General features: G+C 55.1%; 1 long non-coding RNA gene across 1 annotated transcript; it reads left to right on the forward strand.

Annotated features, from left to right (window-relative positions):
- Positions 1-2,744: 2,744 nt before the first annotated feature.
- On the forward strand, positions 2,745-41,475 carry LOC108176263 (uncharacterized). The gene is made up of 4 exons (XR_011386974.1): positions 2,745-3,295; positions 6,573-6,732; positions 37,546-38,997; positions 40,959-41,475. It is a non-coding gene; the product is annotated as an uncharacterized lncRNA (long non-coding RNA).
- The last annotated feature ends 28,883 nt before the right edge of the window (positions 41,476-70,358 follow it).

Consider the following 70,358-nt stretch of genomic DNA (forward strand, 5'->3'; position numbering starts at 1 on the left):
CTTGAACCTTTAGCGAAACAAGATAACACCACTGAATTCCTCCAGCTTCTACAAAGATAAAGAATACACACACAACACATCTAGCACGTGTGAGGTGGACCCAGGGGATCCAGCCGACGGCCCGCCCCAGGGATGGGTCCTACACTGTTGTTAATGGTGTTCTCGCTTTGTTAAGGGATGTTGTGTTTGCGCATCACACATTCAGCAGTGCTTGTCTGCTTGCCAAGGACCTGCTGGGAACGGAGGTGCCTAACCTGGGAATACAGCAACGAAAGCGCCATCCAGCCCCGCCTGTCAGTGAGTGGCAAGGCTGAGTTGTGCTGCCTTCCATCCTGATGCACACAGAGACCCTGGGGACAACAGGTGACATCAGCCCGGGTTCTGGGGGGACCTCTAACGCCAGGTCTGGCGGCTCCTCCGGAGTAGCTCTTTAAGGCCTCTAGGAGATTTAAAGATTCTTCCAAACCTGGCTGAGACGGACGGATCCTGTGACCCAGGGGGTGAACAGCGCCGTGTCTGTCAGCCTCTCCCTTAGGGAGATTCCTTAGCGATTTGGTACAAGGATCCTATTTGATCCCAAACAGCCCCTTGCTCTATTTCCAGACTTCCCTTAGAATGTGAACCAGACAGCATCCCCAGGGGACACACGCGTGGGCGTTGTCTTCGGGAAAAGATGCCCGGTCAATCTGGGGAGACATTTCTCGCTCCATCCTCCTCCTGGAGAGTCGAGCACACGGAAGGTTGGGGGAGAGGCCCATGTACCGGATCCCAGCGTTGGTTACCTCTGGGGTGCACTGGAGTAGCAGAGGTGAGACTGCCCACATTTGTTTAATATAAAACGAGGACTCCTGAAAGTGTTCTGCAAACCTGGCGTTAGAGGCCCCCCCTCGAACCCTGGGCCGGGGCTGTAGAACTTTCCTGGGGAGGAGCTGCCCTAAGCATGACCGTTCTCCTTGGTCACATAATTGAATAATTACCGCAAGAGCCAGAGGGGAGTTAGAACACGACCCCCGAGGCGCGTCTCACCAAGAAATATGCTGGGGTCTCCCTTGGGGGAACACAGCCCCAGGGAGGTCGATGGAGACTCCCATTGTCTTTCCAGGAAGGAGGAGCTGCCCCGTCCACTCCCTCCACTGAACTAAACTCAACTTTGGCCAGAGGACATCGCCACTTGAGTGGCCACACAACGAGTAGCAACCCGAGTGTGTAAACTAAGCGGAGTACACTTTTGCAACAAGAGTATCGTCTCGGCCAATCGCAGCGGCCGAGCTTCAGTCAAAGGCAGACGATTGCAATCAGAACCAAGGCTGAGCTGTAATGAGCACGCTAAGTCATTTCCGTTCCCTGACCAGGGACACAGCCTGCACGTGTTGGAGAGCGCGGGCTCTGCTCCTTTTTGGCTCTGAGGTCTGGCGATTCATCAGTCACTCTTTGCTGAGTTAAACTCTGTCCTGTTGAATTCATCTATAGCTTTCTTGGACAGCATTTGGCCTAGAGTTAAGATGCTCTTCTGACCCCCACACCCTACACCACAGCCCCTGTATTCAATTACTCGCCCCATTCCTGACTCCAGCTTCCTGCTACTGTGTACTGTGGGAGGCAGCAGTTGGTGGCCCAAGTACTTAGTTTCTCATCACCCGAGGGAGAGACCCAGACGGGTCCAGTCTCAGCTGTTGAGGACGTGTGGAAAGTGAACCAGCAGATGAGTGATCTCCCCCTCCTTCTCTCTCTGTCACTGCATGTCAACTGGATACAATAAGCTAAAGAGTTACAGCTTTTATTTAGCAACACTGTTGCGGTTAGGTGGTCAGCAGTGAAGGGCAGGGCACTGCCTGCAGCCCTGTGCTCCAGGGAGCCAAAACGCAGCCCTGACGTTTCTCCTCTGCCTGGGGCATTGACCCTCTCAAGCTTTTTGGAAAGGTAAAGATTTTCAGACATGGGCTCAGTCCAGGTCTCCCATGGGGTGGCAGGAACCCAGTCACTTGAGTGATAGCAGGTGCCTCTCAGGGGCTGCCTTGGCAGGAAGCGGAAGTCGTGAGCGGGAGCCAGCCGTAGAGCCCAGGCTCTCTAACATGGAGTGCGGCTTCTCAGACCCCAGGCTGATCGTCTGCTCCTCTCATTACTGGTTTTGAACCTGGGAAGATCGTTGCTCTTGGTAGTGATCTGAGGGGGTCTTTTAAAAGTCAGGGAACACACGTGATATGAGAAAACTGCATGAATTTCAATAATTGTTTGCGCCAAAGAAACTTATCTTCCAGCTTCCATTTTTCAAGCCCCCTCAGACATTGCAAGAAGGGACAGCCGAGACGCGGGGCTGAGTCTCTTTGGCCACCGTGTGGTTGAATGGGTGAGAGGAGCCGGCTCATGAGTGCAGCCAATGCTCGCAACGTCTATGGTATTTTAAAAACTGGTTGTATTTCCCATCTTAATGGCTCCTAATTATTCCACAAGCATAAACCTTGTACAGTTCAAGAAGACTTTTTGAGAGCAAAGCTCAAACCTCTGGTCTCCTGTATCTGCCAACACGAGTCGCACTTGGAGAGATGGCAGAGTCTGGATGCACTTGCTGACTTGGCTGGGACGGCTGTGGCAGCTGGGAGAACCTGGACTTGAGTCATCAGCCCTGGGGGTTATTCGGCTGCTAAGTTTAGCTCTCTTTCCCCTCAAGCCTTTTATGAGAAACACCACTAGAAAGAGAGTAGTATGATATCATCTCTCTTGGCCTCCACTGCGCTTTTGCTGGTATTGAAATGACCAAGCGAGCAGAAAAGAGGCCCCGAATGACAGAAGGGAAGAGCCACGGAGGGCTCGGGACCCTGTCTGGGGGGAGCGGCTGACCGTGACCGAGACACACAGCCACCTGCTGAGCGACTGGCCACGTTCTTGTGAAGCGAGAGTCGCTGAATCTAAACAACAGATGACCGCGGTTTCTTCTGGTTCCGCGTCGGCCTTCCTAGCCCGGGCCTGCTCCCTTTCACCCATGCGCATACGTGGTTTTGCACACGGGCGCGCTAGGGTTTCAGGATGAGTCACAGGTAGGAGGAAAGTCCTGGGGTCACGCTGACAGTCGCGTCCCTGACGAAGGGTTCCGTCCGCTCGCCGTCGCTGTTGGTTTCCGCGTACTCGGAGGCTTTTCTCCTTTTTACCCTGAACTCCTGTTTCCTGAGTTTATGTTTCTGGTGAAATGCTGGGACGTGGTAGGCAGCTGGTAAAGGGTGGTGTGGCCCAGGGACATCCTGCAGCTCGTCAGTGCTCCTGACTGCCGTGGGGACATCTTGCCCATGCTGCGTGACAGGTGAGCAGTGCTGGGGGGATTTCAGCAAGATGGGGGATGGGCTGTCCAGCTCCCGGAGGGTGGAGCTGGGTCCCGGGAGAGCAGGCAATCCTGGAACCACGCACTCTGGGCCCCGGAGCGGGTGCCACGAATGCGGAGACAAGGCCCGCCTGGCGGTGTCCTCGCGGGGGCAGGGTCTCTTGCAGGGACAGACTGTGGGGACAGAGTCTGTTCTGGCTGTGAGAACAGTGTCTGGAGAGGCTGGGCGCTACCGCAGTCCCTGCGGATGTGGTGGGAGCAGAGGGCTGGGGGCTGGTATTGTGGTGCAGTGGGTTGAGCCGTCGCCCAAGACACCTTTTGGTTGCTTTGTCTTTTGCTGGGTTTTCAGTGGCTTCCCTGCTGTTGCGAGCTGGGCCTTCATTGTGGCGATGGGTTAGTTTTCCCTTCCCACATGTTTTCTGCCAAAGTGTCTTCACTCCTGCTTTGGGTGAGCCACCATTTCCCGAGCTCTTGTATTTACTTTGAGGTCGTATTTTGCCAAGGCAATGGCTTCTTAATTCTTTGAAATATGTGGTGATATGTTACAGATCACATATTTATTCTTCTTCATAGTAATGGTTTTCTTATTCCACTTTTAAAAATTTTGATGTTTCCATTTCATTTACTTGAAAGTGCAGGGAGAAAAATAGGGAGATAGAGGCACAGGGGGAGGTCTCCCATTTTCTGGTTCACTCCTCAAAAGCCTGCCCTGGCTGGGGCTGGACCAGGCCAGAGCCAGAAACCAGGAACTCAGTGTAGATTTCCTGTGTGGGCGGCGCAGAGGTAAGTAGTTGACTCCTCACTTTCTGGCTTCCGTGGACGTGGGAGCCGGGCTGGGACGCAGACCCAGGCCCTCTGACGTGGATGTTGTAGGTCGGTCTCTTAATCCCTTGGCCAGCACCCACGCCTGCAGTACAGGGTTTCTGGTTGAGGTTTGTCTCTCATTTGTTTTAATTCCTTTTCCTGCAGCGTTTTGATCGACAGGCGTGCTGGCTCCTTTTTGGTCACCTGTTGTATGTGAATGAGGCAGGTGCTTCTGGTGTGGACAGGATCGCAGGGATTCCTCATAGCACATGGCCTGTTGACAGCATTTGTTCCAGCTGCTCCTTTGAAAGGCACCTGAATGGGCCGGCGCCGTGGCTCAATAGGCTAATCCTCCACCTTGCGGCGCCGGCACACCGGGTTCTAGTCCCGGTTGGGGCGCCGGATTCTGTCCCGGTTGCCCCTCTTCCAGGCCAGCTCTCTGCTATGGCCAGGGAGTGCAGTGGAGGATGGCCCAGGTGCTTGGGCCCTGCACCCCATGGGAGACCAGGAAAAGCACCTGGATCCTGGCTCCTGCCATCGGATCAGCGCGGTGCGCCGGCTGCAGCGGCGGCCATTGGAGGGTGAACCAACGGCAAAGGAAGACCTTTCTCTCTCTGTCTCTCTCTCTCACTGTCCACTCTGCCTGTCAAAAATTAAAAAAAAAAAAAAGGCACCTGAAATTCTCAAATGACACTGCACCCATGGTGGTTCTACTTCCTGCCTCTCCCACAGACTGCTTCCTGCATGGGTGGCGTCTCTGGCTGATTTCCCATCCAGGCCACCATATCCTGCCTGTGCCAGACTCAGTCCATGAAGCCCCTACTGCCTGCCACCCCTTCTCTGACAAGGGAAGCTGACGTACCCAGCAAAGCAAGCCGCTCCCCTACAACCTTTGCCCTATGACCCTTGTCCCGGTCTGCAGCCGCGGAATCTTCTCTCCTGGTTCACCTCCTCTGCAGTCAGCCTCATTCCTTATTCTCACAGGCTTGGGGTCACCCCCACGTCTCAGCCTAGTCCGCACTCACAGGCTGTGGGGTCGCCCCCACGTCTCAGCCTAGTCCACACTCACAGGCTGTCTTTGCGAGAGGGCCGAGCTGTCTTCTTTACTCTTCCGTATTTAAACTGGGAGTCTCCCCGTTTATCAAGTGCTTTACTTTAAATATAGAAAAGTCCAAACTCTGGAAAGGATTCTCATACTACAACGTGTGTTATTATTTTAATTCTCTGTCTTGACACGTGTTGTGGCACGTTCACCTCATAGGTGCCATTCATCAGTAAAAGGAACAAATGACTGCGGCCTCCTGGGTAAGTCCCACAAGCGTGTGCACTGCATGGTTCCACTTGTGCGATGCTCACATTAGGTTAAACCAATCCGTGGTGACAGAAACCAAGCAGTGCTTATTGGGCTGGGAGCAGGAGGGGTTAGGGACCAGAGCGAGGCTTGAAAGCCAACAGACTTCTAAATACTCAACAAGTCTTACTGTGCTGATAGAGGGTTCTATACACTGACAGAGGTGTGGGCTAAATGAGGATGTGTATTTGTCAAAACACGGAACTGTTAACACCTAACGCCTGTGTGTTTTATTAGATATAAATGATATCGTAATAAAAATATTAAAATAACCTTTCCCTTTTTTTGGTTAAAGATCTATTTATTTACTTGAGAAGCACAGCTACAGAGAGAAAGAGGGAGAATCAGAGAGAAAGGTCTTCCATCCGCTGTTCACCCCGAAATGGCAGTGACGGCCAGAGATGTGCCAATTCAAAGCCGGGAGCCAGGAGCTTCTTCTGGGTCTCCGGCGTGCGTGCAGGGGCCCAAGCACTTGGGTCGTCTTCCACTGCTTTCCCAGGCCATCAGCGGGGAGCTGGATCAGAGGAGGAGCAGGTGGGACTCGAACTGGCACCCAAAGTGGGATGCCAGTGCCACAGATGGATGCTTAACCTACTATGCCATAGCGCCAGCCCCTAAACCCAAAAATTTTTGTTAACTAATTTTAGGTGGCTTAGAAACTGCTTATAAACTAAGTTATCAAATGAAACTGTTTGAAATGAAGAAATAACTGTGATTTGTGAATTCTTACACCCTGGTAGTTACATATTTCATTTTCTGTTTGAAACACAGATTTGATAGATTTTACATGAAAATCTTTTTAAAGCTTTCAATTCCTAAGACAGTTGATGCCTCATGCTAAAATTCTCAAAATATTTTATGCTGTGAAGTATATACATTGATAAGTAAGGCTTAACTTCCCTTCCTATGGTTCAAACCTGGAGGCCCATCCTCATCTGTGTGTACCGCGGGTGGTGCTAAGTGTGTCATGTTCTCAATGACCGAATCTTCGGGACTGTTCTGTGTGTAGTGGATGAAGTTGGGATCCTGGTGGGACGGACGTGATTGCTCATCAGAATCTAGAATAGCATGATTAGAAAGCACAGCGGCTTAATGTGATTACAGGGACCACCGGGGACGCCGAGAACAGGCAGCCTGGTTCGCGTGGCCGTGTGAGCCGTGACGTTCGCGGAGGAGGATCTATGGCGTCTGCCCGCGGCTGCCTGTGGGGACTTCTCCCACCTGGAGTCCTCCTCCACCGTCGCTGTCAGGGCCCCTGTCTTTGGTGAGTTCAGGTTTGCTTCGCTTGTTTATCCAGCCTTGGCCTAGGTGCACTCTCTGTGTTATCTCAGCCCCGGGCTTCCTGCTTGCTAGCGCCTCTTGTCTGATAGCTGACTTCTGGGAGCTGCTCACCTGCAGAGGAGCCGCGCGGTGGGACTCATTTTTCTCTGACATCTGCGCTTCTGCTCATCGTGGAGCTCCAGATGGAACAGACCTTCCCAGGAGGAGCAGGTGACTCGGCGTCTTTTGATTGAATCTCAGTGGCCAGACAGGGTAATGAGCAGCGTGTGTGCATCAGCAACTTAATTATTAGATTTTTTTCAGAAAAAAACAGGGGGACACATGTTATTGATGGACAAATCCCAGGGGAGTGTTTGCAATGATTCAGGACTATGTCCCTTTTACAGATTTTTCTCCTGCAAAAATAATGTGCACTTTTTTTTTTTTAAAAATGTTTATTTGAAAAGCAGAGTGACAGGATGAGGAAGCAAGAGGGAGCGAAAGAGCAAGAGAGAGGGAGAGAGAGAGAGGGAAGGGGAGAGGGAGAGGGAGAGAGGGAGAGGGAGAGAGAGGGAGGGGGGGGAGAGGGAGAGAGGGAGAGGGAGCACTCTGCTCTCTCGCACTCCAAATGCCTGCAATAGCTGAGGCTTCCATGAATCAGGAACCAGGAACCAGGGACCAGGAGCCCCATCTGAGTCTCCCATGTGGGTGCCAGGGACCCCATCTGAGTCTCCCGTGTGGGCGCCAGGGACCCCATCTGAGTCTCCCGTGTGGGCGCCAGGGACCCCATCTGAGTCTCCGTGTGGGTGCCAGGGACCCCATCAAGTCCTTGAGCATCACTTGCTATTCCCAGGGTGCACATTCGTACGAAACTGGGTCAGAAGTGGAGGTGGGACTCCATCCAAGCACTGTGCTATGAGATGCACGTGTCCCAAGCATCAGCACCATAATGCCAGCCCCAGATATGCACTTCTTACGTTTCAGAAATTTCGTGCAGCCATGACTGTAACTATTTGATGATTCTGTATTATCTCACTGTTAATCAATGTCTTTTAAGTCACTAAAAGGCGTCCATACCCTTGTGGTCCAGCAGTCACTGTGCTCAGCTGTGGAACTAGACTAAAGCAGTAAGGACGTAGCCGTGGGCTGTCCTGAGCCAGGCAGCCCTGGGGCGAGAGCAGGTGGAACAGAGGGGCTCAGTCTTCTCTCTCACGCAGAAGCGCACATATTTGCTCCTACGAAGGGGCTTCAACATTCTGTGGGAAAATGGGCTTGGAGGACAAGTTTTTTAATTAATTAATTTTTCTATCTGAAAGTCAGAGTTACACACAGAGAGAAGGAGAGGCAGAGAGAGAGAGAGAGAGAGAGAGAGAGAGAGAGAGATATCTTCCATCCGCTAGTTTACTCCCAAATTGGCAGCAACACCAGAGCTACACCGATCCGAAGCCAGGAGTCAGGAGCTTCTTCTGGGTCTCCCACACAGGTGGGACTTGGGCCATCTACTACTGCTTTCCCACCCCATAGCAGAGAGCTGGATCAGAAGTGGAGCAGCTGGGACTGGAACCAGTGCCCATATGGGATGCTGGCACTGCAGGCGGTGGCTTTACCCGCTACACCACAGCGCTGGCCCCGAAGGATAAGTTTTTTAGCACAAAACATTTTCTCTGGAAATCCATGCACCGTTGTCTTCATAACACGTAATTACAGACTTTGTGAGGATGCCTTGTGTGCATGGATTGCAGAATTATTTTTTATTTTTTATTTTTTTGACAGGCAGAGTGGACAGTGAGAGAGAGAGAGACAGAGACAGAGAGAAAGGTCTTTCTTTTTCCGTTGGCTTACCCCCCAGTGGCCGCTGCGGCCAGCACACCGTGCTGATCAGAAGCCAGGAGCCAGGTGCTTCTCCTGGTGTCCCATGGGGTGCAGGGCCCAAGCACTTGGGCCATCCTCCACTGCACTCCCGGGCCACAGCAGAGAGCTGGCCTGGAAGGGGGGCAACCGGGACCAAATCTGGCACCCCAACCGGGACTAGAACCCGGTGTGCCGGCGCCGCAGGCGGAGAATTAGCCTAGTGAGCCAAGACGCAGAATTGCAGAATTTTTTGCATCGTCTGCCCACGAACATTTCAAGTTCCCTATAGTCAGAAAGGAGGCAACGGAGTCGCGGCAGAAGCCCCTTGCCATGGCCACCTTGGCCCCTTGCACAGCCTGTGGCCCTGCCCTGCCCCTCTGCCGGCTCCCTTGGCATGAGGTCTCCCTCCCGAGGGGACCGTCCTCATATTGATGCCCGCCCACCTGTCCTGAAGGTGGAGACCAGGGAAGGCCTGATTCCCCTCCACTGCTGCGTGGAACAAGGCCTAGCTGAGAGGTGAAGAGGGAAGCCTCAGGGAGAGCCCCTCCTCGCCATGCCCCCGGCTCCTACTTGCAAGGCAGACTCCTGGGCACCTGGCCCTTGTGGGTGGGCTCTGGGCCCTGGGATGTCAGGGCCTGCACAGCCGTGGGCACGCCTGGCTCGCCTTCAGTGACTGAGAGGACTGACCCCTGGGGCTCTGACGCACCGAGCTGGCACGGCGGGGCATTGCTCAGGGCACTGTGGCCTCGTGGCAGCCTTAGATGCCACACATGGCAGCTGGCCCATCACTTGGACAATTGCCCCCTTCCTCCTGGGGCTTTCAGAGGCAGCTTTTGCAGCAGCTGGGTCTATGGAGGCCCCTCTAGGGGGGTGCACAGGGCTCCCACGCCTGGTGCAGTCCATCACATGGCACGTATGCAGAGGTCAGTACTAGAGCAAAGCGTGTCCCCTCACTCTGTTGGTCACTAAGGGACTCACTTGCAGGTGCGCGGATGGGTCCTGGGGACCTCATGGCGCGGTGCAGTTTCTCAAGGCCGGCGGCGGGGGGAGAGGGAGACGCGGAGCTTATGCAAGGTCACTGCAAAAACTGTGAGAAACGGAGCGAAACGAAGTTCACAGTGCCGCAATCCGTGCATTCGGGGGTCTTCAAAATGTTCATGGGCAAACCATGGCCGCATTTTAATCTTCTTAAAGCCAGAATGAACCCGTGTTTTAGTTTCGTTTTCCATGAACTGGTGGAAGTATCCTGGTGTAGTTTTCGATGCTCTCTTCCAAGAAACAAAATCATGGCCCAAATCTACGAATGCGCAATGAGCTGCTGCTGAAGCTACATTTTATTGAGAATGGGGGAAAATCACAACAAGTTTTACATTTGAAAGGTTGACAAATCTCACAGTTACGACGGAAACGCAGAAAATGGCATATGACGGCTGTGAGCGGCGTCGCACACCTCCGGAATCGCTCTCCGTGCCCGTGTTAGCTGCGCTCAGCCGCCTCTCACACGACAGCAGCCCAGCAATGCTACTTTCTTGTCTTTAAAGATTTACTTATTTATTTGAAAGGCGGAATCACAGAGAGGGAAGGAAAGAGAGAGACATATCTCCCATTTGCGGGCTTGCTCCTAAAATGGCCGTGATGGTCAGGGCTGGGCCAGGTTGAAGTCAGGAGCCTGGAACTCCATCAGGGTCTCCCACATGGATGCAGGGGCCCACGCACTTGGGCCGTCCTCCGCTGCTTTCTCAGGTTCTGGATTGAAAGTGGGGCAGCTGGGACTAGAACTGACGTCCACGAGGGATGCTGGTGTGGCAGGTGGTGGCTCAGCCTGCACCGCCACTTTCCTTTTGGAAGGCGTCTCTCCTCTGGCACGCCTGGCGGTCCTTGTTGTGGCTTTTGTTCGTGGCCTGGGGAGTCCTTGCCTGCGGATGCAGATGTTGGTGGCACATGGGGACCACCCGTTTCGTTTCTTGCTCAGGGAGAGATGTTTCCGGTGTGTCCTGGTGGAGCTGCCAGCTGCGGTCTCTCTGGGCCCGGCTGGTGCAGCTCAGTCAGCTCTGTGCGCTCCCCTCACCTCCCTGCTCCAATGTCCTGGTGGCGAGTTGGCCATTAAGGCAAGACCATGATGGCCCCAAACAGAAAGTGCTGTTTATGGTGCTTAGGGCCAGGCCGGGCTGGGCCAGGCAGCGTAGATGCTCCTCACACTCCCTCATCAATGGGACCTTCACTGGGCAAAAGGAAGCCCCTCCCCCCACCCCACCCCCTGGCTGGGCAGAGGGTCCATTCCTGGGCACAGCTTGCAGGGCCGTGGAGGGGACCACACACACAAGGGATGCACGTGGGTAAGTGTGCGGTGGTCTGCTCCTAGTGACTGCTCAGTGACTGGCAGCTGTTAGCCTGTTAGTAAGTGACCATCTGCTTGAATCCTCCTTCTGTGGGCTTCGTCTGAACCCATTCTTTGCCCAGAGCCTGCTCAGGCTCAGGAAATTCACAATGCGGAGGACCTGCGCCCACTGCCCTGCCCTGGGGACCACCCCACAGCTGAGCGAACCCAACACAGCACGCAGTGGGACGGCCTGACGTGCAAACAGCAGAGACTATTTTCTATCGCTTAAGCCAGAGAAAGGCGTTTATTGGTTCCTGCAGTCGAGAAGTTTCAGGGTAGCAGGGTTGAAGCTCCCTGTGGTGAGCTTGAGCTCTGGTTCATGAGGTCACGGGTCCCGACCTCTGCCCACCTGTGGCTTCCTACTCGGGTGCACGCTGTCTGTGCAGTGGATCCGGGCTGCCCCAGGCTTTAGTCCTCCTGGGTCAGATCAACCAGTGGAAAGGAAGCTCCAGTCTCTTGCTTCCTCCAGTTTCCGGGAGACCCACTTTGGGCCACCTGTCCCTCGGCCTAGGTGCCAAGGTGAAGGGGGATTCTGATCGCCCAGGCCTGGGCACTCTCCGTTCTGAGCATTGGGGCTTCTTGCTAGGTGCATCCCTACCAGGTGGACTGAGTGGGGTGGGGGCCGTAAAGGACCAGCACAGTCCTCCTCCCAGAGTAGAGGACACGGGTGTTGGGTGGATGAGCACTGCAGGACCCACAACCAGGCGGTGCCAACCCCCATGTTAGGAGGCTGTCATCACCGACACTGTAGGATTCTAAGCAGATGATAAATTTGGTCACAGTGCTTAGCAAGGGATGCGTACACGTTTGCTGATTTGATACGCCATGCACATTCTCCACGCAGTGGATCCGGTTTCGAGCCTTCGCCCTCCCAAGTCAGACAAAGCAGCAGGCAGAAAAGGCGCTGGTGTGCGGTTATGTCCAGGGGGCCGTGTGGCAGAGAGCGGGTCGCCCGAGGATTTGCCGGGGGACTTTGCTCTGGGATTCCCGAAGGAATCAAGACTGAGCCTTCCCGTTGGTTCACTGCGGAAGTCAGACGATGAGTTCCTGGGGCCACCGGGCTGTGCGTCCCTGAAAGCATGGATGCGGATGTCTCCCCTTGCATTAGTAAGTGTTTGGACTAACGTTGGAAGAGAGCCATGAGTTTGTGGTCTTTCATATTTGTCAAACTTATTTATTTATGATGTTGGATAGTACACAGCCTTTCTGTCATTCCGGTGTTTTTAGACCAATGTCACGTGGCCATGTCCTTGGGGACTGCTGCAGATGGAGCTCAGTACACGTTCCCGGAAGTTGTTCAGCCCCTGGGAATACACACACACTCTTCCTCCAACACCGGAAGCCGCGTGGCAAACAGTGTCCTCCTGGGGGCCCGTGTGGTGTCCTGTCCTTTGCCCGGGCTTTGTCGTACACAGGACGTAAATCTGATTCCTCGTCTGTCCCCCTTCCGACTAGACTATGGGGACATACGGATGCCTATGTCACCCGTACTCGGATGCCGGCAGGTGGTAGGCGCTCAGGAAAATATGCGGGGTTTGAATGAGGGAATGGGGATGCATGTATGGGTTGTGGGGAAGTTCCATGAATGAAGCAAAGGCATCCGGACTTAGGCTGTAGAAACAGTCGCATCTATTAACTATTTACTACGCTTTACTGTTGGGCCCTGGGCGAGTGGCAGAAGAATATGAGACGAGACGGGTGCCTGGCTGAGGAGCCTCGGGATTCCGGAGTGGGCCTGAAGAGCAGGAAGTTGCAGCTGATGGGCAGAGGCGGGCCGTCTTCCTCTCTGCAGGCCAGAGGGTCTGGAACTGGGCCTGGAGGACTGGTGGATCAGCCAGGGTTCTTCCAGAGCAACCAGACTTAAATCAAAAAAGGGGGCGGGAACGGCTTTGTTGACCCTTTACTGGACGTGACCAGAGAGTGCGGTGTGGGCAGTGGGGCTGGCTTAGGGCTTGGGGGCGGAGGGGCCCGGCTTGCCATCTGCACTGCACACGGCTTTGTCCCAGGCACCCCTGCAGAGCTCCCCACAGCCCGGGCTTGCATCCTCGTGAACCTGGCCGGCAGGAAAGGCCCTGTCCACCTGGCTCCTGCACATGTCCAGGCTGCATTCTGTTGGGCTCTGGTCATGCCCAGCCCCCGCCCAGCCCTAGGTGCCTGCATGTCTGTGCGGGGCTCTGGGCTCACGGGGTCGGTGCCCCCGTCTGTGGAGGATGTGCACTGAACAGGTAATGCATGCCTGAGTAAATGAATGAGCGGGTGAGTGGATGGCGGCGATGACTTGGGTCTGAGGCAAGCCCAGGGGTCAGACACAGAGAAACCTGCTTTCTGCTTTGTCACTAGGATCGTCTCTCACTTGAAACCCCAACAGAGGCCCAAGTGTTGTGTCGCGGATGCATTGACCACATGGTCTTCAGTGCTGCACACGCCATCCAGCGTGGGGATGCAGCCTTGGTCCGGTGTGTGGCTGCCGCGCCCCCTGTGGCTGGAGGTTCCCGCATTTTCCCTGAGTGGTGCAGTGGCCATGTCGGGTGCCATCTGCACCTCACTTGTCCCTGGGTGGCCGAGGCCCAGAGTGGGCTCAGGTACTTTGGAGGGAACGCGTGCAGATGGCAACAAGCTGGGCACTAACCCTCCTGCGAGTCAGAGCCTGGCCAGGGCTCCCAGGGGACGGGTCAGGCGTGCCTGTGTTCCCAGGTGCTTGAGCGTGGACTCTGTGTCAAGGGGCCTTTGCGACTGGGGACCTGATCCAGGAGAAATATTTAGAAAGAGGTGATGTCGGGGCCGGCGCCGTGGCTCACTTGGTTAATCCTCCACCTATAGCGCCGGCATCCCATATGGGCACCAGGTTCTAGTCCCGGTTGCTCCTCTTCCAGTCCAGCTCTCTGCTGTGGCCCAGGAAGGCAGTGGAGGATGGTCCAAGTGCCTGGGCCCTGCACCCGCATGGGAGACTGGGAGGAAGCACCTGGCTCCTGGCTTCGGTCGGTGGTGCAGCACGCCGGCTGTGGCGGCCATTTTTGGGGATGAACCAATGGAAGGAAGACCTTTGTCTCTCTTTCTCACTAATTCTGCCTGTCAAATAAAAAAAAAAAAAAGAGAGAGAAAGAGGTGATATCAGGAATGGCTCCCTGGCAGGTTTCCTTGGTCGTGATGCACAAGGGTGACCCCCCCCCCTTTGACAGTCAGAGTGGACAGTGAGAGAGAGAGACAGAGAGAAAGGTCTTCCTTTGCCATTGGTTCACCCTCCAATGGCCACCATAGCCAGTGCACTGTGGCCGGCGCACCGCGCTGATCCGATGGCAGGAGCCAGGAGCTTCTCCTGGTCTCCCATGGGGTGCAGGGCCCAAGTACTTGGGCCATCCTCCACTGCACTCCCGGGCCACAGCAGAGAGCTGGCCTGGAAGAGGGGCAACTGGGACAGAATCTGGCGCCCTGACCGGGACTAGAACCCGGTGTGCCGGCGCCGCAAGGCGGAGGATTAGCCTATTGAGCCGCGGCGCCGGAAGGGTGACCCTTAACATCTGACTCTCACCATGCACGTAGGACTCAGAGTCTCGGGCTCAGCGTGGAAGCCACGATTGCAAGTGGCCTGACCCCCGCCCTCCCCAGCCCTGCACGCTGCTTCCTGCTGAGGGTGGGGATCTCACTCCTAGTGCACTTGCACCACCACCTCCCTTTGGGTGTCAACGTTGCAGCACACCCTGTCTCCATCTCCCATGTCCACTTGACTGTCTCCTGGCAGGACTGCGCATGGCAACTCCAGGTCACATCTCAGAGTTAGAGCTGTGAACTACTGTGCCAGTATACCATGCATCCTGTGGGCGTCAACAGCGCAGCTTCTCTAAGGAGGCGCCTCTCCTTAGGGGTTGGTGTGTTAGAAGGATGTGCTTAGGATCTTTTTATCAGTCAGCCACCGGAGCAACACCTGGAGGTCCCCTCATGCTGGTCTTCCCCGCGTGCTCCTTACCAACCAGTCAACACGCCTGCCCAGTTCCACGGCCTTCCCATCTCTTGAGTTGCCTCTTGCTTGGATTTCTTAACCAAATCGTCTACGCCTTCTCTGTCCCTAGCGGTCCTATCTCCCATCTGTTTTCCACACGGGGCCGCCGTGGCCCTGCTACAACCCCAGTCTTTCTGACACCTGTTCTGGCAGGAGGTCCTGGACGGATGCCTGCGGCCCTCCTCACAGCTGTGGCTCCCTTGTGCCCCTCTGCACGGGCACAAAAGGGCCTGGTTTTTTTGGCAGAGGGTCATGGGGGTGGCCTTGACCTTTTCTGAATCTTCTAGACTCCCCCCATCTACAGACGCTAGACTCAGGGCACTGCAGGATCAAAGACGGGACACCTGCTGTGCCCGGGACAGGCGGCAGAGCTTTCACTCCTGTTTGTGCAAGGGCCTCGTCTCCCCGACGTTCCCCAGCAGCAGCCAGGAGGCTAGGCTGTTCTCGCTCTGAGCCCTCCGGCCCGCTGCAGAGCTCGGCAGCTGGCTTGCCCACTGCCTTCTCCTCAGGTTCTTGTTCATTTACATGGGTGTCACAGGCAGCCCCGTGCCTGGAACTGGGGGGTGGGGGTGGGGCAGGGTCAATGTCTTTGTTGATTTCCTTACAATCCGACTGCCCCATCAGTCGCCCGTTCTTCTGCGTGTCTTTGTGTCTTCCATAAAGACCAGCTGTGATGGGATTTGTCCCCATCAGTTATCCACCCGCACTGGGCCCGGCAGTGCCTGGAGAGACCTGGCTCCGGTGTAACGGGAACCCTCGATCCGCACCCGGGGATGTGGTTATGCAGTCGGCCGAACCTGCTTGACCTTATTTTCCAGGTACCCAGAAGCACTTGCTTCAGGTGAACTGCTGAGTGCCTGCAGTGCTTTGTTTGGGGACTTTGGGGTCTGCAGGTGCTGGGCTGGGGTCATGGCTGCAGACTATGGACCCGCGTGAGCCTGGGAGTGGGAGCTGTTTCTGAGCATTCCAAAGTCTGTCTTTGGGCGCACACAGCCTCTCTGCAGTCCTGGGCTCCATGCGTGTTTAGCCAGGTGACTTGTGCCAAGTGCTGTGTCACCTTGTACAGTGGGGGTGACGCCTGCAACGCGTGCCAACTGCTTCCGAAATGTTGCTGATACTGAAAAGCGTCAGCTGCTGTTCGGTTGCAGTTGCTACTACCAACTTCTCTGCATCTCAGCCTCCCTGCACAGCATCGAGCGTTCTATCAAAGTTCCATGTAGGGCTGTCAGAGAAAGTGGGGAATCTTCCCAGCCGCAGCTAACCTGCTGCACGTCTTCTGTTGGTGGCACTAGTTATATTTACGGCACTCCCTCATCCATGATCCATCCACCCAGTAACATGACGTGTGTGTGTGTGTGTGTGTGTGTGGGATAGGAAAGGGAAAATGGTGTGTGTGTGAAATGCTATACACCGTAACAGGTCTCCTCTAGTGTTTTGAAAAGTGTGAAGGCTCCTTGATTTCTCAAGTTCAATCCTTTCTGTACGCCATCACAGGTTGGTAATTACATCCTTGGCAATTGGTATTTCCCAGGGATTAATGTTTGGTGCCAGCTTTAATGTTAGAGCCATAATTAGAATATTCATTATGCTAATATGTTCCACCATTCATCTTATGTATATTCATGTATGAGAAGATATGATAATTCTATGTGACTTACTTGGGAGCAGGTAGACGAGTGTATCATGGGAGATATTCTTTTCCGAATCAGCAGAGGGGGAGATTGACATTCACGGAGGGCCCGCAGTGTAGCAAGGCCCGTGTCAGGTGCTGTGAGTACGTGATGTCCCTGCCTCCTCCCCGTCCCGCACTGAAGGGCACATTCCTGCCAACTGCACACTTCGGAAGAGGAACATGGAGTAGGACAGCAAGTGACGCTGCAGGTTCAGCTCGGGTGGACCCCAAAGCTCCTTCCTGTACCGTGTGGTTCAGACGATGGCTTCCCCGGAAGACGGGGTCTGCCCGCTCTCTCAAGCTCCCCTCTGCTCCAGGGGCCTGCGGTGAGTCTAGGCCATCACTCTGGTCCGTCACTCTGCCATAGCCACTGGGAGTTTTCTTTTTTTTTTAATTTTTTTATAATTTTTTTATTTATTTTTTTGACAGGCAGAGTGGACAGTGAGAGAGAGAGACAGAGAGAAAGGTCTTCCTTTGCTGTTGGTTCACCCTCCAATGGCCGCCGCGGCCAGCGCACTGATCCGATGGCAGGAGCCAGGAGCCAGGTGCTTTTCCTGGTCTCCCATGGGGTGCAGGGCCCAAGCACCTGGGCCATCCTCCACTGCACTCCCTGGCCACAGCAGAGAGCTGGCCTGGAAGAGGGGCAACCGGGACAGAATCCGGCACCCCGACCGGGACTAGAACCCGGTGTGCCGGCGCCGCTAGGCGGAGGATTAGCCTAGTGAGCCGCGGCGCCGGCTCCACTGGGAGTTTTCACGAGACAGGTGGACACCAACAGGAAACACCGAGTCGATAAATGTCGCATCCCACCACTTAACTTCTTCGTTATTAATGGAACAGAAACCGTTTAGTTGGTGCAAATCAGAAGCAAGCATCACCACTGTGGCAAACCATTCTCCCAGAAGAATGGGGTTCTCAGCGTTGGCGGTGTTTCAGGCGTTGCTAATAGCCATGGCGTTGCTCCTTCACTGTGGATTTGGGGCAAGAGGGACCACAAGATGGATGACGGGGACCCGGGAGTGGGGGGGTGCTCATCTGGACGTCCACACGGGTGAGCTGGGGCGGTGCAGGCAGCAGTGTCCTGAGGGGGTGGCATCCTCGTGGCAGTTCCGCCACCTGTCTGGGCATCTGTCCCCGACCCGTGCATGAGACCGAGCCACTCCAGACTGCCACTTCCGGTGACAGGAACTCAAGTCACGCCAACACGAGCATCTTTAGGCAGTGAGAACCTGGCAGTCAGCAGCCGGGGCCCCCACGCCGGGTGAGGGCCCCACAGAGGGGAGCCGAGACACAGGAACCGGCGGAAAAAGCCCTCACTGACACAGGAGCTGGCAGGAGCACGCTCTCAGCAGCTGGAGGCACCCATGTACACTGCTGGGACAGCCATGAGGGCGTCCCACCAGGGAGAGAGGAGAGGATGACGCGGCTGGCGCCAGGACGCAGAACTGGCAGCAGGAAGGGGCCGACAGCCACTGGTGCCCCAAACTCAAAAACGTCTGGTTAGGTTTCCCAGTCCTGTGCTATTCATACTCGCAAGCCTCTGCTTTGTAGGCCAAAGTCACGCACGCACAGAGGGAACTCAGAGCAGGGAACTGCCCGTCCCGCAGGCTGGACCTGTGTGGAAGAAGGAAGAATCTGGAACCAAAGGAAGCAGGCACTTGGGCCATCCTCCACTGCACTCCCGGGCCACAGCAGAGAGCTGGCCTGGAAGAGGGGCAACCGGGACAGAATCCGGCGCCCCTACCTGGACTAGAACCCGGTGTGCCGGCGCCGCAGGCGGAGGATTAGCCTAGTGAGCCACGGTGCTGGCCTACTGAGAACATTTTTGCTCTATGTTTAAGGGTTCCAGAACCATCCATCCCTCCAGTGCCCTCCATCCTGGGGACATGGTGCCCCAGCCATCACCCCTTCATGGTGAGAACAACTCTCTTCCGGACTGGACGGTTTGACTGACCCTGGCTTCCAATTCTAGGAGAAATAAAGTCTAAAAAGTACCCTTGGTTCTAAGATTGCTTCTGCTTTCTGTGGCCAAAAAAGTGGGGGGTTTTCCATATGCCAGCGTTTTTGAAGTAAGTGTTCCATTTTGTGTTTTGCATCTGGCTGAGCCCCCCGGGTGATGTGTTAATGATGTTTTATGCTGGGGGTGTGGGTGTGTCTGAAGTTGACTGCTGCCACAGCCTCAGCCAGAGTGTCAACGTGAAGATAAAATGTTCATAAAGATGATTCCCAGGCAAAGAAAATGACCGTTCTGTTGTGAGACTATTTTCGGACAATTCAGAATGAGCGACTGGCAGAAATGGTTGAAAGCTACGCCGGGCGGGGAACAAAGCCCCTGTCTCCAACCTCACTTGGAGGCACGTGAACCGTCAATATTTAGCATGATTACATGCACGTATTTAATAAAAACACAAAGTTTTATTTTAAAGGATTTCTGGGCTTGGTGTGCCTGATGTCAACAAATGTTAGTGTGTATGGTTTACCTTTCCGAGTGAGGGTTCAGCAGTGGGCATTGAGCGAGATCTGCACACCCACACGCTGCAGATGGTTTCGTTTTGTAAGAGATGAAACTGCATTTGGTGGAACTGATTAAATATAAAAACACCGCCATCTGCCATTTATTCTGATATAAAGTGGTTTGGGCAGATGCTGCCATCTTTGGACATGATTGATTCATCCCTGACACGGGAGACGCTCGGAGCGCTGCAGCTGCCCGCCGCCCAGCGTGGGTTTGTGAAGCTCACGCCAGGCCAGTCCGGGGCTTCCGTCTGGACGGAGCAGGTGAACGGAGACCGCGCCCGTGGCAAGAGGCCAGGGATGGCTGAGCACCCGACTCTCCTCTCCCATGCCGCACCTCTCCTGTCTCTTTACTGGGAGGATGTTTTATAGAGAGGCGGCGTTCTGTGAATGGCCTGGTACTCCCGAGACAGGATAGCGGGCGGGTGCTGTTTTCAGATAATACTGAGTCTGTTTGGGTGCTGACGGGTTTCAAACCCTCCACACTGGTGCTACTGCTGGGTCGAAGATAGATCACGTCTCCAAGTGGACGAGAGGGTTTCATTAAAAATCCATGTGTGCAGAGAAGCCCAACCCAGGTTGGGGCAGGCTTAGACACAGCCGCATGGGCACCACGTCAGCATCTGTGGGTGTGGGAGTGCCCTGTGCGGAGTGGCAATAAGTGCTGTCTTGTACGTGGGAACATTTTCCTGACAACATTTTGCAGGACCTGAATAATTTCCGGACGAGCATGTAGGGGCCAAGACGCTTACCTGGTAACTCTCTTTATGAACTGTCTTTCCACTGATGACGTGATTGTCAGATGTCCAAGGAGTTTTTTCTCTCCTAGAGTATTCGAGTCAGAGGTGACCCTGGGCTTTCCCATTTTGAAATTGTGAATTCTTTGTGAATCACGAGGCAGAATGACTTGATGCCATGATTTAATGATGCTGTTTTTAATTAAATGCGGCAAAACCGTGACTCTCACAGTGCACGTGTGTGGTGCTGGTGTGCGTTCATTCATGTGTCGTTGTGTTTGTCCAGCTGTGCTGTTCATAGAAAGTTCTGTGTTTTTTTTTCTTTAAAGATTTATTTACTTATTTGAGAGGCAGAATTACAGGCAGAGAGGTCTTCCATCCGCTGGTTCACTCCCCAGAGGCCACAATGGCCAGAGCTGCACTGATCCAAAACCAGGAGCCAGGAGCCTCCTCCAGGTCACCCACATGGATGCAGGGGCCCAAGCTCTTGGGCCATCTTCCACTGCCTTCCCAGGCCACAGGAGAGAGCTGGATCGGAAGTTGGGCAGCCAGGACTCCAACTGGTGGCCATGTAGGATGCCGGCACCGCAGCAGAGGCTTAGCCTACTGTGCCACGGCGCCGGCCCTGGCAGAATTTTCTTTTCAATCAGAAGTTGCTCCATTACTTTCCTCCTGTTTACCCCACCGATCCCTTTTCACCGCAGTGTCCAGGCAGGAGGGCGGGAGTCCACGGCAGTGTCCAGGCAGGAGGGCGGGAGTCCACGGCAGTGTCCAGGCAGGAGGGCGGGAGTCCATCGCGACTCTGAGAGCATTGCACACTCACTGTGCAGTTCAGGTTCTCGGCATCAGATCCTGTTCCTCGCTCTCTTCCACCCACACCTGGGTGTTTACACTGCTCTTAGACCCTGCCCGTGTCCCCTCCCCACACCGCTCCGTGTCCATCCGTCTTCTGTATCTGCTGTTATTTTGTTTCTTATTCTCCTGGATGATGGGGACACGAGGAGTCGGCTTCTCAGTCGTTGATGGTCTCTTCCCCGCGTCACTGTGCTACTTCGCACCCTTGTCCCCAGGCTGCCTCTCTTGCTCGCCCTTCTTCGTCTCCGTCCCACCTGTCCTCTGTGGCCTTCGCCCTCTGCGATGCTTCCTTCCTGGAGCGTGCTCTTGCTAAGAGCTGGAAGAATCAGAGGAGAATGATGGATGCTGTTGTGGCTGACTTCCGCCCACCCAACCACACCCGTCCACGTGTAGAAGCCCTAACCCCTACTATCTGAGAATTTGGTGGCAAGGTCTTTAAAGAGGTTTTAATTTAAAGTGTGAAGATGGCCTTCATCCGTTGTGCCTGGTGTCCTAAGAAGAGAGGGAGTGACGATGTGAGGGGGTGCGCGGAGGGGCTGGCCTTTGCCAAGCCCAGGTCAGTGGCCTGGATGTGCCTCCCCGCCAGGCCGGGGGAGGGGCCTGGCCTGCTGACCTTGATCTTCACACCGCAGCTTTGAGGGGCAGATGCAGAAACTGGCACCCTGCCTCGGCAGTCGCACGGTAGTGAACTTCATGGGCTGCGCAGCTGGCGGGGATGCATGAGGGGCTGCACAGGACGTGAGGGGCTGCACAGGACGTGAGCGTTGCGAGGCGCGGTTCATCAGGTGGGCAACTTTGAGAAGCTGCTGCTGCTGCATTTTCCGGGTGGTCCTAGTGGGTTTGCATTGAGTCCCACCTTCCGCGTGGTTAGTGGTGTGAACCCACGAGAAGGCTGTCAAGAACTTGAAGTGGCACCTGCGCCAGGCGGTAGATCCTCGTGTGAGAAAAGTGGACGGAAAGAGAGTGAAACCCCCTCAGTGGCCACGCAGCTGCAGCCAGACGCCTGTGTGCTCACGTCCGAGGCGGCAGCTCCCCTGCTCAGCCGAGGTTCACACGCAACAGATCAGAAACACGTTCCCGGCAGGTTTGTTTGCTCCAACTTAAGCCACTTATGGAATAAAAGGTGTCTTGTGCAAAGCCGTTCAGCCTGGCCTCAGTCGCTGAGAGGTCGTTTGTAGCACTGGGCTCTCTGATGGACTCCTCCGAGTCCGCTGGCTGTGGGGCCCACCAGGGGGGCCTCGATCCTCGCTGAAGCAGAGCAGCCGCCCTTGAAGTCCAAGAGGAGAATCGAGCCAGCTGCTAATTCCTGCCGGGGGAAGGGTCTTTCAACCCAAGTTAAACAGATCAGGCCCTCGACACAGGTGGCCTGGTGTGCTGAGACCCCCAGGGAGGCTTGGGCATCACCTACAGGCAGGACCCTCAGGTCTCTGAGCTGCAGGCAGAAGCCAGGCCTGCTGGGAAACTCCTGCCCCAGCCGCATTCTGGCGCTTTCCCGCCGTGCCCTGCTCCCTGGGGGTCCTGCAGGCCCTCGCGCTGCCTAATTTGGGCCCTTTCCCCTGCGATATTGATTTTTCCCCTGCAAGCAGATTTCTCCTGCCATATGCTTGTTTAGTCCTAATTGTGGCGCGCGAGCGTCTTGCCTGCTCGGTGGCCAGGTCCCCGGAGGCTCCCCGCAGCTGAGCGCCGCGTGACCCGTGAAACCGTGTCAGCCTCATCGGGCAGCTCCTGATTAAAAGCAGCACAGGTCCAGATTGGGTTTTTGTGCCTTTGATGGGAAGCCACGCTGTTCGACTGCTCCCAGGTGACACCAGGCTCACGCATGCGCCAGGGGAAGGTTTCACTGTGGTCTGGACATGTCCCTCCAAAATCACACCGAACCTTAAGCCCCAGCCCGGCCATAAGGAGGGGCGGGGCCCTTGGGAGGTGAGTGAATGTGGACCCCCACCCTTGGGAAGGCACGGATGCCTCTGAAAAGGGCTTTAGGGGGCTGCAGGTGCCATTTTTAAAAAAACGTTACCTACTTATTTGAAAGGAAGAGTGAGAGATCTCTCACCCACTGATTGATCCCCATGTCACTGCGGTAGCTTCCAGGCCAGATAGAGCCAGGAGCCAGGAATGGCACCCAGGTCTCCCACGGGGTGGCAGGAGCCCAGGTCCTTGGGCCACCATCTTCTGCCTCCCAGTCGCTTCAGCAAGGAGCAGGGTGGGAAACAGAGCAGCCAGGACTCTGGCCAGACCCTCTTGATGTGGGACGTGGGTGTCCACGCGGGGGCTTGCCTCCGTCTCTGCGTCTTTTCCCTCTGTCCTCTGCCTCTCCGTCACGTGAGGATGTAACAAGAGGTACTGTGGAGGAAGCGGCCCTCTGCAGACAGCAGACCTGCTGGTGTCTTGGCCTTGGCCTTCCGAGCCTCTGAAACAAAGAGAAATGACTTTTTGTGATTTGTGAATTACAGAAGTGGCGAGTCGGCTCCGTCGCATGGTTTTATAAATTTAGCTTCCCTGAGTGCTAGACCCCAATTAAAGTGTCAGTGAAAGCAGAAGAAGGAATGCCCAGTGTTAGGGATGCTAATTTTCATTTTTATTCTTTTTTTTTTTTTTTTTTGACAGGCAGAGTTAGTGAGAGAGAGAGAGAGACAGAGAGGTCTTCCTTCCGGTGGTTCACCCCCCAAATGCCGCTATGGCTGGCATTGCGCCGATCTGAAGCCAGGAGCCAGGTGCTTCTCCTGGTCTCCCATGCGGATGCAGGGCCCCAGCCTTTGGGCCATCCTCCACTACACTCCCGCAGAGAGCTGGACTGGAAGAGGAGCAACTGGGACAGAACCGGCGCCCTGACCGGGACTAGAACCCGGTGTGCCGGCGCCGCAGGTGGAGGATTAACCTATTGAGCCACGGCGCCAGCCTATTAATTTGTTTTTTTAATGATTTATTTATTCAAAAGGCAGAGTGATGGGGTTGGGGTGAAACAGAGAGAGAGAGAGAGAGAGAGAGAGAGAGAGGTAGACAGAAATCTTCTACCAACTGATTCACTGGCGAAGTGGTGGCAACAGCCAGGGGTGGGCCAGGCCAATGCCAGGAGTCAGGAGCTGCATCCAAGTCTCCCACATGCTTGGCAGGGGCCCAAGCACCGGGGCCCTTCTCCACTGCCTTCCCGGCACGTTACCAGGCACTGCATAGGAAGCAGGGCAGCTGGGACTCGTAACGGCAAGTCCCCTGTTGGGTGCCAGTGTGGCAGGCAGTGGCTTAACCCGGAGTGCCACAAGGCCAGCCCTGGGGCTGCTAGTTTTGACATTGCCCATCAACAGGTGTAGGATTTCTCAGGCCTCGCAAGATGACAAGGTGTTGACAGCCCTCGTCAGTTGGTCCTTTGGGGACAGCCAAGGCACGCTGCTTTCGGGTTGCCCCTTGTCAGTGGAGAGCCTGGCTCCCACCTGCTCAACTCCCCCGCCTGAGTGGAAGGCAAAGGAGGAGGAGGAGGTGGGGCCGGGCCGGCCCCAGGGCTGCGTGCCTGCGGGGGGGCGGGGGGATGATGCACCTGTGCAGTGGGGCTGCAGCCCCCTGGTTCTGGGAGACCTGAGGCTTTTTCATGGTCCGGTCAGTGCCCACTGTGAGGGGCTGGCCTCCGCAGAGCACGCTCGGCCTCCTGCGCTCCCTGCCTGGTTCCTCACCCGGCCCGAGGGGCCGACCCCAGGCTGGGAGTTCAGATCTGGCGTGCCACTAGCTTAGAGCGAGGGGCTGGCATTTAGTTGTGGTTTTAGTTCGCAGATAGTCACACCTCGGGGATTTTCAGTTCTCTGCTCGGGCTCTCTGCTCCCTGTGCACCTGACGAGCTGAGCTCCTACTCACACCTGCAAGCAACCCTCAACTGGGAGTGCTCTGTGTGTGCATGTGTGTGACAGTGTTGTGTGTGTGCATGTGCTCTGTGAGTGTGCCTGTGCTGTGTGTGACAGTGTTGTGTGTGTGTGTGCCCTGAGTGTGCATGTCTGTGTGTGACAGTGTTGTGTGTGTGTGTGCCCTGTGAGTGTGCATGTCTGTGTGTGACAGTGTTGTGTGTGTGCGTGTGCCCTGTGAGTGTGCATGTGCTGTGTGTGACAGTGTTGTGTGTGTGCGTGTGCCCTGTGAGTTTGCATGTGCTGTGTGTGACAGTGTTGTGTGTGTGCATGTGCTCTGTGAGAGTGTGCATGTGCTATGTGTGAGTGTTGTGTGCATGTGCCCTGTGAGTGTGTGCATGTCTGTGTGTGACAGTGTTGTGTGTGTGTGTGCCCTGTGAGTCTGCATGTGCTGTGTGTGACAGTGTTGTGTGTGTGTGTGCCCTGTGAGTGTGCATGTGCTGTGTGTGAAAGTGTTGTGTGTGTGCATGTGCCCTGAGTGTGCATGTCTGTGTGTGACAGTGTTGTGTGTGTGTGTGTGCCCTGTGAGTGTGCATGTGCTGTGTGTGACAGTGTTGTGTGTGTGCATGTGCCCTGAGTGTGCATGTGCTGTGTGTGACAGTGTTGTGTGTGTGCATGTGCCCTGAGTGTGCATGTCTGTGTGTGACAGTGTTGTGTGCATGTGCCCTGTGAGAGTGTGCATGTCTGTGTGTGACAGTGTTGTGTGTGTGTGTGCCCTGTGAGTGTGCATGTGCTGTGTGTGACAGTGTTGTGTGTGTGCATGTGCCCTGAGTGTGCATGTGCTGTGTGTGACAGTGTTGTGTGTGTGCATGTGCCCTGAGTGTGCATGTCTGTGTGTGACAGTGTTGTGTGCATGTGCCCTGTGAGAGTGTGCATGTGCTGTGTGTGACAGTGTTGTGTGTGTGCGTGTGCCCTGTGAGTGTGCATGTGCTGTGTGTGACAGTGTTGTGTGTGTGCATGTGCCCTGAGTGTGCATGTGCTGTGTGTGACAGTATTGTGTGTGTGCATGTGCCCTGAGTGTGCATGTCTGTGTGTGACAGTGTTGTGTGCATGTGCCCTGTGAGAGTGTGCATGTGCTATGTGTGACAGTGTTGTGTGTGTGCGTGTGCCCTGTGAGTGTGCATGTGCTGTGTGTGACAGTGTTGTGTGTGTGCCCTGAGTGTGCATGTCTGTGTGTGACAGTGTTGTGTGTGTGCATGTGCCCTGTGAGTGTGCATGTGCTATGTGTGACAGTGTTGTGTGTGTGTGTGCCCTGTGAGTGTGCATGTGCTGTGTGTGACAGTGTTGTGTGGATGTGTGTGTTTGCATGCTGTGAGTTATGTATGTGTATACATGTGTATGTGTGTGTGCTGTGTCTCTGTGTGTGTTGTGTGTATATGTGTGCATATGTATATGTTGTATGTGAGTTGTGTATGTAAATACTGTGTGTGTTGTCTGTATATGTGTGAGTGCTGTGTGTATGTGTGTTGTGTGTGTGTGTGCTGTGTGTGTATGTGTGAGTGCTGTGTGGATGCGTGTGTTGTGTATGTGTGTACTGTGTATGTGTGTGTGCTGTGTGTGTATGTGAGTGCTGTGTGGATGCGTGTGTTGTGTATTGTGTACTGTGTATCTGTGTGTGTATGTGTATCTGTGTGTGTATGTGTGAGTGCTGTGTGGATGCGTGTGTTGTGGATGTGTGTTGTGTATTGTGTACTGTGTGTGTGTATATATGTGAGTGCTGTGTGGATGCGTGTGTTGTGTATTGTGTACTGTGTGTGTGTGTGCTGTGTGTGTATGTGTGTGCTGTGTGGATGTGTGTATTGTATATGTATATACTGTGTATGTGTGTGTGTGCTGTGTGTATATGTGAATGCTGTGTGGATGCGTGCGTTGTGTATTGTGTACTGTGTATGTGTGTGTATATGTGAGTGCTGTGTGGATGCGTGCATTGTGTATTGTGTACTGTGTATCTGTGTGTGTATGTGAGTGCTGTGTGGATGCGTGTGTTGTGTATTGTGTACTGTGTATGTGTATGTGTTGTGTATGTGTATACTGTGTGCTGTGTGTGTTTGTGTGTGCTGTGTGGATGCGTGTGTTGTGTATGTGTATACTGTGTATGTGTGTGTGCTGTGTGTGCATATGTGAGTGCTGTGTGGATGCATGTGTTGTGTATTGTGTACTGTGTATGTGTTGTGTATGTGTATACTGTGTGCTGTGTGTGTATGTGAGTGCTGTGTGGATGCGTGTGTTGTGTATTGTGTACTGTGTATCTGTGTGTGTATGTGTGAGTGCTGTGTGGATACGTGTGTTGTGTATGTGTATACTGTGTATGTGTGTGTGCTGTGTGTGTATGTGAGTGCTGTGTGGATGTGTGTGTTGTGTATTGTGTACTGTGTGTGTGTGTGTGTGAGAGACAGAGAGGGCGTGTACATCTTCACGTCATATGTGGACTTGATCCACCATGGCAGCTTCTGGGTGGTCTCCCTTTCTGTCCACTCTTGGTGACTTTGTGGCCTGGATCAGTCCAGGCTTAGTCCTCGTTTCTAGACTGCGCTGTGACGCTGGGCGTTGCCCACCCGCCATATCGTGCACGTGTCAGAGTCACCGGCTGGAGTGCGGGGTGTCTGAGTGCCGGGGCGGCATCCTCGCCCTGCGCCGTGGCCGCTCCTTCTCCTGCTCAGCTGTGGCCCAGGGCCTTTGCACGGAGCTGGGACAGCTCGTTCTTCGGTTCGTCAAACCTTGTGGGCTGCCTTGACTGTTTTCTGTGAAGCCATTTTTTTTTTTTCTGATGTGACCAAGTTTTTAAGTGGCCCATCATATGAATTCTTGGAAACGAAAGCCTATTCAGGTGGGATGTAAAAATTGCCAAGATTTTAAGGTGAGAGCGAGAATTGAAGGGAAGTAGATCTGAGTGACGACAGGGGAGGCGGGTGGGTGGAGTTCCTGAGGGCTGAGCTCGGGTGGTCTGCACGTTTGTGCCGCTGGGCTCTTCCTGGGGCGGGAGGGTCCGAGGCCCCACTCGGGCGATGCTGTGGAGGCACCCACATCAGTCAGCACACAGGTGCGGCTGCTGCGTGGGTCTCAGTGGGGACAGGGACAACGAAACCTGTGCCCGCATCTGAGGAACTTGGGCGGAGGAAATACACACAAAGTAAAACGCCCGCCAAGTCTCTGGGTCAGCGGTGGAGACTGGTGAAGCAGGGCCTAGTGAAATGCATCAATTAAATCCTCTTCCTGTTCTTTAAAATGATGGCAGTGATCTACGTTTATTGAAATGGGAGAAACATGTTTAATGTTGCTAAGTAAAAAAAATGCTGATCGTGAGCTTGCCGGTATAGATATATTGTGGGGTCAAATTTGCATATGTATGTATGTAAGCCCCACAAATATATTTATTTATTTGATATATATGCATTTATGCATAGGAAAACCCTGGACATTTACCTACAACAGGGTATTAGTGATGACTATCCCATAGGGGAAGAAATATGGGTTAATTTCTTCTTTGTATTTTGTTTCTTATGATTTTTTAAAGCATGATTTTGCTGGTTTATTATATAGAAAAAGTAACCGTAGAGTTGTTGGTTTTAGTTGCTGGGCCTGGGCTTACTTCCCGGATCTGAAATCCCTGCCCCCAGAGCTGGGAACTCAGGCTCCAGGGCCACAGCAGCCACTGGAGTTCCGAGTCCCGTGTGGGTCCCTGGAGCCCTGACTTTATTCCTGAGTCGTGGATGTTTTCTGGCTGCTTCCTGTCTTGAGCCCTTGCCTGGCCGTCTGCCAGCATCCCAGCTCTTCCCGTCCCTCCTCGTCTTTGTGGGGCTGCCCTGGATTGGCAGGTGGCCTCACGCCCCAGCTGTGGTCACAGGAGCTCTGCCACCTGTTCACGTGTGTTCCACAGAGCTGTTCTCTGGGAGCTGTCATCTAGTGAGACGGTGACCTCATTGCCCACCTGCCATCTGCTTGGGTCTGGGCTGTGTCCATCAGAGTGGGCTGCCTCTCAGTCCGACAGTCCCAGCCCCTTGTCCCATGTGCCCGCCCATGCTGTGGGTCTCATTCCTGCTCAGGCCCACCCTAGCCTGTCCACAGCTGTGCCCATTCTCAGCTCCGAGTGCTGGAGAGCCCAGCCCCTGGGAGGCTGGACAGGTGTGTGTGTGCAGCTATCAAATAACCTGGGTGAGTGGGAGCTCTGTGAGAGCAGGGGAAAGGCTGGGCACTGGCGGTCATGTGGGAGAATTGTTAGAACCATTGCTTTGGATCTTACTGAGAATTTGCTGGGAGTATTACCAGCTGTGATGTGGGTGCTGCAGGGGTCCCGGCTCCCCCTCCCTGTCTTTCCTCTCCATCCCCTGTGGGGCCTGGAAATGGAAGAAGTGCCCTCAATGACTGTGACCTCCTGGGAGGGTTTGTCTCTGAACAGGAGGATCTGGGACCCACCCAGCCTTGGCGTGAGCCAGGCTGATAGCAAGCAGGCTTTTCCAGCCTGGCTCCTCCCACCAGCTCCGCGTCATTCCACGCGGAACGTCACCCACTCTGCTGTTCCCTGAGCTGGCCTCAAACCTCAGGCCTCGCTCCGAGCACCTGCAGCCCGCGAGCTCTGCTCCTCTCTCTGCGGTCTCTTCTCCCCATCCTGTCTTTACCCTGCCGCCTTCACAGCATCGGTCCATCTTACGGTCTGTGCACCTTACCGATCCAGGTGTGGCCGCCTAGAAGGGGTGGGACTATCAGGAGGCGACTGGGCCAGGGGGGCTCCTCTGTGAGGAGTGGGTGGGCGGCCCTTGTGAAGGGCTCTGCGCTTACCCTTCCGCCTTCTGCCATGCGAGAACGCAAAGTGCCCTGTGTCCGCTGCTCGCGACGGCAGCTCAGCAGACTAAGACAGTCCCCATGTCCAGGGGTGGTGAGATGCGGGTGCAGGGGACACAGCTCAGCCTTTAGGAGTGTACCCTCTGGCCTCTAAGAATCGCTGTCTTTCTCACCGGCAAGGCGTGTCTGTCCCCATTGCACGGGTGCACACATCAGAAGGCGCTCGCTCCCCCGGGGTCTCTGACATGGGCTGAGGGCGCGTGCAAGGCTTCCACATCCTGTGCTGGTTCGATCCTTCACGGTGCCAGGTAGGAAAGCCAGGTCCAGTGCAGACAGAAACAACGCTAAAGAAGCAAACTTACTGTGTTTACAATACAGAAGCAAGGCTCGGGGGCTCTAGTGGGAGGTCAAAGGTCACAGGGCTGGCGAGGGGAGGAATGGGCCAGGACGCAGCCCCCGAGAAGTGTCGTCTCCTTCCATTCTGTGATTCTGCGACACTAACTGGTCTGCGTCCTGCCTGGCAGGGACTGATTTGTTGATGTGTGGCCTCAGAACGAGCGTGTTTTCTCAGACGGGCTGTGCGAGGTGCCGTGTGCATGGTGGTGCCGTGTGCATTGGCTCTGCGGGCCAGCTTCTGCCCAGGAGTCACTGGAGTACCTTGTCGTTGGTCTAACCGTTGGGCATTTCATTTCAGGACCCCAGGTACTGAGAGCAGGTGGAAACTCACTCATGCTGCTGTCGGAGGGGACAGAAGGGGCTCTCCCAACGTGGGAGCACCTGGGATGTGCCTGCTCACTCCTTGTGGGTCCCACTGGGCGGGGCACGGCTCCAGCTCTCCCAGTGCAGCGACTGCTTTCCCACTGCCACGGCTGAATGTCCTGATGAAGACCATGTGATCTAACAGCTGTTCCGACGCTGTGGCGTGTTCTAAACAACATGCCGTGTCCAGTTCCACTCGGGTCTGACCTGGGCAGGGACAGGTGCAACACCTCTATCTGTTGGACGCTGCCTGCTGCCGCTCCCCTTTCTGTGAGCTTTCCCTCACGCTAAGAGGGATGTAGTAGGGCTGATCTAAGGAGGCTGGGGGATTCCACGCCTACAGGTGAGGAAGCAGTCCCTGTGGGCAGGTGTCGGGGGAGTGAGCCAACCTGGCCAGGGCAGCAGAGGAGCCAGAGTGACCGGGCGTCACTCAGTGGGTGTCTGGGAACGTGCTGTGGGTGGGGCTGAGGCAGTTGAGTTCAGCTGATAGAAACACTGGAGGATCAATTTTGCTTTCTCTTCCTAGAGACAAGGCTGTCACCTGAAGTGACCACCACAGCAGCATTTGTCCTTGCTTCCGAAGACCATGTACTTAAGGGTTTGGCGATCAAGCCCTGGCAAGTCAGCTCAGCCAGCGCCGGGGTAGACAGAGCACCCAGAGAGGAGTTGCGAGCGCACGAGTCCCTGCCTCCCAGTGTAATTCTGCAGATGCGCTCGGCTTCCACAGCCAGTGATCAATAATTCATTTGGCTGGTGACTGCCGAGGGCATGATTTAATATGTCCAGCTAAATTATGCCCCCCTAGGACACTCGTGCATACCAGTGGAAAAAAATTACAGGCACTGCAGTGCCGCCCCTACTTGAAGCAGGCCTGCGTGCAGGCCTTGATGTGCGGTTTGGAGAAAAACAGCAGCAAAAAGTGGCCTTGTGATCCAGTCCTGGCCGCAGTGTGGAGAAATCCACGTGAATCTGGGACTGCGGGGCGGGGGTGGGGCTTCATGGATGCCGCCAGCCCCATCGGAGCAGCTGGCATTGGTGTCTGCTCTTGGTCTCCCAACACCGTGCTCATCACCGCAAGGCCTAAGGCCACCGAACCCCGGAGGACCACAGTTGTCTAGAGGTGTCCCGGGTAAGCGCCATGATTCTTGCAGGCCCCTCCCCCCACCCAGTCTCGGTCTCTGCTTATTCCCCCGCCAAGTTTTTTGGCCTCTGCTGGCCTGGAGGAGGTGAGCGACACTGGGTAAGCTGGCAGAGGTGTTCAGGCCCATGCTTGAGGCCACCTTGACCGTGTGTCTGTTGTGTGACATCAGCGTATCACAGGCCTGGTTTCTGTTTGAAAAAGGGGAATCGGCATTCGGCAGCTTCTGCATGAGGCTAAGTTGTACACTTTTTGAAAAGAGCCGAGTGACAATCCGCCCCCTTTGTTTTCGCTGTGGCTTCATGCTGGGGCCATGCCGGACACCGAGGCCTCGTGTTGGAATCTCCCTTCTCCGTGGCCGTGCCCCTGGAAAGAGCAGTTAGCACAGCGTGGAGCAGCAGTGCGGGCTGGGGGTCGGGCTCCTTGGGTTCAAGCTGCGGCTCCATTGCTCACGGCCTGCGTGATCTTGGCCATCACTTCCCCTGTCCGAGCGTGAGCTTGCACATCTGTGGAATGGGCGTAATGCTATCGTCCTACCACTCCCGTAGGGAAGAGCAAGCGAGCTCCGGTGCAGTTTCCTTCTCAGGCAGGCTCGGTGAGGCTCGGTGTCGCTCCTGCCAAAGCACTTGCTAGCAGTGTGTGCTTATCGTTGTAATTACGATTGCTCCCCAGTCTTCCTGTCTCTCTATCCCAGCCAATCACTGGCCACAGCCCTGCTCCACACCTTCTGGGATTTCAGGGCCTGTGTGCCCCCCTGCAGATGGGAACAGATGACAGCCAGGGCGGCCGTAGGGTACACATCACCCACTCCACAGACCCCGAGTCAAATGACCCTTGATCACCATGAAGGCGGCCCGGGGATGCCGTGTCCTGTGGGTCTCAGGACGGTGACCTGACACCTTCTGATCGCTCAGGAGCTGCAGGACGCGGAGATGAGCGCCGTGGGAGGAGTGGGGGAAGGGCTGTGGGCTGGAGCTTAGCGAGGTGGGGGAGAAGAGCCAGCTCAGACAGATGTGCACAGGAACCATCCCCAGGCTGTGTCAGAAATTTGAATTTTGTTTCCACGTCACATGAGACGTTTGATGCCAGGGAGAGACCTGAGCAAGTGTGCTTGTCCAAGGTGAGCTGTTTCACTGTGGACAGCTCGCACGGGAGAGCACGGGGGCTCCAGACAGTTGATGGAAGTGCATATTAGGAGAACGTGTGCATGAACTTCCTAAATTCTTTTGCCCCCGAAATAACATCTTGTAATTCCATTGTCATCCTCTGTCTGGTTTCCTGTTGCTGCTGTCACAGTTGCTGTCGACTTTGCAACATCAGTCACTGCCACAGCACCAACCCATTCTGTCACAGGGTCTGCAGGGCTGGGTGACACCGCGAGCCTGCGTTCCTGCCTCCTGAGCTTCCGTCAGTCTCCTGCATCTCCTGGGCTGTGGCTCTGCCTCCATCTTCAAAATGCATCCCCCGTCCCTGTCCCCTTCCCCGTCCTGCTGACACGTCACCGTCCCTCTCTGTGGCCATGTGGGAACCCAGACAACCCAGAGCAACCCTCAAGGTCAAGATCCTCCATGTAGCCACATCTGCAGGGGCTCCGGCCACGATCACAGGTCCAGAGGTACGGCGTGGACGCTGTTCACTGAGCACAGGGAGCAAGACTGGCAGCAGGACGACCAACTCCTTCCTCCCTCCCTCCCTCCCTCCTCCCTCCCTCCTTCCTCCCTCCCTCCCTCCCTGCCTGCCTCCCTCTGCTAGAGTTAGACAGTGAGAGAGAGAGACAGAGAGAAAGGTCTTCCTTCCGTTGGTTCACCCCCAAAATGGCCACTATGACCGGAGCTATGCCGATCTGAAGCCAGGAGCCAGGTGCTTCTCCTGGTCTCCCATGCGGGTGCAGGGCCCAAGCACTTGGTCCATCCTCCACTGCACTCCCGGGCCACAGCAGAGAGCTGGACTGGAAGAGGAGCAACCGGGACTAGGACAGCGCCCATATGGGATGCCAGCACTGCAGGTGGAGGATTAACCAAGTGAGCCACAGCGCTGGCCCCAAGGACAACCAATTTCAAGACTGTCCGGTGGTCCTGGGCTGCAGCGGGTGGAGTGAGGGCCGTGGACTTGGGAGGCAGCATCCACAGGTGCCACGTGACTGTTGCTGGGAGATGGGGCGGAGGCCTGAGGGCCAAGCCCAGGTGTCCTGCTTGGGTGTGACGGATGCAATAACGACCCAACTCGTTCCGAGTTTCTCCAGCAACCAATGGTGAATAAAAATTCCCAAAGTATCTGGAATTTATAAGGCTTATGACAAGGAGAGAACTCATGATTATAAATTGGTTATCATTGGATAATTATGCACCAATTTTGCCTGAATCATTAATTAGCAAATGAATCAACATCTGCTGATATCATAAACAAGCTATTCTAAATTATCCTTTCAGAAACACCATGCAGTAGGAGGAAAGACCTACGGATGTGAAGATCGGGAAATATTTCTTAGCACTATTTTTCTGTTTCAGGGTATGTTTTAAAAACCGTTTGAGAACTCTCGACTTTCACTCAAAAAACTAAAGGCAAGGCTGAGCTACAGCAAATTAAGTGCTTCAGTTTAAACACTGAAATGTAATCAACTGCTGCATATTCTCTTGCTTCTCCCCCGCCCCAAGATTGATTTATTTATTTGAAAGTCAGAGTCACAGAGAGAAAGGGAGAGAGAGAGAGAAAGAGAGAGAGGTCGGTTTTCCATCTGCTGATTCACTCCCCAAATGACCACAATGGCCAGGACCGGGCCGGGCCGGAGCCAGGAGCTGCACTTGGGTCTCCCCCATGGGTGCAGGAGCCCCAGTGCTAGGACCATCCTCCGCTGCTTTCTCAGGCTCATTAGCAGGGAGCCAGATCAGAAGTGGAGCAGCCGGGCATCAAACTGGCGCCCATACTGGATGCCGATGCTGCAGGCAGTGGCTTTCCCTGCCACCGGACAGCACTGGCCCTGGCTGTGGTTTCTCAGGGCTTCTCCACCTGTCTCCAACAAGGTCGTGGAGCCTTCCTGCACGGCAGGCAGCTCAGGGCTCCCGGAACCAAAGCAGAAGCTTCCAGCTCTCCTTGCCAGAACTACCAAGTAAAACCAGGACGCCCAGCTCCATCTGCGTCTCGGATAGACAGTCACTCTCCAGTGTCTCAGATATGCGTGGGATACACAGGCGCCAGACCACTGGTTTTCTCTGGGAAAGCCGCGTTGAGCTGGGCAGCCATAGCCTGGACTGGCCGGCACGATCCCCTGTGTGTCGAAGCAGGCACAGGTCAGCCCTGCTCCCAGGGGAGGACGAGCGGAGCCCAGCTCTGCCTGGGGAAAGGGTGAAGGCAGTGTGGACTTTGATTCACCACCAGCATTGCAGTTCACCCGGCCTTTGCCGGCTGTGCGTCCACAGTCCCTAAACCCCTCGCAGATAGCCCTGGTGACACGGTGCCGCTGCTGGCCCCAAATCACAGCGGCCTCGACACAGCAGGTGGACTGCGATGCAGGGACGAGCTGGATCCGCCCGTGAGGCCTCCATCACTCAAGGACCTCCTCACTCTCTGAGCGTCTGTTTTCCCCACTTGCTCTGTGGCTGTCACCAGAATTAGCACTTGGGACAGCTACTGGGTGGGTAAACCAAGGCCAGCTAGTGGGCCGTGTCCCCCCCGCCCCCCGCCCCCGGGATTGCTGCCACTGTTGTCAGTATCTCAAGCAGCAGGGATGTGCGATGGGGGCCTGAGGCTTGCTGATGATGCCTCCTGTGGGCTCTGCAAGCTGCTGGTGCTCCAGCTCCTTCACCGCGTCCCGTGTGCCTGGTGGCTGAGCGGACTCAGCACCATAATGGATGCAGCTCTCACACCTGGGCCTTTCGAGGGAAGGCAGGCATCCAGCTACTGGAGTCACCGCCATTGCTTCCAGGGGTTTGCACTGGCACTCCTGGCGTCAGGAGTGCAGCCGGGACTCCATCACAGGTGCTCTGGGACGGGACACGGCTGTCCAAGCCAGCATCGTAGCCGCCAGGTTAAATGCCCGCCCCTTAACTACCTGAGTATTTTAGAACCAGCATCGCTGGCAGTAGGAAGGGAGGATCAGGTGGGACAGTCGCCTCCCGGAAGATCCTGATTTCTCACCCCAACCCAAGCTTCTCCACGCACCTTAAACGGCCGCGATCTTGATGTACCTGTGTTTTGAATGTTCCCGGTGAGTGTGCTGTGTCCGTCGCACTGCTAGTGTTTAGGAGCTGGGTAAAGGCCGTGTTTAAGCACGCAGGTGCATTTCTGTGTGGCTGCAGAGCTCATGTGCGTGCTGCCTGAGACAACACCTGTTCCTTCCCACGCTTGTTCCTTGAGCTCCACATACAGCAAGCAGCCTTCAGACCGTTGGTGGGAGACCTGGAGAAGAATGGCCAGATGTGTGTGGGTCAAACAAACAGGGGTCAAATTGAACATACGCCAACTATGCGACAAAGGACATTTTGAAAAATAAAACTGAATTTTCAGGCTTGTCATAGCCCGTACGCTCAGGTAGACGAAAGCCCCTATGTGAAAGAAAAAGGCCTCGTTTAAGGAAATTAAATGATCCTGTCATTTGTCACAAAGATTAATAGGATTTTAAAATGGAGTGAGCTCCAGCGAAGCTCAGTGAGTCACAGCGGCCTTTCACACTGGCGGTGTTCCTGAGAAGATTATTAATTAACACACCAGAAACTATTTCAATGTAACATCGTGGTGCAGATTTAAACACCCAAATGGAAAATGCTTCTTATTAAGGTTTCTCATCCTTTCTTAAAATTAAAATGCGAAACTAATTAAAACCAAAGGTACTTTAAAAACAGTTTGCTTCCAAACAGATTTTTAATATATGCCAAGCCGAGTATGAGCCTAGAGCTAATTTTTTTTCCTGCTGGAATCAGAAATCTATTAAAAATGGAATTTCTAATGGATGTCCTAGTCGCCTTTCCTCTCTTCCTTGCGACGTGCGTGGCAAAGGCGGGATTTGGAGCCGCGTTGTGTGTGTCTCCAGAGCTCAGCCAAGCTTTGGAAGCACAGTGCTCCTTCCTACCGCCTCGCTGGTGATACTTCCACGGGCTTCCGCCGCCTGCCGTGCCGATTCCTGTTCCTGGCTGTGAAGGTGACGCCCTACGCGTCCTGGCCTCCACCTGTTTTCCCCTTTCCTCTCGCTTAGATGTTCTGTTGTTTGGCGTACGTAAGGTTTCCAGTGGTTTGGACACGCCGAGCTCACTCCTGGCCCCAGGTTCTTGTATGTCTAATTCCTTCTGGAATGTTCTTACTGCAGATTATCACGCAGCCTGCTCCTCACGGTTCTGAGTCCGGTCTGGCCTATGCACTATCGTTTCCCTCCATCTCATTAGGCTGGGCTGTTTTCCTTCCAGCACCTTCACTCCCTGGGAACACCCCAGTGATGGTTTTTATGGTCTGTCATTTACTCTTTGTCTTTCTGAACTGAGGGCGAGACCCTGCCCTGCGGGGGCAGTCTGAACTCTGGTCTCTGGAGCCATGGTCCCCAAACCTTCGTCGAATGAACAGAGGGGCATAGGGCATGCGGAAGTTACAGGAAGTGATTCCAGAAGAGCTGGCGAAGAAAGAGGCACTGGTGTCAAAGAAGTGGCCAGTGCCTCCCGGGGCAGCCCACAAGAACCTGAGAGAACAGGGTGGCAGGGGCTGGGGAACACGCGTGCAGGATGCTCGGCTCCTCTCTGCATCGAGGACAAAGAAAGCTGACGACACTGAAATAGCGGCGCTGGTAGCCGCAAGGTGCCCGAGTAACAGATGAGAGGAGACGGAGACTCGTGTTTCTCCTCCACCTTTTGACTGTTGAAGATTTGATCTATTTATTTGAAAGAGTTATAGGGAAAGAGAGAGAGAGCGAGAGAGCTCTTCCATTGCTGGTTCACTCCCTAAATGGCCTCCAAGGCTGGGGCTGGGCCAGGCAGCAGCCGGGGGATTTTTCTGGGTCTCGCGTGTGGATGCAGGGGCCTGAGCACTTGGGCACAGGCGCATCAGCAGGGAGCTGGATCAGAAGCGGAGCGGCCAGGACTAGAACTGGCCCTGATATGGGATGCCGGTGGCATCACAGGCCGAGGCTTGACCCGCTATGCCACAGCACCGGCCCCTCTCTCTCTCTCTCAGCCCCACTAGCTGTCTTTCTAGGTTTAGAAGTTCTAAGGAAACGCCAGAGCAGTGGATGCTGGGCAGTTACAATGTTCTCTTCTTCTTCCTCACAGGGAACCGGATGCCCTTTCACCCACAGCCGTGCAGGTCCAGCTCGTTGACCGCAGGGGTGACTGCCGTGTGCCCGCTCTCTGCTCCGAGGGACAAGCCGCTCCAGCCTCACCCCCGCACCTCTGCTCAGTCTCACTTCCTCAGCAGCAGCGTCGGCGCCCAGGGCGTCCCCTGCGAGGTTTTGGCAGACCCTACATTGCCGTGGGAACTTGCAGGTGCCCTGGGGGGAGGGGCATTCTGCCACCAAGCCTCCATCTCAGAAGCTTCAGCAAAGATGATTTTTTTTTGTAGTTTAAGAACGCGCTGCTGTACGTAGCCTGAAACCACGCACTTGTTGCTAGTTTGTAGGGAAAGCCGAGGCCAGCAGTGAGCAGCGCCTGTGGCTGCAGGTCCCGGAAAACCTGAGCTGGCTCAGAAGGGCCCAGTGCCCGGTGCCTGCTGTGAGTGACCAGACGGGCAACGAGAAGGCCAGAGTGAGCGTTTGGTGTCGCTGGTTCAGGTGTCACTTGTGATACCCGCATCTCATTTTGGAGCGTTTGGGTTCGAGGCCCTAACTCGCTCTCCACTCTGGCTGCCTGCTAACGGGAGGCAGCAGGGGGCGGCTTAAGAAGCTGGGCTCCTGCCGTCTATGTGGAGACCTAGGGTGGGTTCTCTGCCCCTGACTTCAGCCCGGCCTAGCTCTGGCCATTGTGGGCACCTAGGGAATGAACCTGTGAAAGGCATGTCTGTTTCTTTGTCTTTAAATAAAAAAAGTCTAAAGGCAAAAGAGCAAGTTCTTATGGCCCTGTGACTTTTTGCTGGCTGTTGGGCATCAGCAGCAATCATTGTAGTTTCCCTTTAGCGTGGCTGTCGTGTAATCTGGAAAAGCGAACTTTAAATCAAAGGTAACTGCTTTATATCTGCGTGCACAGACTCTGTATGCTTTACATGGAAGCCAGAGGCAAGCCAGCAGGTGTGTGTTGAGGGATCCGTGTGTGGGACCCCAGGGACCCTGGGGACACAGCGGCAAGCCGCGGCCCGGCCCTGGGGGACAGGGACCCTCCGGGAAGCGACATTTCTCAGCGGTCAGCTCTGTGACATCATCACCCCTGTGACATGTCTAACAAAACCATGCAATCGACTCTCTTCTCAGTACGGAACCTTGTGTCACAAAGAGAACCGCCGGGCGCAGAGCTTGTGAAAGGAGAAGGCCCTGACCGTTTAACAGTCAGGGTCAGGAGCAGGGAGCCAGGATAAAGCCGTGCTCCGCGGTCGGAAGATTGCGGAGGGAGCCGGGCGGCCCTCACTGGACCCCTCCCCAGCCTCGACGAGAGGTTCGACCCCGGTGACACCAGTACCCTGGAGGAACTGCCCAGTGTCCCAGTGCTGTGGCAGGAGCTGCCCCAGGTGACCCGAGTGAGGTGCCCTGTAGGACGCCATGCACACTGTGCGCTGAGCTCTCACAGGTGGCCATGGTCAGTTTCACAGGACACGTGTCTGTGCCTTTCACCCAGAGACTCGGGGACGTCTGCGCTCTCCTGTTTTCTGTCTCTTCCTCTGTATGTGCTGCCAGCCACTGCGTGTGTTCTCTGTGTCTAGCCCATTGCTTAAAAGCCTGGTTTCACACTGAGCCTTTCTCTCTCTCTCTCTCTTTTTTTTTTTAAATTTGTTATTTATTTGAAAGGCATCTGCTCATATACTCCCCATTTGGCCACAACACTCAGGGTTGCATCCTGGTGAATCCAGGAATCAAGAGCTCCAGCCTAGTTTCTCAATTACCTGGGCTGTCACCCTTTGCCTTCCCGGCACGTTAGCAGGGAGCTGGATCAGAAGCAGGGCAGCAGGGACTTGAAGTGGCGCTCTTGCGTGGGATGCCAGTGTCCTAAGCAGCGGCTTTACCTGCTGTGTCACGGTGCCGTCCCTGAGACCTGAGTGATGCAGTGTCTCCTTTGCTTTAATTTCTAGCATGATAAGTATCGGCAGCCCTCATCAACAAAAGCTCTTTGGAGTACACAACTTTTAAGGATGCGAATGGGTCCTGAGACTAAAGCTGGAGGTCTCTCTGACTGAGTGGAAGCTGAGCTGGACGAGCGAGTGCGGATTCTCTGCTGCCATTTGTCTGTTATTTCGCCAGCTCTAACTGGGTGTCCACTTTGTGCAAAGTGGGGAGGGACATGTGGCAGAGGGGCTGCAGGTGGGGAGGGACAGAGCCCTGGGGAACCCATGGCCACTGCTTTCAGGGAGCTGAGTAGGAGTGGATTTGCTGGCCAGACACACGCCTTGCCCCATGCGGCTGTTGGCCACCTGCTCTGCAGGGTGCCTGCGGTCCACAAGGCTGGTGGACAAGCACTGGGTCCTTCCGCGCAGGCGGGGCCGACACGGGGACACAGGTGTGAGCAACTGCTCTTTCTGCTTCTCTCCTCGTGGGCAGGCGGAGCGCTCTGGGGGCTCCTGTGTGGCTGTGGCCTGGGGTTTGCAGCCCCTTCTGCAGACAGCCGTGGGCGTGCAGCCTGCGACACCAACCACGGAACACAGTCCCAGCAGATAACCATCAAGTCGCTCTGCCGGCTGCGAACCTCGAGCCAGAGCTCTGGGCACCTTCTGGGCTCTGTGGTCTTACACTGCTACCTGCCCTTCTAAACTTGGCTTTTCTTTGAAGCAGTGTTCCTGTTTTGACCCTCAAAAGTTACCGCCTCCTTACATTGAGTTTTTTTTTACTTTTTACCACTTAGCATTTGGGGCCGCAGATACTGTCGGAAAACATCTCCTTCTCACCCTCAGCTTGCTTGGCAGCCTCCGTTGTTCTGTTGAGTGTGTGACCCAGTTTCTTTCTTTCTTTTTTTTAAAAGATTTTATTTATTTATTTGAGAGGTAGAGTTGCAGACAGTGAGAGGGAGAGACAGAGAGAAAGGTCTTCCTTCCATTGGTTCACTCCTTAATTGGCTGCAACGGCCTGAGCTGTGCCAATCCGAAGCCAGGAGCCAGGAGCTTTTTCCGGGTCTCCCACACGGGTGCAGGGGTCCAAGGACTTGGGCCATCTTCTGCTGCCTCCCAGGCCACAGCAGAGAGCTGGATTGGAAGAGCAGCAGCCGGGACTAGAACTGGCGCCCATATGGGATGCCGGCACCGCCGGCAGAGGATTAACCTACTGTGCCACAGCGCCGGCCCCACGACCGTTTTCTTTCCTTCAAATCAGTGACAAAGGGCACTAGGAAATAAAATAATATTTTAAATAATTTTACAGGGAAACTCAGGACCTCCTGAAACTTTCCCCTGGATTAGCCCAGAGGGAGTTTTACCTTCTGTTAGTTGACACTGGATTTTGATATTTGATTAGTGACGTAATTATACCCAACATAGTTACATGAAAGAAGTGAGTACAAAAACAGATAGGTTCTGTGAGTTATGTTTAATCTTTCTTAATGTTCCTTCTCAGGTGGGATTGCTGTCTGACAACACATTATGTATATTATAGCACTTCACACCTCCCTACTCACAATAACAACAACAATAATTGCATTAAGCGTTTGTGCAGCTTGCGCTTATGTCTTCCAAACATTCAGTTGTTTCCGTTGAAACTCACAGCAGTGACGTCACAGCAGTGAAAGAGAGCCTCCTCTGAGCCGGTCCCCATAGAGCACTTTACCAACAAGGATCTGTTCCATCCTCCTGGCGACCCTGTGAGCCAGAGATATTCGCCCCCACTTTACGGATGCTCAGATGGAGACACGAGAGGTTAATGAGTTGTCCAAGATCACACAACTACCGCCGCGGCAGAGATTCCCTTGCTGTCTTTATCCCAAGCTCCTGATCATCGCCGTGGCACTCTGAAGAATCAGCTGGCAGATCACGGGGCGCCTGGGAGATCACGGATCCCCTAGCAGGTCATAGAGCGCCTGGGAGATCACGGATCACCTAGCTGGTCATGGGGTGCCTGGGAGATCACGGATCCCCTAGCAGGTCACGGGGCGCCTGGGAGATCACGGATCACCTAGCAGGTCATGGGGTGCCTGGGAGATCACGGATCCCCTAGCAGGTCACGGGGCGCCTGGGAGATCACGGATCCACCTAGCAGGTCACAGAGCGCCTGGGAGATCACGGATCACCTAGCTGGTCACGGAGCACCTGGGAGATCACGGATCACCTAGCAGGTCACGGAGCACCTGGGAGATCACGGATCACCTAGCAGGTCACGGAGCACCTGGGAGATCACAGATCACCTAGCAGGTCACGGAGCGCCTGGGAGATCACAGATCACCTAGCAGGTCACAGAGCGCCTGGGAGATCACGGATCACCTGGCCAACCAGAACACCCAGGAGGTCATAGATCATCCAGCCGATCAGAGTCTATCAGATCACAGATGACCTACCAGATGGAGGCTTGCCCAACACTAGCAGTACACCTTGCCCATCACAGCTCCCCTGCTGGGTCACCAAGCACCTGCACAGTACCCTGCAGGCACGTCTGGAGGTAGACGGTGAACGCCCCCCTCCCATGTACTAGACTTGTGCCCTCTTCACTTCTGAGACTCAGATTCCCAGAGAACACAGGGCGTCAGCAGGCTAGACTGAGCGGAGACAGGAAGAGAGAGTGTCCCCGGGAAAGAGCACCTCTGGCCTAGTGAGCCCCAGCTCCTGCCGCTGCCGTTTCTCTCTGGAGTAAGGCGCCCAGGCCCTGGTTCGCTGGCTCAGTAGGAGACTGTAGGCACTGGGGCTGTATGGGGGCCATGCAGGGGCTGTCAGGCAGCTTACCTGGTGGGCTCCAGGATGTGTGGGGGTCCCCTGGTGGATACCATGGCCATGCAGGGGGCCTCAGGCAGGCCCTGGTCCCCAAGGACTTGGCAATGGGGATTAGAGGTGGGATTTTCCCCTCTGGCCTCATGTTCTCCAGTAGCAGAAGAAGGAGCGTGAAGTGCCATTGGGCAATCCTGGGACTTTTGTTCTTTAAAACGTATAGTTAAAGATCGCTATGAATGTCCTTTGCTGTTTAAACCCTCTCCGTGGCCCACGAGTGGACTGTCACGTGGGTGGCAGTGAGTGGTGACGCAGGACTATGGGGCAGGTGCACAGGACTGTGGGGGCAGGTCTGCCTGTACAGCTGGGGCCGTCTTGTCTGCTGAGACCCCTCTGCGGGCACAGATGTTGCCGACCTGCATCTCCAGGGTGTGTGGCCAGCACCACTCTCGCTGCATCATTTATGGACAGCTCTGGTTCCAGGGCACACGATGGCCTGCCTGTCTCCTAGCCAAAGCCTCAGCTGTCTGGGGCGTTTATGACAACTGAATCGCTACGAGCAAGCTGGCTTGTGACAGCTCCTCTTGCTTACCTAACGCTCCCTTTGTTTAACGTCAGCGCCAGCTCGCTCGTTGCCTTGGAAGCTGTGGGCCCTGCTCAAGTGCAGACAGCAACACCTGGATGTTCTCTGTCCCGGGGCCATGACCAGGAGGCCACGGCTGCTTACCTGTGGGGGTGGTGGTGAGCACTTTGCACGATTACTCCCTTCACGCCTCCAGTAACACTTGGAGGAGCACAGCGTCAGCTTTGTGTCCACAGACGGGGAAACCGAGGCAGCATGCTGGCAAAATGAGGATGCTCATGCACTTGGCACATCTGGTTCTAGAGTAACCTCTGATTCTGGAGTAACCTCTGGTTCTGGAGTGACCTCTGTTCTGGAGTGACCTCTGGTTCTGGAGTGACCTCTGGTTCTAGAGTAACCTCTGGTTCTAGAGTAACCTCTGATTTTGGAGTAACCTCTGATTCTGGAGTGACCTCTGGTTCTGGAATGACCTCTGGTTCTGGAGTAACCTCTGGTTCTGGAGTGACCTCTGGTTTTGGAGTGACCTCTGGTTCTGGAGTGACCTCTGGTTCTAGAGTAACATCTGGTTCTAGAGTAATCTCTGGTTCTGGAGTAACTTCTGGTTTTGGAGTAACCTCTGGTTCTGGAGTGACCTCTGGTCCTGGAATGACCTCTGGTCCTAGAGTAACCTCTGGTCCTAGAGTAACCTCTGGTTCTGGAGTGACCTCTGGTTCTGGAGTCACCTGACAAAGAACAAGCAAATGCACGCAGGCTGGAAAGCGATGTCACAGTCTCATTGCCCTGCCGAGGCACGGGCTACTGTCCTCGTCTGGAACCTTCAGTGGCTGCCTCAAGGCCTCCCCTGAGCATGGTGAGGAGGGCAGGGCCGGGACACTAGGACTGTCCTGAGCACATGTGAGCAGCTGTAACAGAGGCAGGTGTGCAAACGTCCGTGCCTCTGACGCACCTGTAAGAACAACCGAGCCTGACTTTCAGGGCACAGGAATCAGCTCTGGGAGACCTGGGAGCAGTGGCGTCCACAGCCTTGTCATCGTCACGTCTCATGCTGGGTCCCCCAGACCCATTGTCAATGCCCAGAAAACCTTCCGTGGGCGTCCGAGTGAAGGAGAAGGAGACTGGCTCCCCCCAGCCTCGGGGAGCAGCCCTGGCGGGCGAGCGTGGCGCTGGAGACCGCAGGTGCAGTGGCCTGGCCGGCAGGTGCACGTGGTTGTTTCTGTTCCCCCGTGACCTCACTGCCCCGCCTCCTCGTGCTGGGTTCCCTCCAGGTGTCTATTTGCTGAAGAAAGGACCCCTTGGGAAAATGATTCAGTTGAGTTTGTGAAACAGGCATGGTGGGGGAAGAGGGAGGCAAAGGGGACGTGGAGACCGGGACACGGTTGGTTCTCACCAGCCATCCGTGGAAGGGAAACCGAGGGTCTGTGCTGTCCAGCAGGACGGCGTTCCGTTCCCCGGGGGAGCGGGGGGCGGGATCCTCCCAGCAGTTTGAGTCTACATCGGGAGCCAGGGGTCTTCAAGGAACAGAAACAAGCGCTCACTTCCGGAGCTCCATGACGCCCGGGTCCTCCTGGCCAGGGGACAGAGGAAGTGTTTCCTCTGGGGGCCATGAGGGCGAAGGCTGAGACCATGCAAGACCACCGACTTGCTGTCTTTACAATTCTCATGAGTGAGTGAGCTGATGGTTTTAGCCATTAAAAAATGACTCCAATTCTTTCCATTAACTCTATGTTTTTATCCCCTTGACTGAAGCCAGGTCGGACGGCTCTAACGTGAACTCGGGCGCTCGTCCGCAGGCTTCTCTTCCGGCGAGGCGCCAGCCCACAGCCTCTCTTCCAGCACCGTGGGGGAGCCCTGCATCCTCACTGCATTGCCCTGAGTTCCCCCAGAGCGCTGCCCAGGACCGCGACTGAAACGGTTCTGACGTTGCTGGTGGGGTCACGGCTGAGCCAGGATGTTGGCACCCATCATCCCAGGGGACTGTGAAAGGCTGATTCATCCAAGCCAGGATTTGAACATGGAAATTTCCAGAATCCCCCCTTGAAGCCTGTCCACCCTCTGCCTGCCCAACCAAGCTGCTTGGCTGCCTTGCAGGCAATGGGAGGTATCTGGGAGTGGCCCTGACCGTGCTGTGGGGGCCTGGCCCTGGGCTGGATGGGAACCCCTGTGCTGCTGGTGTGGGGAGGACCTTCCTGGGGGTGGTGCTGGGCAGCAGCTGCCCCTGCCCCGCCTCCCTTCCGGGGGCTTTCTGGTGGGAGCCAGGGTGGGAGTGGCCCCTGCTTGCTTCAAACAGGACTGCTACTGGCCATCGCCGAACAACCCCGCACCCCCCTGCATGCCCGGCTTGGTAGCACTTGCTGGTGCCCAGGTTGGCACTGTGGCTTCATGTCACCAAATCGCATTTCAAAAGGGACATCAGAATTCCTGCTGCTGGGAATGAGCCAGCCCTTGTGCCCAGAAGTATTGTTGTTTTCCTCGATGCACAACCCAGATATACGGCGGCAGCGAGGAAATTGGTTGATATTTGAATCTAAAACTCTGTTCCTGTTGACCTGTGTTTTTAAAAAAATCCACCACTGTGGACCTTGAGGCTGCATTCTCTCTTCGGGGTGGGGGGTGGGGGTCGGCCCCTCTTCTCATCTGGTGAAGGTGTCCAGTGCTGCACCAGAGGACGTGCGTGCTCTGTCTTGGGGCGCGGGCAGCTAATTCGTGTTGTTATTCTTGGAACGGATGCTAATCCCTGATTGGCCAGGAAATGCGTTTTGGGTCTTTGGCCCTGGTCCCAGCTGGATAGGAATCCCGCCTGGTCACGTGGGAGTAGGGTGGCCACAGGGGGCTCCCAGGCTCCCCCAGCCCTGCAGGCTCTGGCGTCCAGGCAGCAGCTACCCCCCACCCTGTCATCCTGCAGGCCCTTGGGGGCTCTGACCCCTGCCCCCCGCCATGAGAGGGGGGCGTGCGTCCCCTGTGGCTCCCTGGAGAAGCCTGCTGCCCTGTGGACCGTGCGGGTGCCACTGACTGCGAGGTGACCATGATGGATGCCAGGCGCCTTCCTCCCCATGGCCCTGGGATGGTTGCCCAGCAACCCGGGGACCCTGAAGTCCCGCAGGCGCCTGTGCGCACTCTGCTGTGTTTGCTCTCCGTCTCCCCTTCCCCTCCTGTCAGCTGCGGGCCGGATCTGCCTGCGACCCCCGCCTCTGTTTCTGCTCTCCAGAATCTCCCTAGGCCACCGGAGCTGAGACGAGGCTCGAGCGCGGCCTGGGCTTTCTCCGTGGGTGGAGCCACTGCCGCTGCCCCTGTGGCTTCTGTACTTTGCTCCCAGGATTCAGGCGAGCCACAGGTGATGGATTCTCCAGTGGAAACCCTGAGAGCCGCTTGCGTGGATCTGTCAGTCTTTGAGGGTAGCCTCCACGGCCCAGCTGGCTGTGTCTCCCTCGCAGTCCTCACTCTTGACCGTAGGGAGGTTGTTTAACCTCTCTGGGACTTCATGTCGCCTTCCGCATAATGGGAATAATGCCGCACGGGCACCCGAGGACTGTCGACCAGATAGATGGCGTAGGATCAGAGCCGGGCACGTGGGCTGGCCTCTGGGCAAGTCTGCTTTTCTTGACACCTCTTGAAATACACAACAACTGTTACCATTTACTGAGTGTCTTCTCCATACCCAGAACTTTGTCCAAGCTCTTTCGTTGAACTCTCTGGCCTGTAACAGTGAGAAAACTGAGGCCCGAGTTCCCGCAGATGGGCAGTGACTGGCAGGGCAGCGGTGGCGGCGGCGGGGCGGGGGGACTGGACCCAGGTGGGCCTGATGCCAAAGCCCATGTTCTTTCCGCTACGTGGCACTGAAGAATGTTCCATTCTTGCCTTTGTCCAGGAACACTGCCCCATTCTTTAACCAGAAGCCCCAGGAGCTGACCCTTGCTGTACAAAGGGAGCAGATGTGGAGCTGCAGTCGTGGGCTCCCCCAAGGTGGGGTGGGGGTGGGCATGGAGGCACGCCCAGGGCAGGTGCTGCCCATGCAACAAGGGCAAACGGCACTGGGCTGCACTTGGCAGACCCAAGAGCAGAGCCCGGTGCTGAGAGGTACTTCCGCCCAACGCAGACGTGGGAGACCCGGATGTATGCAGTACTGTGGTTACTTCCAAGTTGAAGGGCGACTGAAGTCCTACCCAGGAACAGGCTGATCAGCTCTGTCTGCCAGGCACTCCACGTGACACAGAGAGCGACTCTCCTCTGGGAGCAGGGCCATGTGTTTCGTAGCTGGCAAGGGTGAGCCGTGAGAGACAGGCAGCCTTGGGGGCTGGCCTTGTGGCACAGTGGGTTAAGCCACCTCTTGCGATACCTAGGTCCTGGTTCAAGTCCAGGCTGCTCTGCTTCCAATCCAGCTTCCTGACAGTGTGTCTGGGAAGGGAGCAGAAGATGTCCCAAGTCCTTGGGCCCCTACCACCCATGTGGGAGACCTGGAAGGAGTTCGTGGCTCCCGGCTTTGACCTGGCCCAACCTTGGCCATTGTGGCCGTTTGGGGAGAGACCCAGTGGGTGGAAGATCTCTGTCTTTCCTTCTCTCTGTCACCAGGGCTGGCAAAGGACCTCTGATTTCCTTTCTGGAGGAAACACAGTGGGCTTTCTCAGCACAGGCCATGCTCATGGCCAAGGGAGCTGTAAGTGGAACTCCTGGTCCACTTTTCCTTCTCTGCCATCTGTGGATTTTCCAAGGAATGGATCAGCCGGGCTCCTCTCGAAACCTCCCGTGTCTCCTGCTGCTAAGGGGTGTGCCGCCGCGTGAGGGGCAAATGTTCGAAAGACAAGTCTAGACTTTTTTTCTGACAGGCAGAGTTAGAGAGAGAGAGAGAGGGAGGGAGGGAGAGAGAGAGAGAGAGAGAGAGAGAGGTCTTCTTTTTTTCTGTTGATTCACCCCCAGATGGCTGCTACAGCCAGTGCGCTGCACCAATCGGAAGCCAGGTGCTTCTCCTGGTCTCCCATGCGGGTGCAGGGGCCAAGGACCTGGGCCATCCTCCACTGCACTCCCGGGCCACAGCAGAGAGCTGGACTGGAAGAGGGACAACCGGGACAGAATCCGGCGTCCCAGCCAGGACTAGAACCCCGGGTACCGGCACTGCAGGCGGAGGATTAGCCTAGTGAGCTGCGGCACCGGCCTGGACTGGGATTTTTGGCTCAGGAATTTGGAAAGAGTGGGACCCGGGCACATTGGTTTCTGAGGTTCTGTTCCCAGCTCAGAAGGAAGATATGAGTGCCTGGGGAGGAGCAGGGAGCACCGTGGCAGTGCTTAGGATGTGGCTGGGAGCTGACAAGGAATGTGAGGGAACTGGACAGCAGAGCTGTGGCGCCCGCCTCACTCCCAGCATGCCCCGCACCCGGCTGTCACTCGGTGTCTGCCCAGCAGCTGGGGAAGCAGTAGACATTGGCAGCGGCTGTCACTGACAGACGTCGCCTCATGGCGAGGAGAAAAATGGACTTTGCAGGGCCCTCTAGGAAGCCGGGCTCTGAGGCTTCTGGACAAAGAGCAGGTGGTCACTCCAAGGGGAGCCTGCTTCAGGGACGGCGTGGCAGGGCGGAGCTGCTCTCCGTGGGGGTCAGGAGCTCTCTGCTCCAGCCCAGCACTGAACTGAGCCTCGCTCTCAGGTCAAGGGCGGGAGGCTGTGAGCGGGCAGCTGTGGGTGTCCCTCCTGGCGTTTCCCAAAGGCATCAGCCCCTGGGTCCGGACTGGTGGGCGGGTCTACCATCTTCCACTGCCCCCCACCCAGGACCGTCTCTCGCATCCCTGACACGCACGTTCTAGAGTCTGGCCACGAAAATACATCCACTTTAAATCTCGTTCCTAAGCAATTGCCAAAGCGAAGGAATTAGCATCGTTTCACACATAAATTGGAAAATTATAAATAAAGCAGAAGAAATTGGAAGGAAGGGAAGGATCCATTCATCTTTTCGCTCCCATTCAATAAGGGATGCCTACTTTCCTTGTGCTGGGAGCGGAAGCAGCTTTAATACCGAAAACACAGAACTTGATGAAACAAACAAGAATTTCCATTTTCCCTTGAGCTGCAGATAAGAACATCTGTTTCGGAGCTGAAGTGCGACTCTTAGCATCACAGGCCTGTGAATCTTTGAAGATTTGGACCAGAGTTTAAACTCATGAAAATCCTGGAATTCAAAGTAAGATTCACTCATGCTTGCTCATGGCTTTCTACACTCGCATAGCACTTGCCCAAATAAGATCGGGTTTCTTTCTTCAACCCTTAGAGCGTGAGTAGACCAGGCTTCATACCCAGTTCATAGACTGTGAATCCCCAGAGTTAAAAATAAAACAGCAACAAGAAGACAAAACCAGCACCCTGTCTATTGCATTTCCTGTTTTATCTTGAGAGGAACATGGGAAGAACTCTAAAATGGTATGGGGTGAGAGGTTAACCTACTGAGGGAAGGGAAGAAGAATTGAAGTTCGTACAACAAGCGGAATGATTTGCCCAAGGTTATTTCGTGTCAGTGCCAGGATTTTGATGAAATCAAACCTCTCAGGAATCAGACTGCCAGTTTGCATGATCGCACTGCGACGGTCATCTACTAGACAGCAGAGTGCAAGGCCATGCTACTGTGTCAGTCTGCTGTTGCCCTGGTAATGCTGTGTAACAAACAGCTCCCCACTCAGCACCTGTAAGGCGTGCTGGTGCCCTGTGGGGTAGCAGAGGTTTGGCTAATGTTACCAGGCTTGTGGACTTGACCCGAGGCTCAGGATGGGCCCAGGGTCACCCCACAGGTCTTGTTCCAGGCCACACTACTAGGGTTCTAACTCTGCGTGGCCGGGTGTGAAGGATAAGCGGACCACAAGAGCACAGTGGGAACCCTTGTGTGTTGTGTCTGCTCACTTCCGGGGGCCAGGGCAAGACATCCGCCTGTGCCAACATCATTGGGAAACTGGGTTTCATCCCACAAGCAGGGGGTGACTACTTGCCAAACGATAATTCCATGTCCCACCGTGGATCTGCAGACGAAGACTGACCGGACAAGTTCTCCAGCTGTCTGTCATCTGGGTGGTTCCCTGTCTGGTACAGCATATGGAGGGAGCTTACCCCCCCTCTGCCCGTGGGAAGTGCCGGGTCACAGCCGGCTCATAATTCAGGGCCAAGCAGGGACCGTTCCTGGAGCTGTGTGTTTAGCTGTTTGGTATTCACACATCCATGATGATGCTGGAGACCACAATGTTTTCTCCCAGCTGTAAAGACAAGAGATTCTAACATTATCAACTATACATAATATCCATGAAATTACATTGAATAATGTAATGATGTGTTATGCTGTCATTAACACATTATGAATACCTAATTTGAAAGGTTAATGAAATTGACAAATATACAAACACTGTGAGTGTCATCAATACCACTTAATGACAAGCTTCTTGTTCTCATTTATAAAACCATTGGAAATGGGAAGACTCTGTTTCCAGAACTACATTATTTTTGGTCATAAATTAAGAGGAGTCTGCATAATATGTTTTATTTAATTTGGAATTGGGGTTAGAAAGAATTCCAGCATGTGGGTTAGTGCAGATATAATACTATGAATAAAATCATGATGCTATTAAAATGTTTTATTTTTGAAAAATAATTAATTAATGATTGATTAGAGAGGCGGGGGGAGAGAGAGAGAGAGATCCCATTTGCTGGTTCACTCCCCAGATGCTTGCCTGCAATGTTTGGGTCTGGAGCTGGGATCCTGGAAGACAATCCAGGTCTCCCACATGGAGGCAGGGGCTCGCTGACCTGAGCCGTCACCGCCTCCCACAGCCTGCATGAGCAGGAGGCTGGAACTGGGTATTGACTCATGCTGTGTCCAGCTCAGCAGGCTGTCGGATTAACCGGAAAGAGGGACGGTGCCACACCAGATGAGCAAGCAGGTTCAGATTAGGGATTTTAAGACACCCTGTCCACCGTCAGAGGGGGAGGCAGAAACGCAGGCCCAGATTTATTATCAACAGTGATGTGGTTGAGTAATCATAAAAATGTGCAGTCTCGTGAAAACAGGATTTTATGACGAGGAAGTTTGAACAGCGAAACAGGGAACAATGGAGAGTTTCAGTGTTTACGGGAAGACGTGTTTGCGTCCCAGTGCTGTTTACCAGAGCCCACAGCGTTCCCTCACCTGCTCCGACATCCACGTCAACTGACCTTTGCCGCAGCTAACCGAACCTGACGGATCACCTTTGCAGTGCAGCCAAGCGTGGCTTCAGCAGAATTCAGGCCATGCTGTGGGCTCCGAAATCCAGGCCTGGCACAGAATTCAGGTCATGCCGAGCTCCCCAACACAGTCTCTGTGTCTGATGTGGGACCAGGCATCTTAACTGCAAGGCTGACACCCACCCCTTAGAATAATCTGAAATGGCTATTCTGCAGTTTTTTCAAAAGGGATTAAACTTGCTATGGGTAAATGTTTTCCTTGGACAAATCAAAGACAGTGTGGCAACTAAGGGCAACCTGCTGGGTAAAGCAGTCATCAGTCACTCGCTGTTTCCATTCGGGTCCTTCAGTCTGGGCTAGCAGCACTTATGGTTTGAAGCGTGTGGGAGACCTGGATGGAACTCCGGGCTCCTGGCTCAGGCCTGGCCCAGCTCCTGCCGATGTGGCCATCTGGAGAGTGAATCAGCGGATGGAGGATTTCTCTCTCTCTCTCCTCTCTCTCTCTCTGTTACTCTGCTTGTCAAATAAATGAAACTAAATCTTTAAAAGAATTCTTTTAAAGAAACTTGGAAGGATGGGCCAGCCTTGTGGCACAACAGGTTAAGCTGCTGCTTGTGACACGGACTCTCCTAGTAGACCACCACTTGCAGTCCCAGCTGCTCTGCTTTTGATCCCTGCTTTTGGCCCAGCTCCCTGCTACTGCACTGGGAAGGCAGTGGATGATGGCCCTGGTACCTGGGATCCCTGTCTCCCATGTGGGAGACCCAGATGGAGTTCCTGGCTCCTGGCTTCATTCTGGCCCATCCAGGGATTTGGGGGCCATTTGGGGAGTAAACTGGTAGATGGAAAATCTGTTTCTCCCTCTCTCTGTGTAACTCTGCCTTTCAAATAAATAAATAAATAAACAAATAAATAAATAAACAAATCTGAGGGCTGGTGTTGTGGCATAGTGGGTAAAACTGCTACCTGTGATGCTGGCAAACCATATGGATGCTGGTTCGAGACCCAGCTGCTCTACTTCTGATCCAGCTCCCTGCTAATGTGCCTGGGAAAGCAGTCGAGTGCCTGGGCCCCTGCACCCATGTGGGAGATCTGGAAGGAGCTCCTGACTCCTGACTTTGGCATGGCTCAGCACCCACCATTGCAGCCATTTACGGAGTGAACCTGTCAGATAGAAGATTTCTCTTTCTTGCTATGTGTGTGTGTGTGTATGTCCTCCTCTCTCTGTGTAACTGATATTCAAATAAATAAATAAATCTTTTTTAAATAAAAAAACAAAAATATCTGGGAAGGAAGTTATTTCCTTATTCTCTAGATCCCTGGCTAAGCTTTTCAATTAGCCAACTGTTAATCAACTTAAAGCAAGTGAATGAACATCAATAAAACTTAAACACATAGAAGGGGCCCATATTATTTTCATCTCCAGTCTAGCATTCCTGCAAGAATGGATATCATCTATGTCAATGTTTTCATACACAGAACAAACGTCAGCATATTTTGTTCTCGTGTGATCAGGCTCCATGTGCATAAGTGATGATGATGTGATATAATGGCAACAACAATAATAATAGGATTTCCTTTCTATTACACAAAGGACCTTACGAATAGATTTTACCTTCTAGAAATCCAGTGAGACTATAGATAAAACATCATTGCTCCACTCTGTGAATGAGGTAATGAGGACAGAGGTTAAACAAGTTTCTTAAGGGAGAACAGCCAGGAAAGGCAAGGCTGGGACTTGGTGATTCTGTGCTGGTCCTGCTGGGCTTTGCGCTTCTTCTTCACCAGCTTCCGGAAACCACAGCTTTCTGGAGTGGCATCTCCTTCTGTTAAGATGATGATTTTTTCTGATTATCAAAATAGCAAATGGGAAAAATTAAGTCTGTAATGAAGAAATCAATAACCATCCCATTCTGGAATGCAACCATGCAGAAATAACACAAATTAATGTAACTCTTTTATCTGCGTGTGCACAAGGATTCCATAGACACACTGACCATGTGCTGTGGGTACTGAGCATATACTAACTCAACCAAAGCCGTGAGGTTGGGATCCTTACTATGTCTGTTGTATGGATAAGAACGGAGGCTCTGAAAATCTGTGTGACCTGCTCAGGGTCATAAGAGCTGGTCCTTCTCCAGGTGCAATGAAGTGTGAGGCCCCTCTGTGGTCTTTGAATCCAAATGCACACATCTCAAGTGAGACCTACCACGCAAGCATCACACAAGGCGGGCGTCCCCGTGGCTCCCTTCGCAGAAGAGCTGCCGGGTCTTTGACAAGTTCAGACCTGCAAGATGCCTTTGCTCCTCCCCTCAAGGATCCAAAGTGCCATGTGTCTGTGATGGGCTTTGCTGGACTCCTGGGGGCCAATGGTTGCGGCCATGTGTCTGTGAGATGGGCTTTGCTGGACTCCTGGGGGCCAATGGTTGCGGCCATGTGTCTGTGAGATGGGCTTTGCTGGACTCCTGGGGGCCAATGGTTGTGGCCATGTGTCTGTGAGATGGGCTTTTACTGGACTCCTGGGGGCCAATGGTTGTGGCCATGTGTCTGTGAGATGGGCTTTGCTGGACTCCTGGGGGCCAATGGTTGTGGCCATGTGTCTGTGAGATGGGCTTTTACTGGACTCCTGGGGGCCAATGGTTGTAGCCATGTGTCTGTGAGATGGGCTTTCCTGGACTCCTGGGGGCCAATGGTTGTGGCCATGTGTCTGTGAGATGGGCTTTGCTGGACTCCTGGGGGCCAATGGTTGTGGCCATGTATCTGTGAGATGGGCTTTGCTGGACTCCTGGGGGCCAATGGTTGTAGCCATGTGTCTGTGAGATGGGCTTTGCTGGACTCCTGGGCGCCAACGGTTGTACAAGGGGCAGTCTGTGACGAGCTCTCTGACGTCAGTGAGGACAAACACAGTCAGGAACAGGTAGGGCTGAGGGCAGAGCCTTCATCTGTGATGATACAGCCTGAGTCAGCGCCACCTGGGGTCTCTGTGGTCTCCTTCCTCCAACTGCTGCACTTGTGGTCTTTTAGAGCTGTATTTTTCAAACTTTAATTCTCGTGAGAATCCTGCGGGCTATTGAGTCAACATGTGTTCTGACGCATTACATCTGGGCTACAGCCCATGACTCTGCATTTCGTTATTGTTTGTTGCTTTTTTTTCTTTTGGAGTATTTATTTATTTTTAAACATTTTTATTTATTTCTATATATCTGAAGGACAGAGAGGGATATAGATATACAGGATAGCCCATCTTCTGGCTCACTTCTCAAATGCCTGCAACAGCTAAGATTGAGCCAGGATGAAGACAGGAGCTGGGGACTCGGTGATGTTTACCCATACGGGTGGCAGAGACCCAGCTGCCTGAGCCGTCACTGCGGCTTCCCAGGGTGTGCATTAGCAGGAAGCTGGAACTGGGAGTGGAGTCAAGACTCCAAGCCAGTCACTCACATATGGCTTGTGGGCCTTCAAGTGGTGTCTTAACTACTAGGCCAAATACTGCCACAAGACTGTTTCTAAGTCCCTGCCAGTTGGGGACACTGGACCACTGGCAACTTCTTTGAGAAGCAAAGCCTCTTGGAACAGTAGAAATACCATGGAGTGGCAGCAATTGCAGTGGGCTGGGAACTTTATTTTGTTTCCGTTATTTATTTATTTATTTTTGCCAAAGAATTCTTTCTTCAAGTGAAATCCTGAGAGGTACCTGTTGTGTAGATAAGTGAGGTGGTCGGGAACCTGCCTTATACCTGCCCTGGAACAGCAGGAACCCTGGTTCCAATGAGCTGATGTGTGTGCGTGCAGTGACCTGGTGGGAGACTGGTGAAGTCCAGAGGGCTCAAGTCCACTTGGCAGCTCCCGTGGCCTCCAGCTCTGTTGCTGCTTTCATGGAAGCCGAAGACTGATAACTGAGGCTCCCGAGGGCTCTCCGCTTGTCCCGTCTCATTTCCCTCACAGAGAGCTGGACCCTGGAGGATCTTCCCGGAGGAGAGGAGTTGGTAGGTGGACCTGCTGCCTCCTGTGTCCTGTGTCGGCTGGGTTTTACCTTAGCTCTACCAGATTCTCCCAGCATGACCTTGGCTGAGTGACCTCAGTACTGCTGTTGCTAGCCCAGGCTCTCGGGGAGTCAGTGTGAGAACCCTCCGTGTAGCAGCATGAATGCAGGGGCTGAGATGAAGGACTTGGATTCTGGTAGCTTTGGATAGATGCCTCGTGGAAACTTGCCCCGTGACACCAGGATGACGCGCTGCCTCCCAGTGCTGCCACGTGATGAAGAGAGAGGATGCAGGTGAGAAGCTCTGTAAGAGAAGTGCCGCAGCCTCCGGCCAGCTCCTGGCTGCTCCGTGGGTGGATAACCGAGCAGACACCGTTTACTCTGAAATATTTGAAGTGCGTAGGTGCTCAGTTTACGCATCCTGTCGAGGAGTTCATTTTTAATAACACTGACACATTATCCAGAAGGATTGTGACGTCTGTCCTTAAAGACAGCTGAGAGGGAATACGGCGCCTTGAGGAACGGGTCAGTCTCACCTTGTGGTTAAAGCCGTGAGATATATACCACCTTGGGGCATTCATGGGCGATGTTAGGCATTTTGTGCAGTGAACTTGGTTGTCTTCCCTTCTGCTGTGGGGCCTCAGGTGTCCCTCTGGCTGGCAGTGTCAACAAGAATTTCCCAGTAACTGGAAGCAGGGTCTGTTCTATTTTCTGATCGTGAATTTTTTCTGTAAGTAGGTTTTACCCTACTTTATTTGAAAGGGAGAGAGACACATACACAAACGGAGAGGGGGAGGGGGAGGGGGAGGGGGAAGGAGAATCTTGTCCACTGGTTCACACTCAAAATGCCCATGATAGCTGGGTCAGTGCCAAGCCAAAGCCAGGCGCTTACAATTCAGTATTCAATACAGCATGAGTGGCAGGAACCCAACCATTTGAGCCACTGGCACTGCGTCACACGATGGTGGCTCATGGTGCTATAACGGACTAAGCAGAGCGTGAGACACTGGCGCTGGATCGAGTCCCAGCTGCTCCACTTCTGATCCACCTGCCTGACAACGGCCTCGGAAAAGCAGTGAGGACGGCCCAGAGCCACTCTCCGGCCCTTCTGCCTACACCACACTGCGGTCTCTCTGTGAAAACGCGACCCCGCCCCAGGAACTTGGCTCCCACGCACACGGCCCGGGCCTCGGCCTGCCCAGGATGAGGGTGGGCCGGCCTTGGCCAGGGACAGCTGCATCGCCCTAAGCCCGCGTCCTCAGTCTACAGAGAGGAGACGCCAGGGCCGAGAGGCGCCGGGCCACCTCGGCCGCGCGTGGGGCAGGGGCCCTGGGCGTGGGCCGTTCCCGCTTTCAGAGGACCGACCACGCCTTCCGGGAACACCCTCGGCTCCCGGGGTCGGGGTTCCGGGCCACCCAGCGCTGGATGGCCGAATTCAGACTCGCTTCTGGAACTCCAGAGCGGAGGTCCTCACGGTGCTCGCCGGAAGGTGGCAGACTGACCCAGCAAGCTCCGACACAACGCCGGGGTGCGCCGGCCGCCATTTTCAGTCATCCCCTATTTCTGTGCGTAAGTTGGGTTTCGGCAGACCGGTTCTCTGGAAAATGCAACCCAACTTCTTCGTCGGAGGCCGACGACTTCCGCCCTCAGCTCCAGCGGGCGTTTCTGCGGCCGGGCTGCCCTGCAGGGGCCGGGGACCCCGCGTGAGGGGCTTTGCCGCCTTTTCCGCTGAGGCGAGGCGGCCCGTGCTCAGGGCGTGCGCGTGCGTGCGTGCCCGTGCCCGTGCGTGCGCGTGCCCGCGCCGCTTCGTCGCCCCACTGCACAGCCAGGGCCGGCTTCCCCACTGCAGGGACCCCTGTGCGGGCGTGCCTGTGCGTGCACGTGCCTGTGCGTGCACGTGCCTGTGCGTGCACGCGCCGCTCCGTCGCCCCACTGCATGGCCAGGGCCGGCTTCCCCGCGGCAGGGACCCCTGTGCGGGCATGCGTGCGCGTGCGCGTGCCTGTGCGTGCCTGTGCGTGCACGCGCCGCTCCGTCGCCCCGCTGCCCGGCCCGGGCGCTTCCCCGCGGCACTGACCCGTGTGCGGGCCTGCACCGCGCCACGCCGCCCACCGCGTCAGGTGTTCCAGTCCTGGGGCTGGGGCTCCCTCTGGAAGAGGACCGGCAGATGTGGCGTCCCCTCAGGTACCAGGGCCACGCAGGGGCCCGCGCGGGACACCTCTGAGGTGCTCGAGGGAGCGCCGCGGGGGTTCCAGAACGTTCCAGGGAGCCGTCCTGTGGCGGGGCAGCCGCCGCCTGGCCCGGGGTGTTGGGGGCGAAGGACAGAGGCGGGCGGCGCCGGGTGGCCGGGGCGGGAGTGTGGACTTCGCGTGTCGTGGGGTCTTATTCTGGGTTGAGATCATCTTTTATGTCAAGCAGTGGGGGTCTGGGAAGCGAGGGAGTGTAGCGCAGCCCCCGAGGGGGGTGAGGGTTTGCGGGCTCTGAGCGGCCGGAGGCAGAGCTGCGTGTGGGGTAGGACGGTCACCCTCACTCCAGAACCGGGGCCTCGCTGGAAGATGGATTTCAGACTTGGGTGGCCTCGTTTTGCAGAGGCTCTTATAGGCATAGGAACCCAGTCGCATTCAGCCGTCTGCGTATCGTTCGTCTTTATTGGAAATGGTGAAGTATAGGGAATGGATCATTACGCTAAGCTGTTTGCTGGGTGGGTAGAGCTCTGACTTCCCTTAAGTGTGGATATGTCAGTGTTCGATGTGCGTGTGAGAAGCGGGGAACGTCACGTGGCTGCAGAATGACAAACCAACGCTTTCCTTCTGTTCCTGTCTCCACCCTGACATCCTCACACCCATGACAGCCTGTGTGCGTGCACACACATGAACACACACGTGCACACGTACACCTGCACGCACTCACACAGGGCACGCATTCCCAGTACACACATGCACGCCGCAGGTACACGTGCCCTGCACGCATGCACAGAATGCGAACACGTGCACACACACACACAAATACCTATTCGCTCTCGGCCACATTCTCTTCCAAATTTCTGTTCTTGAGGCCTTCAGGAAGAGGGAAAGTCCAAACTCACCCAGTCGCTGATAAAACCCAGCGGGGCAGGGCCCTTCTGCTGGGCCGCGGTGCCTCCGGTGGTAACACCCTACAGGCTGAGCTCACAGCGGGCGCTGCGCTGGGGACGGCGTTGCTGTGTGGAAGCTTAGAGAACAGAGGCTCAGCGAGTAACACGAGAGCAAGCCAGGGAGAGTAGTGCACGCTCCACACCAAGCAGACTCCAGCGCAGGGGCCCGTGGCGGCCCCGGAGGCAGCGGGGGGGGGGGGGTGCGCTGGGGCCTCCCCAGCGTCAGGTTCAGCTGCAGCCACAGCAGCTCAGGTGGCGTGAAGGCCAGTGCACGCGCTCGGGGGTGCAGCCAGTGCAGGGCCGGGAGCACTTCACGTCACCACGCTGTGCCTTGCCTGTTTTGGGCTCCACCTAGGACACGTGGCTATGCCTAAGTCTCGAGGTTACCTCATGGTCAAGGTCTCCGTGGGCGTTCTGGCTGTCACATTCATATTTCAGAGAGCAGAAAAGAGGAAGAGGGAAGAGGCACTCCCTTCCCTTCCGCTTTTATCAGGCAGCCTTGCCGGCGGCCCCGTGTCCCTGGCCACTGTGCACGCCTGGCTGGGGCGGGGCCACGACTCGCAGAGGGAGCCTGGGGAGTGGAGTCTCTAGCTGGGCTCCAGTAACACCCAGCTTCCGTTCCAGGCTGAGAGGGATCTGGTTATTTGAAGATGTCCTGCGGGTGATGTCCTGAGTCCTAGCCGATTCCTGGGTGTTTTAAAGCAGCAGCTATCGTAGTTGTCATGATGTCATCAATAATAATTCTGCTTCTCCTAGTGCCCAAGTCTTGTGAATTGAGAAAATGATTTGAAAAATACGTTGTGTGATGCTACCCCATCTTAGCATCATCCTGTGGCTTCTACTGTGTCGGCTCTGAGCTCCAATTAGGGTGACGGAGTGGCACTGAACGCTCTGGGTGTGGGCAGGCAGGAGGCAGGCCGCTGAGCTGTCTAAAGCCGTTGGTTATTTGGAGAACGGTTTGTCTTCTCCTGAAAAATCATGTGTTGCTATTTAAGTGTGCAGTGCTTGCATTCTCGGAGCACGCATTCCCTGGGAATCTAATTTGTAAATAATTACTTGACATAAACTGAACTGGCTGGAAAATTCTGAAGACGCAGAGGCAGAGACAGGCCCCAGAGAGGAGACTTCAGCAAGAGGCCGCATCACAGTTTCTCTTCTCAGCAGTTAGCAGCTAATCAGGTCCCTGGTTAAAGAAGCAGGTCCCTGGGCTCCGGATGCCATGGGCACACTCTGCTGGCTGTCAGCAGCTGGGCTCGGTGCAGCTGGGGTGGCTGGAGTGCCGATGAGACGAAGTCGCCTCCTCTCTCCACACTGGAGAACAGAGATGAGGAGAGAGGTGGCACCTGGGGGCCGTGGGGCCGCTATGGCCTGAATGTTTGTGTCCCCCAACTTCCTGTGTTGAAGCCCTCGCCTCCACGATGGCTATATTTGGACAAGGAGCCTGTGCGGAAGCAACCAAAGTTAAGTGAGGTCATAAGGGTGGGACCCGGATCCAACAGGACCTGTGTCCTTAGGAGAAGCGGCAGTGACATCTCTCCCCAGAGGCACCCTCCGGGGAAAGGCCACGAGGAAACCACGGGTCAGAAGGTGGCTGTCTGTAAGCCAGGAAGAGAGCCGCACAGGAACCGAACCCTGCTGGGCCCTGATCCCGGACTGCCAGCATCCAGATCCGTGAAGCCAGTCCCTGCTGTTCAGCCCCACAGCGAGCTGCCCAGCACGGACGTGGTGGGATGGAGGTGGGAGTTTCAGAAAGGTCAAAGCCAGACCTGATTCGGATCGCTCTCTGGAACCTTCCTGATGCTGTGGCGTCAGCTCTCGCCAGCTCTGGTGCTCCTGGCCCTACCTCCTGTGTGTGCTCCACAACTCAGCCAGCTTTTTCTGCCTTGCCCAAATCACTCATTCTTGGGATTCTTATTCCTGCAGCCTCACTGAGCACCTACTCATGCCCAGCACCTGCTCTGTTTAGGTGGACATCAGCAAAAGAGACAGAAACAGCCCTTGCTCACTCGGGGATCCGTCAAGAGAGGCAGGCAGGGCCAGTGCTGTGGCTCAGCAGGTTTAGCTGCTGCGTGTGACACCGGTATCCGAAAGGAGCACTGGTTGGAGTCCTGGCTGTTGCAGTTCTCATCCAGCTCCCTGCTAATGCACCTTGGAAATCAGTGGAAGATGGCCCAAGTGCCTGGGAACCTGCCGCTCAGTTGGAGTTCCTGGTTCCTGGCTTTGGCCTGGCCCAACCCTGACCATTGAGGCTATTTGGAGAGGGAGCCAGTAGATGTATCTGTTTCTGTCTATGTCTGTCTGTCTCTTTCTTTCTCCCCTCTGTCTCTTTCCTCCTCTGTCTCTGTAACTCTGCCCTTCAAATAAACAAATAAATGTTAAAAAAACCCCCCCCAAAAAAAAACAAAAAAAGAGGGGCCTGCATTGTGGCATAGCAGGTAAAACTGCCACCTGTGATGCCAGCATCCCATATGAGCACCAGTTTGTGTCCTTGCTTCTCCACTTCCCATCCAACTCTTTGCTATGGCCTGGGAAAGCAGCAGAAGGTGGCCCAAGTCCTTAGGCCCCTGCATCCATGTGGGAGACCTGAATAAAACTCCTGGCTCCTGGCTTTGGCCTGGAGCTCCAGCCCTGGCCATTGGCACCATTAGGGGAGTCAACTAGGAGCTGGAAGGTGTCTGTCTTTGTGTCTTCCCTCTCCATGTAACTCTGACTTTCAAATAAATAAATCTTAAACAAAAAGAAGTTACAGATACAGGAGACAAAGCCAATATTAGTTTGAGGAATGTGGGGAGCTCGTTACTAAATGCTACCATTACTAAAAATTAAATTATGAAAGTTTACAATGAAATCAGTTGTAGTACAGGCGAAGATAAATACTCAGATTCATCACTGGCTAATTGTTCTACTAGGATCTGTTCTCTTGAAGGTATCTGCATCCACTGTGTCTTCAGGGTAGACACACACATACCACGATAGAAGTGGTGGCTACTGGGTATCTCCTTCCACTTCTGTACTCAGTGATATCAAGTGGTTGGCACTGGTAACTTGAAATTTGATACTAGGAGCATGTTCACTGTGGAAATCGGAAAATAATTTCACAAATCAGTTGTTTTATTTGGCTACTCCTCTGGATTAGCCACCACATTTTTGGAGGAAAAGAACCTACCAGAACCTGGTGTACCCTGCAAAGCTCCATCTGGTAAGCTTTCTCTCTCCCTTGGAGTCCACAACGTGTTGTGCACACCATCCTTGTAACATTTGCATAGGTGCTTCCAAGAGGTCGTAGGCAAATGGAATGAAGAGATTAGCTTATTTTGGTGAAAACAGATTGAAATCCGTGGGTAATTTCTTCCTGTGAGGTTTGTGAAGACTGTTCCTGTCCGTCCTACTGCTGTCCGCATCTACCTCTCTTTTCCCTCCGCAGGCATCCTGAAGGCGGGGCCCCCATCTCATTCATCCGTAGACCAGTTCCCAGCTCAGAATTGGGGTGGGTGGGCATTTCTGAAAGGAATGCCCAAGTGAAGGAAGGAAAACTACTTTGCCTCTCTACACGTATCCAGGCTGCCTAGGGGTAAGCCCCTGTCGAAGTCCCCATCGCATACGACACTGGGCGCTTAGATCCCGCTGAGCCCGGGCTGCCATCGGCCTCCGCAGTGGCCTGGCGGCCGCAGAGGTGGCTTACGTAAATGCGTGTGCGGAAGGGTCTGCCGAGACACGGCTCCAGAAAGGCTGCTTTTGAGAGACTCTGCAAACTGCCTGCCCGAGCCAGGAAAGCGGCCCCTGGGAGCAAGGAGCAGCACATCAAAGGCACCGCGAGGGGCGATCTGAAGGCTGAGCCACGCGCCCGGGTCACTCGGCTGTCTGAGCCGGTCCCCACCAAGGGCACAAGGACTCAGGTTTGTTTGAAGACAGCAGCATCCTGTTGGTCTTGGAAAATAATCGCACAGAGCCACCCAAGTGCCACTTCCTCCCTCCTTCCCTCCCACACACTCTCCTTGGCAAGGGAGAGTTTGGACATCAAAGAGCCTGGAGGCCAGTGTCTGCCTTGCCTGTCACTTCTGTGAACCAAGTGAGGCCAGGGCTCAGCGCATGGGTAGGAGAAGGGCTCGGGGGAGCCTGTTCCAGCCTTCAGGCTGTGGGGCCTCCGTCCCATGCTCCCCTTCTCTGAGGCTTGCTCCTCCAGGCTTGCCTTGGTGGTTTTTCTAGAGCCCAGAGTCACGGGCCAACTGCACTGCCTCCCATGGGGGCTGGCAGGCGGTTTTTGGGGCTCTGCCCCTCAGTCTGCTTGCTCAGAGCTGCTGGGAGGAGAGACAACACTAGGACTTGAACCGGTGCCTGTATAGGATGCCAGCGCTGTGTGTACTCTGCCATTGCTGCATGGCCTAAACAGTCAGGTTGTGTCTACAGCCTCCCTGATATAACCCTTTTCAATTTCTAAGTTTTGTTTATAAAAATTTATAGTTAATATGTCAATGACAGCAATAATAATGGAATAGCAGCAATAGACATTGCACTGACACCTGCCTAGGACGGTTGTGAGATTGGTTTCTGTTAAATCACCTAGTCTTCAGGGCTGGTGCTGTGGCGTAGCAGGTAAAGCCTCCGCCTGCAACGCTGGCATCCTATATGGGCACTGGTTCAAGTCCTGGCTGCTCTGCTTCCAATCCAGCTCCTTGCTAATGCTCCTGGGAAAGCAGCAGCAGATGGCCCAAGTGTTTGGGTTCTTGCCACCCACATGGAAGACCTGGATGAAGCTCCTGGCTCCTGGCTTCAGCCTGACCCAACCCTGGCTGCTGCAGCTACTTGGGGACTAAACCAACAGATGGAAGATCTCTCCCCCGACCCCTGTAATTCTTTTAAATAATAAAATGAATGAATCTTAAAAAAATCATTTAGTCCTCACAACAACTTTGTGATGCCATTTTTCCCAGGAGGACACTGAGCTACAGGGATGTTGTGTTGTTTACCCAAGGTTTCAGGTCTGGTAAGAGGCAGGGCCCACATCTGAGAGCCTGCTTTCAGACTCCCTGTCTGTGTCCACTGGCAGCTTCACGGTGTGAGGGGTGCAGGGCAACGTGCTCCTGTGGGTCAGAGTGACAGAAGGGGCTGACCAGGCTCTGGGGCACTGGCTGCAACCCCACCCTGCCCAGGCTCTGGGGCACTGGCTGTGGCCCCTGCCCCACGGTGTTGGCGTAAGCCTGACCTCAGATCCCAGGAGAAGGCAGTGCAGGCCAGGCACAGACAGCCCCAGCCCCAGCCCAGCCAGGGCTTCAGTCCTGTCCTTCCTCTCTCCTGTAGTCCCTGACCAGAAGGCCACTGTTGCAGATGCCTGGGCCGTGCTCCTGTCTCTGCATGCAGGGTGACACCTGTTGGCTATCCTGGAGGGTCTGAGAAGCCTCCGTCTCAGAACACTCTTGCCTCGTGAGAACGCCCATCTCTATGACCTTCTCAGGCCTCTGCGTGGGGAAGCTGACTTCTGAAGCACCTGCCCTGGGCCCAAGGTGAGCCACGTGAACAAGACGGCCTCATTTCCAGGCTGAGTCTTTGTCCAGGGGGACATAGTGACACAGCGCCGCCCATTGCAGCAGCCTCCTGCGGGGGCCCTGAGGTGGCAGGCCTCCATGGGGCAGAATCTGGGGATCCCTGGCCCCTTCTCTGTGAGACCCTGTCCCTGGTTCGAGCCACAGAGGGACCCTCAGGAGCTGTGAATGGAGTGAATGCCTCCTTGAGCCATCCCCACCCTCCCAGGCCTGCTTGCTCACTCATTCCATCTGTCTTTCATCAAGCTCTTACCGGGCACCAGCTGTGTGCCAAGCACTGCACTAAGCACTGCTGCCCAGGCTCAGAGAACTGCATTCCCACGAGGAGGGCTGGAAATGTGGCCACTTAGCCACCTTGCAACCAACTGACAGCAATAGTGGACACACAGCAGGAATTCAGGAGAGCTGGGCCTGCTGGATGGCAGGAGGGTGGGCTGTGCGAGGGAAAGAGGGGGGCCGGGACAGACCCCTGGGGGAGAAGCCGCCCAGAGGCAGGCAGGACAGAGAGCTGGGCCAGCAGGCTGACCGGGCAGACTTTCAGAGCAGACAGTGCTACCTCTCTCAGTGTCCATTTCCCCCCACTGCTGCTTGCTCTGGCTTCTGACATGTCACGTGGATCCGGGGAGAGGACAGAGTCCTTGGGACTGACCCCTGTCTCCATTCTCTCCTCGCCCCTCCTTCTCCCTTTCTTTTCCCTGTTAGCCACTTTCCAGTGAGTTAGGAAGTCAGGCTGCACCTCTGCCTGTGTACCTGGAGCATGTGTCCCAGGGACTGCCCTGCCCTGCCCTGCCCAGGGGCTGTGGTCACCTCCGGTTCTGCCCGAGGCCCTCTGTGCAAGTCTCACCTGAAGTCCTCAGAGAGGACTGTTGGGATGAGGTCAGTTCTGCATCAGCCAGGTGCTGTTCAGATGTAGGGAGCCTGGTTCTGGAAGTCTGAGCCTTGGCTGCTGGCTCGCAGAGCCAGTGCCCTAAGCCAGAAGAGTGGCCTCTAGTTCCATCTCTCCTGGGATTGAAGGGGATGTCTGGGGTGGGGTGGGGCTCGAGTTCTCTCTGAAGCTGGGTTCCCGGGGGAGGAGCACACACAGAAGCATTGAGTCAAGTGGGAGTGAGAGTCCACCTTTGGTTCAGGCATGTCCTAGGTAAGGAAGGTGAGGGAGCAGGAAGTTGAGTGAAGTTCCTAAGTGAAAGCAACTAGGGGATGACAGAACTCAATGCCTTGTCTCTCAGCGTACCCACCGCTGTGTCAAGGTCAGCAGCCCTAGAGCAGCTTTTGATGCAGCTCCTCGAACAGTTAGAGTTGTTTATGTGATGAGCATTGTACCAGCTGTGCTGGGCTCTGCCAGTGACAGAGACCTGGTCCCCACATACAGTGCAGTCTAGTGGGGACAGTGCTCCTGTGGAGCAGACTCATGCACAAGGCCGCCGGGCGCCATTGCTAATAGAGATGTATGGGAAGCTGCAAACTTCAGAATGTTCCCTTGAAAGGTAGTATATGAGTGCTGGGAGATGGGTGATGAGGTGGTGACGGCACTTGGTAAATACTGATGAGCACCCTTGCTGCTGTGGATTTGTTCTGAGAGGAGGAGCATGGTGGGGGCAAGAGGCGCAGAGTCACCACACAGACCCCGGGAGTCGGGTGAAAGTGGGATAGAGGCTCACAGACTCGTTTATTTCAGTTGGTGCAGCAGCTTATATAGCCGAGGCAGCCAATCTGGTCAAGGGGCGGTTTATGCCCTAACCAATCACAGCCTGTTGCCAGGCAGGCTGTGTTGCCAGGTGGGTTCTGAAGCCATTCTTGAGTAACTGACACTCCCTTGCCAGCGCCATCTTGGCACAGCCTTCTCATTCCACCACACATCCTCTCTGCAAATGTATTGGGAATAAAGAACTCTTAAAATCACCATCTCAACTATGATTTTACACTTATTCTTCCATTTTCTTTCTAAAAAACAGTTTTGGGTGGTTATTTTCTCCTCTTCCATTTTCCTGGCATGGGAAGTGCTGGTGGGAGCTGGGAGTGCAGGTGTGGGTGCGCCCAGGTGCAGACTTCTCCCCGGAGGCAGGCGTGGTGTTCCATGCAGAGAATTCTGCGCCAAGAACCTGGCACACAAGCAGGAAGAGTGTTGACTGTCAGTCTGCATCTCTGATTGCTGGTGTTTGGGCTCTGCGTTCATCTGTGCTGTCTTAGCAAAGAAACTCAGTGTGGAGTTATCTGACCGTGGTGTGGCACCTGATACCTCCGACGCGGGCCTGATGCCATCGGAGCGCATGACTCTATCTCTTGGGGACATGGAAGGTTTGAAGCCGGGTCCCTGCCTACTCGGGAACAGGCAGAAGATCTGGGAGAGCCTAGAAACCACGCCCTGCGGCCCTCGACACTCCTGTCGGACCTGACCCTCCAGGACCTGACTCTGCACTTGGCGCCAGCCTCAGTGGAACTTGCCAGCTTATCACGGAAGCACATCTGCTTTCTGCCTTGACTTTGCTTCCGAGGCGGCTCACGGGAGTGCGGCTCAACTCTCAAAGCTCACACAGGACAGCTCTTTCTAAAGCGACATTCCAGATGTCCCGACTCCCTGGCACTGCTCCTTAGGGGAGATTGTCAGAGAGTTCGTCCAGAGCTCAGAGTTGTGTTTGGTTAATTTTAAAAAATTATTTACTTGAAAGTTAGAGAAAGGCAACAAGAAAGTGAGTCCTCATCTGCTGGTTCACTCCCCAGGTGCCCACCACAGCTGGAGCTGCACCGGGTTGAAGCCAGGAGCCTGGGACTCCATCCAGGTCTCCCGAGTGGGTAGCAGGGACCTAAATACTGGGGTCATCACCGCTGTTCCCAGGACCGTTGGAAGGAAGCCGGAGTCAGGAGCTGGAGCTCGTGTGGGACTTGGGTCTCCTGACCACTGTGCTGAGTGCCCGCTCTGACCAAGGCTTCAAAGCTCCTCTGTGGGACAGGTGTTGGGGTCTCTGTGTCTCTCTCATTCTTTGTTCATGGACTTCTCTGTTTATGGGACTTTGTGTCTGGAGAGCAGGCCCACACTCTCATCAGACATTTGGGGTGGGCCAAACCCCGTGGCAAAGCTAATCCCTTGATTGTGAAAACAGAGAAGCTGAGCTGTCCCTGGACCGATGCTGCCATTGGGGAAACTGAGGCCCAGGGTGAGGCAGCACGTCCGTGACAGGTAGCCCTTGAGTCCCGGAGCCCTGCCCCTTGTTCCTGTCCCAGCTAGGACCAAGCTGTCTCTGTGCACAGGGAGTCAGCGTGTGCGATGACTTGTCATTGCGCTGTTTTTCTCCCTTGCCTTTTTTGGGTAATTTTCTCTGACACCTGGTAGGTGTTTCGTGCCACAGACCTGTCTGGAAAAGATCCAGTTCCCACTGCTGAAGCCCTGAGCCCTGCAGATACCCAGTGCTGTTCTCCCAACCATTTGGAGCTGTCACCCCGGGGGTGGTGCTGCTGTGTGTATGTGTGTGTGAGTGGGGGTGCACCCGGAAGGGTGCACTTGCTTGTGGCCAAGACAGGCTCAAATCACACAGCAAATGCCCATAATAGGGAACCAGAGAAAAAGGCTCAAGTTCTGCTCTTGTTGAGCACTTGGCTTCCTTTTTTTTTTTTTTTTTTTTAAAGAAGGTCTCTGTTTAGGGAGTCTTAAGCCTGGATGGTTGCCCTTAGCAAATGAAAGTGTTGACTAAAGCTTGCTCTCTGCTGTGAAATGTAAGCCTGGTGAAATCCAAACCCACGGTAGATCTGCCAATCAGATTGGAGTCCAAGTGGTGGGACATAAACACCCGTAGAGGGAGGCTCCCCAGGAGGTGGCTTCCGGAGGCCTGGCTGGGTCTCAGGGAGGAGGTCAGGGTGCTCTGGTCATCCAGGCTCCACCATGACAATTTTGTAAAAGCACAGGCTCCAAAGCTGTCAGTCTAGGGGACACTTCTGGGGGGCACCGGAGGGTACCTTACAGTATGCGTACACATAGAGCCCTGGAGAAGGTCAGAGAGCCCCATGCCCCGGCATCCAGCCGGCATCGTGGCCCTTGTGTTGCGTTGCTAAGTAACAGGGGTTGCTTTGGATGGTGTCGCAGTAGGAGCACTGATGGGAGTCCACGTGGCCATCCGCTCAGCACGGCACAGCAGGGCAGGGGCGGGGGGCACAGCACAGATGGCTGGCACGCCAGGCACTGTGGAAGGTTCTCTCACTGCAGACTTTTTTTAATTTATTTTTTGACAGGAAGAGTGGACAGTGAGAGAGAGAGAGAGATAGAAAGGCCTTCCTTTTGCGGTTGGTTCACCCTCCAATGGCCGCCGCGGCCGGCGCGCTGCGGCCGGCGCACCGCGCTGATCCAATGGCAGGAGCCAGGAGCCAGGTGCTTTTCCTGGTCTCCCATGGGGTGTAGGGCCCAAGCACTTGGGCCATCCTCCACTGCACTCCCGGGCCACAGCAGAGAGCTGGCCTGGAAGAGGGGCAACCGGGACAGAATCCGGCACCCTGACCGGGACTAGAACCCGGTGTGCCGGTGTCACAAGGTGGAGGATTAGCATAGTCTCACTGCAGACTTATAGTCACACGTGTAGGCAGCCCGGCACCCCCTGGCTGCCGTCTTAGAGAGCAGGACTGCGTATCCCGGAGGCTCTGAAACCTGCTTGGATGACGTAGTAAGGAAGTAACTGAGCTGGGACTCCATAAACAAGGCTTTGCAGAACCGCCAGCGCCCTTGTGTTTTGGTGTGTGTGCACTTAGTTGTGTACTAGAGCACTTGGATTCTCCCTTCCTGGAATCTGGGGTTCCCTGGGTGGGTGGAGTCCGTCCTTGGCGGGACACGGTTTGACTTTACCTGCTTCTGCAGGTGTCATCTTGTAGGAGGGCACAGAGTCTCTTGGGCCACAGGCTCTTATGGTAATCTATAAGTTGCCTTAAAGCCATCTGGCAATTATTCTGCACAGTTATTTGTGTTTTATATCTCAATAAAATCACGGTAGCATAGTCCCTTTTCCAGTGCCTGCTGGGTCAGTCATGTGGGAAGCCCCCATCTCTGGGAGGCAGCCTTTCATCCACGGGACATACAGGTTGTAACTGAGTGCCTCCGAGAGCCTCCTGTCCCCGGGCCTCAGGGGCCTGCGCAGGGACGCTCCACTTCCTTGTGAACAGCACAGCGAAGCGGCAGGTGTCTCGGCTGGGCCACAGCTGCCCTGTGTCGGGGCTCAGTTCTGGTGTGGTCTTTGTTGGGCTTTTGTTGGGCCTTACCCCTGCCCTCTGGCCCCTACACTGGACTCCTCTTTGAAGGCCCGCAGGGGCTTGGCAGGTGGGGACAGTTCCTTCACGGCTGTGGTGTGGCACATGTGCCAGGCACCGTGTACTTGACGAGGGAGCAAAGTAGGGCCTCGGCCCCTGGCAGGGCAGCCGGCACTCTCAGCAGCTAGCCTTCGCCGCCTCTCCTGGGGGTGGGAGGAACAGAAACCAGAGCCTGGGGCTCCGCAGAACCTCCCCGTCACCCCCCACGCAGCCTGGGTGTCGTCCTGGTTCCCCGTCACCCCCCACGCAGCCTGGGTGTCGTCCTGGTTCCCCGTCACCCCCCACACAGCCTGGGTATCGTCCTGGTTCCCCATCACCCCCCACGCAACCTGGGTGTTGTCATGGCTCCCCGTCACCCCCACACAGCCTGGGTATCGTCCTGGTTCCCCGTCACCCCCATGCAGCCTGGGTGTCGTCTTGGTTCCATGTCACCCCCCAACACAGCCTGGGTGTCGTCCTGGTTCCCCGTCACCCCCCACACAGCCTGGGTATCGTCCTGGTTCCCCATCACCCCCCACGCAACCTGGGTGTTGTCATGGCTCCCCGTCACCCCCACGCAGCCTGGGTATCGTCCTGGTTCCCCGTCACCCCCATGCAGCCTGGGTGTCGTCTTGGTTCCATGTCACCCCCCAACACAGCCTGGGTGTCGTCCTGGTTCCCCGTCACCCCCACGCAGCCTGGGTATCGTCCTGGTTCCCCGTCACCCCCATGCAGCCTGGGTGTCGTCTTGGTTCCACGTCCCCCCCCCCCCAGCCTGGGTGTCGTCCTGGTTCCCCATCACCCCCCACACAGCCTGGGTGTCTTCATGGTTCCCTGTCACCCCCCCACGCAGCCTGGGTGTCGTCTTGGTCCCCTGTCCCTGTCACAAGAAGCAGACCTCAGACTGGCTTCTGCAGGGCGCCAATGCAGTGGCCTTGGGCTGGGTCTCTGGCGAGTCCTGGGCTCGGCTGGGATTGCACCAGCGTGTGGGGCTTTTCCTGTGCAAGCCCAGGGCCCGCTCCCTGCACAGGAAGGTCAAGGCCTCTGGGTCAAGCTTGCCCTGCTCTGGTGATGACGGTGACATCAGAGAAGGCCAGAGTGACCACGTTAGTGACCATAATGAGAATCAACGACTCACTTCATGATTTCATTTACTTATTCAACCCTTGTTGAGTGCCACCGTGCTAGGCACTGAGGGGTTCAGAGCCTGCACCGCCCTTGAGACCTTCTCAGAGTAGGGGGACTCCTCCAGCTCACCGTGTAGGGAGCACGGTGAGAGCAGGGAGGAGGTGCAGTCCTATTTGGCTGCAGTGAATGTTGGGGTGCTGAGCCCTGGCCAGCAGGGATGGCTGCTGACGGTCCACAGCAGAGCTCACCCTCATCTACACGGATGTCCTCACTCAGAGCCCAGTTCACCACGGA

Source organism: Oryctolagus cuniculus, chromosome 2, assembly GCF_964237555.1.
Source record: "Oryctolagus cuniculus chromosome 2, mOryCun1.1, whole genome shotgun sequence".
Lineage (NCBI taxonomy): Eukaryota > Metazoa > Chordata > Mammalia > Lagomorpha > Leporidae > Oryctolagus > Oryctolagus cuniculus.